At 37.8% G+C, this 72089-nt stretch overlaps 1 long non-coding RNA gene across 1 annotated transcript; it reads right to left on the bottom strand.

The window, feature by feature from the left end:
• Window positions 1-13854: 13854 nt before the first annotated feature.
• LOC112448869 (uncharacterized) lies at window positions 13855-54260 on the bottom strand. The gene is made up of 4 exons (XR_009496330.1): window positions 54105-54260; window positions 34805-34885; window positions 14834-14873; window positions 13855-14188 (listed from the first exon to the last, which is right to left on the bottom strand). It is a non-coding gene; the product is annotated as an uncharacterized lncRNA (long non-coding RNA).
• Between the last annotated feature and the right edge of the window lie 17829 nt (window positions 54261-72089).

Raw genomic sequence — 72089 nt, 5'->3', positions numbered from 1 at the left:
TATGTTCTCCCTGCGCTCTCTCTTTTCAGCTTCCCAGGTGGTGCTAGTGGTAAAGAACCTGCTTGCTCAATGCAGGAGATGCAAGAGACTGAACTCAGGGTTCCATCCCCAAGTCAGGAACATCCCTTGCAGAAGGGCATGGCAAAACCATTCCAGTGTTCTTGCCTGGAGAAATCCATGGACAGAGGAGCCTGGCAGATCATAGTCCATAGGGTCGCAAAGAGTCAGACACGACTGAAGTGACTTGCACACACCATATACTTGGGAATGAGCCTATTTTGCCATACTTTTCAAACTCAATTCTACATGCATTAAATCAGCTTAAGTATGGCCTTTTTAGAAAGCTTTCTTGGATATCTTATTCCTACTTCTAAAATGAATAGCATGCATCATATTGTATGAAAGTTGTTTGCACATTCTGCTTTCATTTCTCTGTGTTCCTGGGAACAAACACAGTACCTGACACAGAGCGTGTTAAGATATGTGTTTGGTGTGACATCAGATACAAAACAATAAATAGATGGAAAAACAGTCACAAATGGATAAATTTTATCTAATTAAAAAGAGTATAAGGAATAAAAACTCTCATTTCAACTTTATTGTTGATAGTCTATCATGCCTGCTACTCAACACTGTGAGACTTCTCTTCCAGACATGTGAACTTTTTTACTTCTCTTCTCCAAAGTGAAATTTCTTTAGTCTTTGCCTTTAGATTTTGGGCAAAATCCAAATGTCATATGTAGGCATGGAACATCTGAATTCTAGCCCCTAAATTCCCTGACCCATTTTCTTCTACTATGCTTTCTGTATTTAAAAGCTTTGCCATTTGCTAGCTATATTATTTTGAAGTAACTGCTTCTCTTGGCACTTCAATTTTCTTATCTGGAAAATGAAAATAATATATACTTTATAATATTAATGAAATACTTATATAAACTACTTAGTCTAGAACTCTTATTCAAAATAATAATGTGAATGTATGTTAGTCAGACAGTTGTGTCCAACTCTTTACGACTCTGAGAACTGCAGCCCACCAGGCTCCTCTGTCCATGGAATTCTCCAGGTGAGAATACTGGAGTGGGTTACCATTTCCTCGTCTAGGAGATCTGCCCAACCCAGAATCAAACCCAGGTCTCCTGTATCGCAGGCCGATTATTTACCTTCTGAGCTCTCAGGGAAGTCTGCAATTAATATAAATATTGAGATATATATTATGATTCCCTCAAATTTTACTCCTTCCAAACATATTTACAAGCAAGTCTTGAATATATTTGTGCTTTTATGCCTCTTTGGTTTTGCTATTATTTCTATTTTCCTATTCAAATCATAATTAGCATTCAAGATTCAGGCTTCTGGACTTAATTTGGAATCTGTTTTGTAAAACATTTTCTGACAATCCAACCTGATCATTCTTTTTATTTTTATAGAAATTATCACGTTCATAATACACAGGAAAATTATTGAATTCATTCATGCAGTCATCCAACAAATATTTATTGACCACTTAGTGTGTACAAGTCATTGCATTAGTGAAGATAGGGGGTAAATGAGATGCTGCTCCCACTGCTTCCAAGGACTTTTTTGTGTGATGGTTTATTGAAGGAAATCTGGAGCCAGTTTATATTTTTAACCAGGTTCCATCACTTTTTAACTACATGATCTGGGGCAAATTACTCAAATGCTTTGAGGCTCACAAATACAAACTGCTGAGAAGAGTATCTAGCACAAAGTAAGAACTAACTAAATGTTAATTATTATCAGCATATTGTTATTTACATTTATTGGTATTACATGCTAATATGAGTAAATGACTTAAACAATTATATAGTTAATTTTCATTATAAAATATTTTATTTAATATTTAAGAGAGAATTTAAGAAGTCTGAGAACATTTCTGAGGCTCCAATTTGAGATTCAAAGATACTAAAGATGGGCGGAAACTTTTCGTGTTGATGAAAGAATTTTGAAGACCGTAGGCCTGGAAAATCCCATGGATGGAGAAGCCTGGTGGGCTGCAGTCCATGGGGTCTCTAAGAGTTGGACACGACTGAACGACTTCACTTTCACTTTTCACTTTCATGCATTAGAGAAGGAACTGGCAACCCACTCCAGTGTTCTTGCCTGGAGAATCCCAGGGACGGGAGAGCCTGGTGGGCTGCCGTCTATGGGGTCGCACAGAGTCGAACACAACTGAAGCTACTTAGCAGCAGCAGGGAAAAATGAAGACTTCTAGGTAGTGAAATAAAAGCTTACTGAGACACTTTGGCTTCCATAAATGATTAACTAGATAATTTGAACTAGTTATTCCAGTAACAATAACTAAAAGAACTGGTCAAAATCCGTAAGATAGTAAGATATTATCAGACCGAGAAAAAAGGGAAGATGATAGCCAATAAATTAATCCAGAACTGTTTCTACCCAGAAACATTTTTCTAAACAGATGAGAGAGCCAGGTCCCCATGAGAGATAACTGTAAGACAAGAGTCAAAGTTCTCTGGTCAACAAGAACAAAGCTGTCAAAGAATTGTTTGTTGTTCCCTCTTTTCCTCTGCCAATTCTAGGAAAGTTGTTATCAAGTAAGCAGAACTTTGAAGCAGATTCCTAGAACTGAAGGGAAAAGATCAAATTTCAGTCCCCTCCAAAGATGGAAAACTTGTGTTAATGCTCCTGTTCTGGACAGGGATCCCAATATGCTTCACTATAGATTGGGGATAGGAATAATATCCTGATAATCTAGGTATCACAGAAAATCCTGATACCTTGACCTTAGACTATTAGCTTCCCAGGAATTTGGAAGAAAGGTTAAAAAAAATTCTTTTTGACATCAGATAATAAAGCTCTAGGTCTCACATTCTTTCTAAAGAAGACCTATTGAATGAAGTATCCAGAAAGCAATGAAAGTTTTTGAGGCACAGGAGGCAATAAAATATAAACTAAAATCAGCAGAGACAACCGCTCAAGAGAAAAATCTCATACAGACAAAAACTTGGGAATTACCCAATGCAGACTGTATTAGCATTATGCTTATTATATTCTTATAAATAAAACCTAAATGCAAAAAGTTTCTGAAAAACAATGGAAACTGCTAACTATGATATTGCATATTTCAATGCCTAGCAAAAACCACCACAATACTGCAAAGTAATTAGCCTCCAATTAAAATTAATTAATTAATTTAAAAAATCAAAAGGATTTGACTAGAACTGATATAACTGAAAAATATAACTTGTATTAAAATCTAACAGATGACCATAATGGCACATGAGATACAACTGAAGAGAGAATTAATGAGGAGGATAATAGGACAGAAGAAATTCAGAATGAAATGAAGTGTTGGAAAGACAGAAGTATAGTTGAGAGAGTAATCAGTATAAAGGATAAAAATGTCCCAAACACAGAAAAAAGAAACATATGAGATAATTATTGGCAGTTTTCTAAAACTGATTAATAAGCCCAACAATGAGCCAGTGAGATAATTAAGAGGAAATCTACATATGGACACATATAGCAAAAGTACAGAAAACCAAAATGTATATGACTTCCAGATTATGGAAAACGTGGAATAGTATACACAAGTTGCAAAACATCAACTTGGCCAAGTTAAACTACATTTCTTAGAGTTTCTATTCTGAAAGTTTCTGGTTAGAGCAGTCTACAGGAGAAATCTTGTCAGGGATTTGGAAGTTGGGAGTGAAGCAGCAGGCTTTCTGTAGCTATATAGTTGTGTAACTACAGAAAGGCCACTGCTACAGAAAGCCACTCTGTAGCATGAAACTGCATATCATGTAGGAAATACATGTTTTCCCTCACCTATTAAATTGAGTCAGTGACCAGACCTGAAACTGCTTCTTTCCTTGGATCCCCATCAACTTCTCTGACTCCTGAGCCCAGGGAGTGTGTGTTTGCAATAGGATGAAGGTCCTTGTCTTCTGTAGGACACCCAATCTATCAAGCTTAAAGACAACAAAAACTGACCCAGGTATCAGTCTGTACCTGTGGGCTCCAGTTCATGCTTCCAGATTTCAGTTTGTTCTTGCACTCCAGTACTTTACTTCCATATTTTCTTGCCAACTGCCTATCCTCTGAATTTCCAGCCCCAGCATCAGATGTGAAAATGACAGGCTGGCAGAGACTGCTTAACCACTTTCCATAATTGCATAAAGTCAAATTCATGTAACACATCTCTTTAAACTTATCTTTATCATCACCTTTCCTAGTGGTACCATTTCTTTAACTGAACTCGGACACACTAGTCATTTATGTTAAATAAATGCAAGAAAAGAGAGGAAAAGGAATGAATGCAGTACAATCATCACATATAGAAGCCAAACTGTAAGGTAGTAGGTATGAACTCAAATATACTAGTAATTATATAACATGTAAATAGCCTAAATGCTCTCCATAAAAGACAAATATGGTTGAACTGGATTTGGATCACAAAACTCAAGCTGTATGGCATTCACAAGAAACATAGATGAAGCATCTGAAAATGATAGAAAAAGAATAACAAAAATTCAGAGAAAACAGAAGGAAACAGTAACTAAAACAGCACAGTTTTCACATATAATACATTTGTATTACTGAGGTTTGAAAAAAAGATATTGCTAGAAATTCTAAAGAAATTTCAAAGAAAACATAAGGATATTACAAAAACTTAATGAGAGTATGTATTAATATTTGGATGCAATGGACGTATTCCAAGAGAATTGCAAGTTAACTTTGACACCATGAGAAATACACATGCCCACACTGATGCTTCACCAGCAAATTCTACCTACCAAATATTTAGGAAGAAAAAATTCCAAATCTTATACAAATTCTTTCAGAATAAAAAGGATAGAAATTTCTCAACTCATATTTTGAAGGCAGTATGATCTTGGTTCTAGAACCTAGAAAATTCACAAAAAGATGAAATTATAGATAAATCTCTGTCATTAGCATAGTTATAAAAATCCTAAATAAAATACTAGTAACTCAAATCTGCCTATAGATAAAAAGAATAATACTTCACAATTAAATTCATTTCAAGGTACAAGATTGGTTTTACATTAACATATGAAATAATATGTGTAATAAAATGTGTGATTCATCACATTAGCTGAAAAAAAAGAAAAATCATATGATTATCCCATTAGATTCAGAACAAGAATTTCCTATAATATAGCACCTAGTTATGCTGAAATTCATAAACTAGGAAAATGAGATGACTTCTTTAGTTTAATAGAGTGTATTTTAGAAAACTTACGAGTAATCATCATACTTATCAATGAAAACTGGGAAGATTTCCTTGGTGGTCAGAAAAGAGATGGCTACATGCTATAATCTCTTACTTCTGATATCACAGCAAAATAAATTAAATGTGTAATTGTTGTAAAAGATGAGTTAAAAAATGTACAGTAAAACTGAAAAAAACCTAAATACCACTCTATGACCACTGGATTGGCAAAATTTTAAAACATCAAATATGGTAAAGTTTTGGATCAACAACTCTCATAAATTGATGGTGGAAATGTGAAATGATAATTACTTTGGATTGCAGCTGGACACTGAAGATGTCTGGAAGATGCTTAAAACATCTATAATATGTGATCTGGCAATTATATTTCTATATGCACATAAGTCTATCCAGGAAACATGGACGAGAATATTCATATAAAGGCTGTTCATTACAGCTCCAAATTGGAAATAGTTAAATTTCGACAAAAATTGGAATGGGTAAACAAACTATTATGTAGTTATCTAAAAATATTAGATTTCAATATATACAGATCCATGCAAAAATGTGAATAAATCTTCATAATGTTGAGTGAACGAAGCTAGGTATAAAAGAACATAAACTGACTCCATTTAAGAAATTAATAAATTAAATTACAGTTTTTTAAGATGAACAATTTGGTAGTAAAACCATAAATGAAGGCAAACAAGTGAATTGAATATTCAGTAGCATAGTTACCATTGAGGATAGGATGGGCATTATTATCCAGAAGGAGCACTTGGGGCTTCCAGATACTCTTTGCTATTTGTCTTTTTACATTTTTTTGAATGTTTTGCTACATATAATAATTTTAAAACAAGGCAGTGCAGAAAGATAAAAGAAATAAAATGAATAATGACTGAAAAGGAAGAAATAATCTCATTATTATGGGGTGATGTGTGATTGTGCATGGAAAAAATTTTTCAAAATTTACAGATTCTCCAGTTTCTGGGTGGCTAGACATAAAAGTGAAGAGGGAGGCAGGGGCCAAGAGCAGTAGAATTTCATTGAAGGGATTTTTTAAATACATGAGTGACTAGATCAGTCTTGGATTTAGCTTGAAAAATGCATTTTTAACTTAATTTAAGGTACTAAAGCTTTGTCCCTTAAATAGATATTAAATGCTTATAGATTCCTTCTGATTGCACCCCTAGCATAGTGCCTTTTCCCTGGTATACCTTCAATAAATATTTGTGAATTGAATTTCCTAAGAAATTGGTCCTCTGTAAATACTGTTTATATTATGGACAAGATATTTTGTTTGATATTGTACTATAGGCATAATGATAAGAGCCTCCTAAAAATTACTGGTTTTATATCTGTAACTATTCCTGTTTTACACACAAAATATAATTAGCATAGATATTGTGTCTACATATCTAATGCAAAGTGATGACTATAGATTAATACCTTTGGTGGAATTCACGCTAAATGTTATTTTAACACAAAATATAACCAACCAACCAAACTAGCAAACAACACACCTCAAATGAAATTTTGCATGAATTGTTTGGAAAATTGTTTTATTCTTCATTTTATACTGCAGATACTGTAGATACAGACTTGATTGACTATAAAATGATTTTAAATCAGTCCTCCAAGTACTGTCATCTAGGAAATGCCTTCAAATCAGTTAATTCCTAGCTAACATTTAAAAATCAGTCCTGTGATTTCCTAAATAAGAGATGCATGAAAATGCATAGTAACACAAGCCCTAATAGTGGTGTTTATAATGTACAAATGTAAATATTACTAGACTGTTAATGAAATATTGAAGTTGTGGCCTCAAACAAAATTAATGCAAGAAGTATTCAACTTAAATTAGCATTGAAATATTGTTTTAATACTTACTGAACATTCCACAGAGCAAAACACATTTAGTATTAGAAATTGTAGCTATAATATTTGATAAGAATATTTTTTGAGTTTTAAACTTCATCTGTAAAGTTGCAGTTTTACAATCTTTTATTCTTTTTATATTAGAAGGAAATTTTCCAGAGAGAATATAAGATAATTGAAATAGTTGAAGAAAAAGAAAGGCTAACTCAAATAATTGTTTCATAAAATTGCAACTTAGAGTAACTCATTAGTATATATATTTTTATGAGTATTTTTAAAAATTCTTCAGTAAGAAAATATACATATGGTTACATATAGTCTAGGTGCTTTATTTAATGATTTCACATTGCCACATTTCCTGGGTGTTTAAAACAGCAGGTTAGTAAAAAGAACTGCACTGGAGAGCAGAGTTTGTGATTTTGAAGAAGCATGAGCTGATTGCCTAAAGAAACACACAATAGCTTTCTAGCAACACCATGCTGTGTATGAATTTCTGAGCTAAATTTCTATATTCTGGTTAGTGTCTCAAGACAGGTAAAGTGAAAGCTGACCATTGCTACTTAGACTTCTACTAGAGGTTTTGTAGGGGCAACAGCCATCACTTTTCATGTCATTTCCAGGCATCTATGAGAATTTGTTGCTAAGACACCATACTGGCACTCTATAGGTTGGCATTCAAGACTCTGCACAATTTGGTTTGACCTTAATTTCCACACTTCTAGGCATGTTTACCTATGATTTCCCCTTAAATGTACATTTGCTTATGCTCTTTCAGAAACATGAATATTTCTCCTGCTTTTACTTATAAGAGGTGATCCTACACTCCTTCCAAAATTCAAATTAAATTCTAACTTTCCTATGAAACGTCTTCTGATAATGTCTTTCAGGAAAGAGTGAACCTGAAAGTCCCCTGGTATTTGTTTTCCTTTACTTTAAGGATCTCCATTTACAGGTTAGTGACCTCATAAAAGTTCTTGAAAGTAAAAGTGAGTTGCTCAGTTGTGTCCGACTCTTTGGGATCCCATGGACTGTAGGCTACCAGGCTCCTCTGTCCATGGGATTTTCCAGGCAATAGTACTGGAGTGGATTGCCATTTCCTTCTCCAGGAGATCTTCCCAACCCAGGGATTGAACCCGGGTCTCCCGCATTGTAGACAGACACTTTACCGTCTGAGCCTCCAGGGAAGTCCTAAAGTTCTCCTTAATAGAATCTAAAGTCCTTCAACGCAAAAACTGTCATCTTTCCTTCAGCCCTCGGCACAAAACCTTGCTCATGGCAAATACCCTTGCATTCTTACCTGACTTTCATAAGATTCCACATCTTAGTGGTAATGACTCCAGACTACGCACAAAATGGTAGTGTCCTGGTGGATCTTAATGTATTAGTTAGCATTCACGACTAGGTAAGGCACCTAGTTATAACAATTTCCCAATCTCACTGATTAGAACAGAAATGAATTTCTTATTAACAGCGCTAGTAGACGACAGTGGCTATATTGTTCACAGATGAGTATGGTCCTTGTGTCTCATTCCAAAATCCAGGCTGAAGAAGCAGCCTATAATCTTGGCCTCTCCATCTCGTGGCAGAGAAAAGAGCAAGAAAGCCTGCAGAAGAATGCAATGGTTGGTAAAGCCTATGCTTAGAATCAGTAAATGACTCTTCTGCTCATATTTCATTGGCAAAGGCAAGTCAAGTGGCCCAGTGACAATGGAACAAGGAAGCAGATGCTGTCCACAGATGCTTAACGCTCTGTGCAATCTACAAGGATGTAAAATGCTTTGCTGGGAAGAAGGGAGGTTGTACAGTGTGCCTCACTTAGGATTCACAGGGCTCTTCTTGTTACCTGTTTGTTCGGGGTCTTTGACAATGCTGATCCTCATTTCATCTCTAGTTTGATATTCATGTTGGCTGTTTTTATTAGTTGTTGACAACTGAATCCGTTTTTAAACTCATATTCTGCCTCTCCATCTGGCTGTTTCTCCTGTATGACCACATGTAAAGTTCCCCGTGTTTGGAGAATCTGTCACTTGTATACTAAACACTTTATCAGTGATTACTGTGTAAACTCCAGACAATGTTAGAAAATATATATCGAATCATTGTTTAACAACCAAATAATTGTTTAAGCAGTGGCATTTATTTTTATTCTGTATTCAATGCTAAGGGACTCAAGGGCCTATCTTTATCATTTAAATATTAAAGCACATGCTTTTGGCAAGGTTTACCTCTCAAGGTGTGGAGGATGGGCAAGTGTGAGATCCTAGTTAAAACACAAAGTAAGAAAAAGAGTTTAACCCCACCGTTGTTTTGGGAGGTTCTCTTGTAACAAAGCCTGAATGAAAACTTACTCAAAACATATATTTTATATCTGATAGCTCTTTTAAACAGTTTTCTGGATCTAGTGGCAAATTCTGGCTGGAATGATTTTCTCATATTCACAGTGGTAAAGGAAAACTCTGGGAGTTAAAGCTCTACTAGAATTTAAATTAGACAACTTTTTGTTGTTCTTGCTTAGGTTTTCATTAAGTCCCTGTGCAATTTAAAAATTTTTATAACTTAAGTTATAGGTTCAATAGAAATAATCTGTACTCCTAGGAATAAAGGAAAGTGATTATTTGGTCCAAAGCTATTATTAGCTTTAGCTTTATAAGCTATAGATTTACATTTACCTTTCTCTAGTTGTTTTCCCTTAGAAATAGGTGCTAAACAATAAAATGTCCTGTAATATTTTGTAAGATGGTGTGTTGACAGGGAATTTTATGTAGCCTCAACTTGTATGTTTTCAGATATTATTTACTCATATTCAGTGGATTTACATATTACACTTTAAAAGCAAATAAGAACTTTATTAAGAGCTGAACATTGGAGGCACAATGGTGAGTAGAAACAGAAATACATTCCTGGAACTTACAGTATACTGAGGAAGTCAGCAATTAAAAACATGATCATAAAACAAATATATAATAAGAAATTTTGATAAATTTTCTAAAGGAGAGAAACAATCTCATGATGTACAAACAAAGAATCTCATGGACTCAGGGGATCAAAGAAATATATTTAAGGCAGAGGTTATTGAGATAAGATCTAAAGAATGCATTGGCATTCAGAAGCCAATATGTGGGAGGTGAATGAGGAAGATTTGTCACTCCATGCACAGGGACAGCATGTGAAAAGGCTCTGTGCCTGGTGCTTGCGTGGTAACCTCTAGGAAATAAAATAGGCCAGGGTTACTAAAAACAAAAACAAAAGCAACAGAGTATTAGCGGCAGAGAGTATGACACAAAGCTGGAAAGATGTCTTCCCAACACAAATAGGGACTAGAGATTGCATTGAGGATTCTGGTCATTATTCTAGGTTTGCTGTGTTACCATTGAAGAATTTTAAACAGGAGTATAATCAAATTACAGTGGAGTTATTAGGTTATTGCTCTATTGAAGTTATTGCTCTAGCTTCAGGATAAAAAATTCTTTGTGACAGGGTGGCATGGACCAAGTAAACAGTGAGACATCAATAAAGATGCTGATGTAGTAGGTTAGGTGGGACTAGAGCATATAGAATGGGAATTAAGGTCTTTCCAGGTGGCCCAGAATGTAAAGAATCTGCTTGCAATGCAGGAGACCCAAGTTTGATCCCTGGGTCAGGAAGATCCCCTGGAGAAGGAAATGGAGAGGAGTATATGAATGAATTCAAGGGATATTTAGGGAAGATTCAAAGATGACTGTTCTACCCAGACTTGCTCAATCAGATAAATGGTAGTCTCGTTTACTGAGCTATGGAACACTAAAAGACAAGCAGATTTTATTTTATAGTGAAAGTTTTGTATTTTGTCTCAGTAATGTTAAGTTTGAAGTATTATTAAGATACTTAAGAGCAAAAGGTAGGTAGGATGCTTAATATGAGTATCTAGTCTCAGAGGAGTGGTCTTGGAGATATAAATATGGAAGCCATTGAGCTAGACCTTAGGGAGCTCCCATATGTACAATTCTGTTGGAGAATGATGAATTTACAAAGAAGTCTGAACCATAGTAGCTAGAGGAATAGAAGGCAACCTGAAGCATGAAATATATTAGAAGCCACATAAAGAATTAAGAGATCACTAAAATAATAGAGAAGAATGCTTAAGAATGTTAAACGCTACATAGAGATTGTTATTTGAACTAAAATTTCATTGGATTGAACAATTTGAAAGTCATTAATTAATTTGATGAGAGTGATTTTGGTATGGTGAATGGAATGGCATAGAGTGAAGGTGGATGGGAGATGAGGAAATGGACACAATGAAACTAGATAATTTAAGAGAAAAAAATTATCATTATAGCTGGAGAGGAACATTTGGATCAAGGAATTTGGTCTTATTTTCTTAAACGTAAAAGAGTCTTGAGTAAGTGCTCAGATGCTCAGTCATGTCCGACTCTTTGTGATTCCATAGACTGTAGCAATAATATTGGAGTGAGGTACCATTTCCTCCTCCAGAGGATGACCCAGGAATGAGACCCACATCTCTTACATCTCCTGCATTGGAAGGCAGATTCTTTACCACTAGTGCCACGAGCTCTTGAAAATACTGGCCTGATTTTGGGTACAGTCAGCCTCACAAAGGCCGTGACTGTTGTACTCAGTCATGTCCAACTCTTAGCAACTCCATGGACTATAGCACACCAGGTTCATCTGTTCATGAGATTTTTAATGCAAGAATACTGGAATGGGTTGCCATTTCTTCTTTCAAGTGATCTTCCTGACACAAAGATTGAGCCCTTGTCTCCTGTGTCTCCTGCATTGCAGGTGAATTCTATACCTGCTGACTTAAATACTAATGGGAATAATTAATGTATTATTAAGAAGATAAAGGATATATGATAGGGTAAGCCAGCTGTTTCCAGAATGGGAAGCATGCAACCCAGAGGCTGAATAGATGTATTAGAAGTTAGTGTATGCCAGTCCAGGTTCAATGCACGATACTGGATGCTTGGGGCTAGTGCACTGGGACGACCCAGAGGGATGGTATGGGGAGGGAGGAGGGAGGAGGGTTCAGGATGGGGAGCACATGTATACCTGTGATGGATTCATTTTGATATTTGGCAAAACTAATACAATTATGTAAAGTTTAAAAATAAAATAAAATAAAAAAAAAGAAGTTAGTATATGTATATAACTCATACTTATATGTCTAAATATAATATAAAATTGAAGTACATCCTCAAATTTGTTTTTATTATATAACACACATTGTAAAATTGTTTTTGGTTTAGAGACTACATATGTGAGGCTTCCAAGAAAATTGTAAGGAAAAGAAAAAAAAACTTTTTATTTTGGGCTTTTTATATGTCAGTGTAAGCCATCTAAAACAGAGAATTAATACTCAGCTACTGTATATCCTAACCTTCCTTGCTGGCTCAGTGGTAAAGAATCCTCCCGCTAATGCAGGAGACACGAGTTCGATCCCTAGGTCAGGGAAGATCCCCTGGAGAAGGAAATGGCAACCCTTTCCAGTATTCTTGCCAGGAAATCCCATGGACAGAGGAGTCTGGCAGGCTACCGTGGTGGGGTTGCCAAGAACACAAGTACCATATATCCTACTTCTTCATTCCAAGTTCTTCCCAAAATATGCAAAAAAAAAATGGCTTTATCTGATTTTACTCTTAGTGCCCAATGTTTTTTCTACATCATAAAAGCTGATCAGAAGCTCACTAAGAAAGCAGCTTTTGGTAGTCTCAGACTTACTTTAGCTTTTTGGACACACACAGGTTGAAAGTGAAAGGATGCAAGAAAAAAGTACTGTATGCAAATGATAGCCAAAAGAATAGAAATGGCTATTCTTAGATTAAAAACATCTGCTGCTGCTGCTGCTAAGTCGCTTCAGTCGTGTCCGACTCTGTGCGACCCAGAGACGGTAACCCACCAGGCTCCCCTGTTCCTGGGATTCTCAAGGCAATCACACTGGAGTGGGTTCCATTTCCTTCTCCAATGCATGAAAGTGAAAAGTGAAAGTGAAGTCGCTCAGTCATGTCTGACCCTCAGCGACCCCATGGACTGCAGCCTTCCAGGCACCTCCGTATCAGGCCAAAATTTCAGTTAAAATCAGTCAAAAAAGGACAAAATTGGATCTAGTGAAGAGAAGTTAATTCATCTAGAGGATATAACAGTATTGATTATATGTGCACCCAAACATGTACACACACAAGAGGTAACTAATATGTGAAGTAATGAATGTGTAAACTAACCTTCTTGCTGCAATTATTTTGAACTATATACATATATAAATATCATTATACTAAACACCTTGCATTTAAACAATGTCATATGTCAATTATATCTCTGTAAAGCTGGTGACCTGGCTCAGTGGTAAAAAAAAAATTTGCCTGCCAATGCAGGAGACTGATTGGAGAAGGAAATGGTCACCTACTCCAGTATTCTTGCCTGGGAAATCCCATGGACAGAGAGGAGCCTGATGGGCTACAGTCCATGGAGTTGCAAAAGAACTGGACACAACTTAGCAACTAGACAACAACAACAGCAAAGCTGGAAGAAGATATAAATAAATGAATAAGTATTTAAATACAGCATACTTTGCTTTGTTTTTTCTAATAGAAGCAATTCAGGAAGCGTAAGAAGCAAATGTTGGTGTTCAACTTTCTGTTAACACAAAAGGATGACATGATTATTTTTTAATTAAAATTTTTTGCTATATATTTTTATTGCAACTTCAAAAAAGGAGGCCTAAATATTTGCAAAACTAATTATTAGAGAACAAGAGTAACATCCTAAGAGAAGCAACATTTTTTAATTATAAGACTTTGTGTTTTAGAACAATTTCAGATTCACTGCCAAATTGAAGTGAAAAGTTCAGAGTTCCCATACACTCCCTGTCTGCAACATGCATAAGTTCTCCCACTATCTACGTCTGGCACCAGAGTGGTACGTCCACTGTGTTTTGTTTTTTTCATCCATACATCCCTTGAAAACCTGGCAACCAATGATCTTTTCAATATCTCCATGGTGTTTCCTTTTCCAGAACATCATATAGTTGAAATTGTATAGCATGCAGCCTTTTCAGATTGATTCCTTTCACTTGGTAATATGCATTTCATTTTTCTCCTGTGTCAAAAATAAAAAAGAAAGAAAATTAGAGTTGGGTAGTAGTTAAGGCAGTAAAATCAAATTTTACTTAAAAACAATAGTAATGGGGGAAAGAGACATTAGTATAAAACTGGCCTCAGTTCTGAATTCACTATGGACAAATGGAGATTTACAGCAACAGAATGAGGTAAGCGATCTTTTCTGTTCTGTGTCTTCTCCTTCACTCTCTTGTATACATATATAACTTCGGTTAAAGGATTTTCACATTCTATGAAGTAAGGCTTCCTAAATGGAAATTTTAGATTCAACCTAGTTTTTTAACGTTGCTGTTGTCTTGTATAACTTTGGGTGAGGTTTTCAACTTCAAATTAATTATGATTTTTAGACAGATGGTAGACTGTACCCCAAATACTTAACATACTCAATGTTGAATCATGTTTTATTATAAATATGCAAAGAAAATATAAGTAATTCATGTAATTAAATGATACTGATTTTAATAATACTAATAATAGTGATAATTAAAATTAATTATATGTTTTCTTTGGAAGAATACACATAATAAATTTCTATAAGATTGCTTCATTTACTTGTAATAGAAACAGCTATTAAAATTTGTAGATATATGATTAGCTAAGATGTGTCACTTTATGGATAATTTACCTCCAGGTATTTTTTCTGATATTTGTATTTCAAACAGCATCTGCAAGGGAAAAAGTGATGCTTTACTGTCATTTTATAATAAACAGTAGAGGATGATGAATAGGAGCTTCTTCACTAAATAATGAAAGAGTTAGGACTCTCTGATGGAGAAATAGAAAATGCAAAACAAGTGGTTATAAATGTGTACTTAGAGAATTTTCAGAAAGAAAATAAGTGTAGATGATGGCTGAAGTGAATAACTTATGCTGATCAATCACAAGTTAAGACATGTTTAAATATTCTTAGGAGAAACACAGATCATTAAGGATGCCAAGTTGCAAACGCCGAGCCATGCCCCTCTTACAGTGGGCTCAGTGAAATAAAGTGTAAATAGTGCCCTCTGGATTGGTGTGATGCTATGGTCCTTCAGCATTCTGTGTGTGACGTGTTGAATTTAGAGCATTGTTGATAATATAACGTGTATAGATGTAAGAATTTCCCCTAAAGAAGGCCAGGGGAAATCTCTGGAACCATATCTTCCCGGCATCAGGGAGTTCCTTCTTACTTTCCTGGCTAAAAGCTCAAGTGTTTAATTAATGACTAACTACCTGCCTGCATTTAGGGTTAAGGCTCTATTTATTATCTAAGAAATCTGATGAGATCCTACCATATATTGTAAGAAATTCCCTGAGATGTTAAAAATGGAAGACAATAGTTCAGTGTATCTGAAAAAATATTGGAAAGTTTTCCCAAGCATTTGTTTTCTTTCCCATCATATTGATAGATATATCTGCAACAAACAAATTCTTCGTGCAAGTGCAGTGGTGGCTATCACCTAGAGCAGACTGAGGATTTCAAAATTTAATTATATGTCTGGTGTTCAGTTGATTTGACAACAAATAGAGCAAGCAGCTTACATGAGTGAAATTGTGTATGCCCCTTCTATTCAATGAAAGAGCTGAATAAGTTTTCCATTTAATAAAATTTTAGTTTTGATTATGTAAATTTTAAGGATATTGTTTATATATGTTATTCTTAAGGTCTTCTCTTACTTTGGAATTAAAGAAGAATGACTTAGCTAGACTGTTTAAACTTCTAATTAAAAAAAAAGCCTTAAAGAATATTTAATTCATGATGATGTAGTTTTATGCTTTAGTCAGTGAAAAAGATTGATGTATAATTACCTTTATAATAATGAGACAGGTATCTTCAGAGTGGAAGATAACTTTGCTGCTGCTAAGTCACCTCAGTTGTGTCCAACTCTTTGCAATCCTATGAAATATAGCCCACCAGGCTCCTCTGTCCACAGGATTCTCCCTGCAAGAATACTGGAGTGGATTGCCATGCCCTCCTCCAGGGATCTTCCCCACCCAGGGATTGAACCCACATCTCTTATGTCTCCTGAATTGGCAGGGGGCTTCTTTACCACTGAGCCACCTAGGAAGCCCCTTAGTCATTATCTAGATCTGTGCTGTGCAGTACTGTAGTCACTACCACCTGTGATCATCAAGCATTTGAAATGTGACTAACTTGAATGGAAACATGCGGTAAGTGTGAAATACACATTAAAGATTGTTGTGAAGGAATATGTGAACTCTCTCAATAACAATTTCATATTGATTTTATATTGACCTGGTAATATTTTAGATACATTGGGTTAAATAAATTATATTAAAATTGGTTTTATTTGTCCCTTTTTCATTGTGGGCTCTAGACAATTTAAAGTTACATGCATGACTCACATGACATTCCTATTAAAGATCATTGCTCTAGATCAACCTTCTCATATCAAGTTTAGAAAACTAACAACTAATTGACTAGAACCCCTAATTTCCAGTTCAGTGATATTCCCATTGTGCTGCCTTTGTACAGGATTCTACAGGTTTAATAAACATTATTTCATTTGGTTTTTGTAGCAATCTACTGAGAAATATGGATTAGGAATTATATCCAATTTACAGCCCATGGGGTCACAAAGAGTTGGACATGACTGAGCGACTAACACTTTCCCTTTCACTTTACAGAGTAGGCACAGAAGCTTAAGTGATTTGGAGAGTGTAACATGTTAATAAATGGGAAACATGGCTCTGGAACTCCCAGATCATGTAGTTTATTACCACTGGTCATTCTGAAAGCAGGGGTTACTGTAGGTGGGACAACCAGTTTTATTATTTTTTCAACCTGGCATAGGTAAGAAATTAGTAAAGGAACATCCAGCAATACTTTAATAGTCTCTTATATTTTAAAAGTCACTATCAGTCATTTTGGTTACATTATAAAATCTAGGAAACATGTAAAATTACACTCTATCCATGTTTCAATAAACTAATTGATAAAACTCCCAAAATATGTTTGAGCATATTGGTAAAAAGTGAATTCTTTGATTAAAATTCGGAATGTCTTGGCTGTCTTTAAAAGAGCTTATCTGTTAATATTCAGTTCAGTTCAGTTGCTCAGTCGTATCTGACTCTGCAACACCATGGACTGCAGCTCGCCAGGCCTCCCCATCCATCGCCAACTCCCGGAGGTCACTCAAACTCATGTCCATTGAGTCAGTGATGCCATCCAACCATCTCATCCTCTGTCTCATCTGTTAATATTGTACTAGCATAATTATTTGATAAATTGCCTACAATGGAGTGACAGTCGTCCTTCATGCGCATTCTAGTTTGACACCCTCCCCACTACTCCCGGTTGTATGAGAATTGTTCTGCTTCATCATCTACCTGATCCTATAGGTGTTTGTGTTTGTGGTCTGCATTTTTAATGCTCTCAAAAGTCTGCACTTTTAATACTCTCTAACTTTAGTTAACTCCCAGTGCCTATCCATCTGTGCTGTGCTTAGTCGTTCAGTCGTATATGACTCTTTGTGACTCCATGGACTGTATGTAGCCCACCAGGCTCCTCTGTCCCTGGGGATTCTCCAGGCAAGAATACTGGAGTGGGCTGCCATACCATCCTCCAAGGGATCTTCCCAACTCAGGGATTGGACCTTGGTCTCCCACATTGCGGGTGAATTCTTTACCAGCTGACCTACCAGGGAAGCCAGCCTATCCATCTATGACCCCTCAATTATGTAACTGGTTTGAAAGGCTCATAATAGAAAGCTATTCAACAGCTAGTTAGATGATACTATCACTTTTTTCCTTCATAATACTTATGACCTAATGTGCTCTGTCCAGATTAAGATTTATTATCTTTATGTGTTATTGAAAGTCACTCAGTCATCTCCAACTCTTTACAACCCCATGGACTGTACAGTCTATGGAATTCCCAAGGCCAGAATACTGCAGTGGGTAGCCTTTCCCTTCTCCAGGGGATCTTCTCAACCCAGGGATCAAACCTAGTCTCTTGTATTGCAGGCAGACTAAAGATTTACTGAGCATGGCCCTGCTCATCAGAACAAGACCCAGTTTCTCCCTCAGACAGTCTTTCCCATCAGGAAGCTTCCATAAGCCTCTTATCCTTCTCCATCAGAGGGCAGACAGACTGAAAACCACAATCACAGAAAACTAACCAATCAGATCACATGGACTACAGTCTTGTCTAACTCAATGAAACCATGATGGGTCATGGTGGAGAGTTCTGACAAAATGTGGTACACTGGAGAAGAAATGGCAAACCACTTCAGTATTCTTGCCTTGAGAACCCCATAAACAGTATGAAAAGGCAAAAAGATAGGACACTGAACAATGAACACTCCAGGTTAGTAGTTGCCCAATATGCTACTGGAGATCAGTGGAGAACTAACTCCAGAAAGAATGAAGACACAGAGCCAAAGCAAGAACAACACCCAGCTGTGAATGTGACTGGTGATGGAAGTAAAGTCTGATGCTGTAAAGAGCAATATTGCATAGGAACTTGGAATGTTAGGTCCATGAATCAGGGCAAATTGGAAGTGGTCAAACAGGAGATATTAAGAGTGAACGTTGACATTGTAGGAAGCAGCGAACTAAAATGGACTGGGATGGGTGAATTTAACTCAGATGACCATTATATCTACTACTGTGGGAAAGAATCCCTTAGAAGAAATGGAGTAGCCATCATAGTCAACAAGAGTCTGAAATTCAGTACTTAGATGCAATCTCAAAATGACAGAATGCTCTCTGTTTGTTTCCAAGGCAAACCATTCAATATCACAGTAATCCAAGTCTATGCCCAACCAGTAATGCTGAAGAAATTGAAGTTGAACAGTTTTATGAAGACCCACAAGCCCTTCTAGAACTAAGATCCAAAAAGATGTCCTTTTCATAATAGGGGACTGGAATGCAAAAGTAGGAAGTCCAGAAATACCTGGAGTAACAGGCAAATTTGGCCTTGGAGTATAGAATGAAGCAGGACAAAGGCTAATGAGTTTTGCCAAGAGAACACACTGGTCATAGCAAACACACTATTCCAACAACACAAGATAAGACTCTACACATGGACATCACCAGATGGTAAATACCAAAATCAGATTGATTATATTCTTTGCAGGCAAGGATGGAGAAGCTCTATACAGTCAGGAAAAACAAGACCGGGAGCTGACTGTGGCTCAGATCATAAACTCCTTATTGCCAATTTGAGACTTAAATTTAAGAAAGTGGGGAAAACCACTAGACCATTCAGGTATGACCTAAATCAAATCCCTTATGATTATTCAGTGGAAGCCACAAACAGATTCAGGGATTAGATCTGATAGACAGAGAGTGCCTGAAGAAATATGCATGGAGGTTCATGATATTGTTCAGAAGGGAGTGATCAAGGCCATCCCCAAGAAAAAGAAATGCAAAAAGGAAAAATAGCTATCTGGGGAGGCCTTACAAATAGCTGAGAAAAGAAGAGAAGATAGAGGCAAAGTAAAAAAGGAAAGATATACCCATGTGAATGCAGAGTTCCAAAGAATAGCAAGGAGAGATTAAGAAAGCCTTCCTCAGTGATCAATGCCAAGCCTTCCTCAGTGATAAATGCCAAGAAATAGAGGAAAACAATAGTATGGGAAAAACTAGAGATCTCTTCAAGAAAATTAGAGACACCAAGGGAACATTTCAAGCAAAGAGAGGTGCAATATAGGAGAGAAAGGTTTAGACTTAACAGAAGCAGAAGATATTAAGAAGAGGTGGCAAGAATACACAGAAGAGCTGTACAAAAAAGAGCTTCACAACCCAGATAATCATGATGGTGTGATCACTCACCTAGAGCCAGACATGCTAGAATGTGAAGTCAAGTGGGCCTTAGGAAGCATCACTATGAACAAAGCTAGTAGAGCTGATGGGATTCCAGTTGAGCTATTTCAAATCCTGGAAGATGATGCTGTGAAAGTGCTGCACTCAATATGCCAGCAAATTTGGAAAACTCAGCAGTGGCCACAGGACTGGAAAAGGTCAGTTTTCATTCCAATCCCAAAGAAAGGCAATGCCAAAGAATGCTCAAACTACTGCACAATTGCACTCATCTCACATGCTAGTAAAGTAATGCTCAAAATTCTCCAAGCCAGTCTTCAGCAATATGTGAACCGGGAACTTCCAGATGTTCAAGCTGGTTTTAGAAAAGGCAGAGGAACCAGAGATCAAATTGCCAGCATCCGCTGGATAATGGAAAAAGCAAGAGAGTTCCAGAAAAACATCTATTTCTGCTTTATTGACTATGCCAAAGCCTTTGACTGTGTAGATCACAATAACCTGCAGAAAATTCTGAAAGAGATGGGAATACCAGACCACCTGACCTGCCTCCTGATCAATCTGTATGCAGGTCAGGAAGCAACAGTTAGAACTGGACATGGAACAACAGACTGGTTCCATATTGGGAAAGGAGTACGTCAAGGCTGTATATTGTCACCTTGCTTATTTAACTTATATGCAGAGTACATCATGAGAAATGCTGGGCTGGATGAAGTACAAGGTAGAATCGAGATTGCCGGGAGAAATATCAATAACCTTAAATATGCAGATGACACCACATTTATGGCCCAAAGTGAAGAATAACCAAAGAGCCTTTTGATGAAAGTGAAAGAGGAGAGTGAAAAAGTTGGCTTAAAGCTCAACATTCAGAAAACTAAGATCATGGCATCTGGTCCTATGACTTCATGGCAAATAGATGGGGAAACAATGGAGACAGTGATAGACTTTATTTTGGGGGCTCCAAAATACTGCAGATGAGTACTGCAGCCATGAAGTTAAAAGATGCTTGCTCGTTGGGAGAAAAGTTATGACCAACCTAGACAGCATATTAAAAAGCAGAGACATTACTTTAGCACAAACGTGCTTCTAGTCAAAGCTTTGGTTTCTAGTAGTCATGTATGGATGTGAAAGATGGACTATAAGAAAGCTGAGTGCTTAAGAATTGATGCTTTTGAACTGTGGTGTTGGAGAAGACTCTTGAGAGTCCCTTGGACTACAAGGCGATCCAACCAGTCCATCCTAAAGGAAGTTAGTCCTGAATATTCATTGGAAGGACTGATGGTGAAGCTGAAACTCCAGTACTCTGGCCACCTGATGTGAAGAACTGACTCATTTGAAAAGAACCTGATGCTGGGAAAGATTGAAGGCCAGAGGAGACAGGGATGACAGAGAAATAGATGGTTGGCTGGCATCACCAACTAGACAGACATGCGTTTGAGTAAGCTCCAGGAGTTGGTGATGGACAGGGAAGCTTGGTGTACTGCAGTCCATGGGGTCACAAAGAGTTGGATTCGACTGAGTGACTGTACTGATACATTATTCAATGTGTTCAGTTCAGTTCAGTTCAGTTCAGGCGCTCAGTCATGTCCGACTCTTTGTGACCCCATGGACTGCAGCTTGCCAGCTTGCCTGTCCATCACCAACTCCCAGAGCCTTCTCAAACTCATGTCCATTGTGTCAGTGATGCCATCCAACCATCTCATCATCTGTCATCCCCTTCTCCTCCCACTTTCAGTCTTTCCCAGCACCACAGTCTTTTCCAATAAGTCACTTCTTTGCGTCAGCTGTCCAGAGTATTGGAGTTTCAGCTTCAGCATCAGTCTTTCAAATGAATATTTGAAAGGACTGATTTCTTTTAAGATGGACTGGTTGAATCTCCTTGCAGTCCAATGGACTCTCAATAGTCTTCTCCAACACCACAGTTCAAAAGCATCAATTCTTCCATGCTCAGCTTTCTTTATAGTCCAACTCTCACATCCATACTTGACTACTGGAAAAACCATAGCCTTGACTTGATGGGCCTTTGTGCTAAAGTAATGTCTCTGCTTTTTAATATGGTGTTGAATGTGTTATTCTTACATTATTATGCTGATTAATGCTATGCATTCTCTTCCGCTGATGCTATGTTTTTAATCTATTTCATTCTATTGAATAATATATAGCTCCCTACTGGCCGTTTTATAACTATGATGTATATTAGCTTGTCTTCCAAGGTTCCACATGAATAGTCCTCCACCTACTGTTCTTCCTTTTCTTCTCCTTATACTCAGACACAAAGATTTGACTCTGATCAGATAAGTTTCCTTCCTGTGACTGCTAACTGAGTGGTGGTATACTGCTGTGGTTTCCGAATACCAATCGGTGCCCTTCTCACTAAGTGCGAATGTCTTATTCAAATGCCGACGGGTTTCTCTGTTGTCATTTCAGATTTACTGCATCAAAATCATCAAGGGTGGAATTATGTCTACTGCATAGCATAATGCTTACCAGTTACCCTAAAACCAAGACATCAGTATATTTGAATCTTGGCTTCTATATTTCTTAGTTGTGTTCTGGGTAAATCACTTAGCTTTTGGTAACCCAGATTCTAATCTGTAATCTGCAGTGGTAGTGCCTACTTAAACTGTTGTTAAGTAGATTAAATGAGATAGCATTTGGAAAGGGTTTGTAACAGTTTCAGGAATAGTAAGCACTACCTAAGTGTGTTAACTAGATGAGTCAGAAGTTTCTCCACATGGTTTTGGGACAAATAAGGTTTAGAAACCAATGTGATGAAACAAAGTAGGCATTGAAATGCATGGCCCTTTTCTCATTGAAGATCTGTTCCCTTCCTATCTCTTGTTACTCTCAACAGAAGTAGTACCATCCCCAGGGATGCTTTGGCAAGGATGTGGAGATGCTGAGCAGTCACATGATTGGACAACTGTCACACTCTGAGCTGTCACATTGTCACATTCTTCAATGTGAGGACAATCTTGCACAGTGAAGGACTGTCCCCAATCCTCACCGTATTTGCATAGCCACTGGCAATTCATGTCAATGAAAAGCCTGTTTCTAATTATTTGATACCAGAATTTAACTCTGACATAGAAGAAATGAGGTGTTTTTTGTACTGTTCTAAACAAACACTCGGAGAAGGCAATGGCACCCCATTCCAGTACTCTTGCCTGGAAAATCCCATGGATGGAGGAACCTGATAGGCTGCAGTCCATGGGGTCGCTGAGAGTCGGACACGACTGAGTGACTTCACTTTCACTTTTCACTTTCGTGCATTGGAGAAGGAAATGGCAACCCACTCCAGTGTTCTTGCCTGGAGAATCCCAGGGACGGGGAGCCTGGTGGGCTGCCATCTATGGGGTCGCACAGAGTCGGACACAACTGAAGTGACTTAGCAGCAGCAGCAAACAAACACTAAATTTTTATATAAGTATAACCCACAATATAAACCAAGGGAAGATTTGTTTTCCTTTGGAATTTGACCAAGAGTTGGTCACCACTTTGGAAAACCACACTTCAAACAGCCATGTCTCTCTTGATTTTCAAGTCATTATCACATTTGTAGTTGTCATATTTAGGACCAGCATCTGATTCTCACATGTTGTGTGCATGTACTTGATTTATATTTTGAAATATGTGAAAGTGAAAGTGTTAGTCTCTTAGTTGTGTCTGATTCTTTGCAACCCCATGGATTCTCACTTGCCAGACTCCTCTGTATTGTATTATTATATGTATTGGTATAATTTATCATTTATTAATTTTTATTTAAGGACAATGAGGGCTATCATACAATATTTCTTATAGAAGAAATGGAGGCATGATGTCTGAAAGCCTTGAGACTCAAAACTCAGATCCTGAAGGAATTTCTTAATCAATCTTGCTTTGTACTAAATAATATTCATTCTTTCAGAATTCACATAAGGGTTATACTAAATTAATACATGCTTATTTCACGCTATTTGAGAATGTTTTATTAAGACCCTTTTAATGGGAATGTGTGTTCTGTCTCACCCAGTAGATTTTACTTTCTTCAAGGATGGAATATGTTGCTTTGATTCCTTTTGTATCTTTTCACAGCAGGCATTCAATAAGTGGTGTTGACAGCCTGATTTGAGTTTAAAGAGAAGCAGGAAAATTCAGAGATTAGAGTCAGAAGTTTAAAATAAATTGGAAAAAAGTGCCTGAGAAATATTAGTTCACCAGGAGAAAACCACCAACGGTAAAGGAAGCAGAAATGAGAATGTCTTTAGGACAATGTTGGGGGTGGGTATGATGTTGAGGTAACCAGACAATTCAGCTGTTAAAAATATATGCAGGTGTACTCTGTCTTAGGAAAACCCAGTACAAACATTGAACATTAAAAAAGGACAAATGACTTAGAGGATTTTGTTGGGGGCAGGGGAGAGGGAGACCATCAATTTCACAAGAATTGTGATTGGGCATATGCTCTATGTTGACAACTTTGCATTAGCAAGTATAGATTCTTTTTACCAGCTTTAAGTAAATCCACTTATAATGGACTTAGCTACATTCAAAGTAGAGTCTCGTTTACAAAACATTATTTTAGTCAAGCTTTTTGGTAGCACATGATTCCAAAAGTTAAATGGACCATGATGTTGAATAAAGCTAGGTAATGATTTTATTGTGGACCTGATAATCAGGAAATATCAAATTTACCATGGTAAACCGACAGCATCATAAACTTTGTGATTTCATCTCGAAGAGGTATTTAGGCAAACACACAGACCAAAAGAGAATAAACACCCTATAGATGATTTCAATTGAAAGCAGAGGAGGAGCTAAGGCACAAATTGAGATAGAATGTTTACTCTGGTGATAGACAATGAATGCATGTAAAAAGAATCTGACTACACCAATGAAGATGGTAAAGAGTTGCATGTAAGTGCAGTAGTTTTGATACCAAGGACTCTGCTTATTTCCTTACATCATCATTAAATTAGAAACCCTTCAAATGTCCTATAGATCACACACATACAGACATATAGACATACGTAGGTATATTTAAAATACACTGATATAGCCATTATTATTTTTAAAATGAAGCAGGAAGAAATTGTAGAAAATAGTTAACTTTCGAATTCTCCAGGCAAGAATACTGGAGTGGGTTGCCATTTCCTTCTCCAGAGGTTCTTCCTGACCCAGGGATCAAACCTGGGTCTGCTGCATAGCAGGCGAATTCTTTACCATCTGAGCCACCAGGGAAGCCTTTCAGTTCCATGCTGCTGCCACTGCTAAGTCGCTTCAGTTGTGTCCGACTCTGTGTGACCCCATAGCTGGCAGCCCACCAGGCTTCCCCGTCCCTGAGATTCTCAAGGCAAGAACACTGGAGTGGGTTGCCATTTCCTTCTCCAATGCATGAAAGTGAAAAGTGAAAGTGAAGTCACTCAGTCGTGTCCGACTCAGCGACCCTATGGACTGCAGCCCACCAGGCTCCTCCATCCATGGGATTGTCCAGGCAAGAGTACTGGAGTGGGGTGCCATTGCCTTGAGTTCCATATGACTTCCTAAATACATGATTTACTTTTCCTACCAGCCCAAATCTCACTGAAACATATAGAAAAGAAAATTAGATAAAAAGAAATTTAGAAACTTGGCAGGAACCTTCAAAAAACAAAAATGGGGATGCATTTTTTTAAAGAAGAAATGAAACACATGATATCAGTGAAAGTGGCTCAGTCATGTCTGACTCTCTGTGACCCCAAGGACTACACAGTCCATGGAATTCTCCAGGGATTGAACCCAGGTCTCCCACATTGCAGGTGGATTCTTTACCAGCTGAGCCACAAGGGAAGCCCAAGAATACTGGAGTGGGTAGCCTATCCCTTTGCCAGTGGATCTTCCTGACCCAGATATTGAACTGGGGTCTCCTGCATTGCAGACAGATTCTTTACCAACTGAGCTCTCAGGGAAGCTCAACTGATGATGAAATACAAGATTTCTAAAAAGTGCTACTGGAGAAAGATAAGTGCTCCTCAAACTACTTTTTTTCCCCTAGAGGTAGTAAGTTTTAGAAAAGGAGGTTATATGAGGTTTGCTTGGTAATTAATTAAAAAGCTGTGACATAGTCATGCCAATTGTATTAATCAGGTTCTTAACCGTAAGCAAGAAATGCCTGCTCTGGGTAAAGCAGATAAGGGCACAAGTGGCTCACAGAGCTGCAGGAAGGCTGGAGAATTAAACTATGTCTGGACTGCCAAGAGCAACAACAAAATCCAAGCCACAGAAATGTCTTCTTATGAAATTTCTGTCCCTTCATTCAGGTGGCAACACAATGGTTTGCCACTGAGCCTATTCTGTTCCAGGACACTCAAGCATAGACACAAGCTTTTGCTTTTGGAGCTTCAGCTCTGGATGTATTTTGAATGGCAGAGCCTAGGTCAGATAACTAGAAAAGCAGATCATGAGCATCTCAGATTGTACCCTTTGCCTCCTTAAGACTCACTGGATGGAAACTTCTAACATAGAAAGGGGTTCTGATGCTGGGTAAGCAAAACAAATGACATTGTCCATTGGTTAATCTTTCCCAAATTTTCCTAATTTTGCCTCAGGGTGGGGTGAGGGCATGAATAAGGCACTCTAATTTACATATTCTCATAAGAGATTTCAAGAGTTATGGAGATGGTATGGAGAAAGTTTCCAATAACTTATGTTTACCATGAAGAAAGGGAGCCTACCCTTCCTAGGTGAACAAAATATTCTCATGCACTTATAAAATGCTAAACCAGCCACAAGTGCTGCCTTGTGCCCTATTGTATAACCTTTGGAGGTCAAACTCCTAAATAAGAACATTTTTTCACTGCCAGGGTTGTTTAGTGTTTCTTATATGCAAAAGCAGAGACATTACTTTGCCAACAAAGGTTCGTCTAGTCAAGGCTATGGTTTTTCCTGTGGTCATGTATGGATGTGAGAGTTGGACTGTGAAGAAGGCTGAGCACTGAAGAATTGATGCTTTTGAACTGTGGTGTTGGAGAAGACTCTTGAGAGTCCCTTGGACTGCAAGGAGATCCAACCAGTCCATTCTGAAGGAGATCAGCCCTGGGATTTCTTTGGAAGGAATGATGCTGAAGCTGAAACTCCAGTACTTTGGCCACCTCATGCGAAGAGTTGACTCATTGGAAAAGACTGATGCTGGGAGGGATTGGGGGCAGGAGGAGAAGGGGACGACAGAGGATGAGATGGCTGGATGGCATCACTGACTTGATGGACGTGAGTCTGAGTGAACTCCGGGAGTTGGTGACGGACAGGGAGGCCTGGCGTTCTGCAATTCATGGGGTCGCAAAGGGTTGGACACGACTGAGCAACTGATCTGATCTGGTCTGATCTGATATGCTATTCTAAACATTAGAGCATTCAATAAGAGTTACCAGGCATGTAAGGGAACCAAAGAGAAATAAATTAGGAAACAAAATTAAGAAATAACTATATACAAAAAATTCAACATAGGAAAAGAAGAAAACTTTAACATACTAGTTTTTAGTGTTCTCTGTGAGAGAATAAAATAACAGACCTCAGTTAAAAAGAAAATTTGAAGTCTTGGGAGTTAAAAAAAAACATGAAAATGAAATTAAAATGTAAACTTAGAGGAGTCAGGAGAAATGATACAGCTGAAACTAAATCACATGATGAGTTGAACTGGAAGCTTCATCCAAGGGATTCAACTTTGTTAAGTAAATTGATAAATGAAATTGCATATATTGAAAATGTATGATATAATGGTTTGCTTGTTGTTGTTCAGTTGCAAGTCATGTCCAAATCTTTTCTGACCCACATGGACTGTAGCTCACCAGTACCCTCTGTCCATGGGATTTCCCAGACAAGAATACCGGAATGGGTTGCTATTTCCTTCTCCAGGGGCTCTTTCTGATCCAGGGATCAAACCCATGTCTTCTGCATTGGCAGGTGTATTCTTTACCACTGAGCTATCAGGGTTTGATATGCATATACAACTGTATATATGTGTAGAATTATTATCAAAATCTAGATAATTAACATATAACCATCACCTCACATAGCTAAATTTTTTTTGGGGGGTGTGTTTGTGTGTATACGAGTACTTAATATTTATTGTCAGCAAATTTCAAGTATACAACACCACGTTATTAACTATAGTTACCATGCTCACTACAAACAAAGCTAGTGGAGGTGATGGAATTCCAGTTGAGATATTTCAAATCCTAAAAGATGATGCTGTGAAAGTGTTGCACTCAATATGCCAGCAAATTTGGAAAACTCAGAAGTGGCCACAGGACTGGAAAAAGTCAGTTTTCATTCCAGTCCCAAAGAAAGGCAATGCCAAAGAATGCTCAAACTACCGCACAATTGCACTCATCTCACACGCTAGTAAAGTAATGTTCAAAATTCTCCAAGCCAGGGTTCAATAATACATGAACCATGAACTTCCAGATGTTCAAGCTGGTTTTAGAAAAGGCAGAGGAGCCAGAGATCAAATTACCAACATCCTCTGGATCATAGAAAAAGCAAGAGAGTTCCAGAAAAACATCTACTTCTGTTTTATTGACTATGCCAAAGCCTTTGACTGTGTGGATCACAATAAACTGTGGAAAATTCTGAAAGAGATGGGAATACCAGACCACCTGACCTGCCTCCTGATCAATCTGTATGCGGGTCAAGAAGCAACAGTTAGAACTGGACATGGAACAACAGACTGGTTCCAAATAGGAAAAGGAGTATGCAAAGGCTGTATGTTGTCACCCTGCTTATTAACTTATATGCAGAGTACATCATGAGAAACGCTAGGCTGGATGAAGCACAAGCTGGAATCAAGGTTGCCAGGAGAAATATCAATAACCTCAGATATGCAGATGACACCACCCTTATGGCAGAAAGTGAAGAACTAAAGAGCCTCTGGATGAAAGTGAAAGAGGAGAGTGAAAAAGTTGGCTTAAAGCTCAACATTCAGAAAACTAGGATCATGGCCTCTGGTCCCATCTCTTCATGGCAAATAGATGGGGAAACACTGGAAACAGTGGCTGACTTTATTTTTGGGGGCTCCAAAATCACTGCAGATGGTGATAGCAGCGATGAAATTAAAAGACACTTAGTCCTTGGTAGGAAAGTTTTGACCCAACTAGACAGCATATTCAAAAGAAGAGACATTACTTTGCCAACAAAGGTCTGTCTAGTCAAGGCTATGGTTTTTCCAGTGGTCATGAATGGATGTGAGAGTTGAATTATAAAGAAAGTTTAGCCCTGAAGAATTGATGCATTTGAACTGTGGTGTTGGAGAAGACTCTTGAGAGTCCCTTGGACTGCAAGGAGATCCAACCAGTCCATCCTAAAGGAAATTGGTCTTGAATATTCATTGGAAGGACTGATGTTGAAACTGAAACTGCAATACTTTGGCCACTTGATGTGAAGAACTGACTCATTTGAAAAGATCTTGATGGAAAGATTGAGGGCAGGAGGAGAAGGGAACAACAGAGGATGTGATGGTTGGATGGCATCACCGACTCAATGGACATGGGTTTGGGTAAACTCCAGGAGTTGGTGATGGATAGGGAGGCCTGGCATGCTGCAGTCCAAGGGGTCACAAAGAGTTGGACATGAGCTACTGAACTGAACTGAGCCATGCTGTACATTAGATTCAGAACTTATTCTTACAACTGTGAAATTTGTGCTGTTTGAGCCTCATCACTCCATTTTGGTCTCCCACCTCATGTAATTCTCGTAAAATGTGGTAAAAAAGATGAAAATATATTAAATGTAAGAAAAAAATGGAATAGGATTTGTCCAGGAAGTCTATATCAGTTAGGATTGACCTTAATTGCAAGTAAGAGAATAAAAATAATTGTGACTTTTAAAAAAGTAAGCTTTTATTGGTCATGTAAAAATCCACAGGGAGGCCATCCGGAGATTTGCTCTTCAGAGATGCGGGCTCTCATCCAATCTAGAATGTTGGCCATGATACCCATATTCCAGGCAGTAGGATGGAGGAAGAGACAAAGAAGAGAAGTTCCAAAGAATGAGTGGTATCTGTTTTTAAGACAGTGCCAAAAATTTGCCGTAGAATGCTTCCACTCCTAACCCTGTGGCCAGAACCCCAGAACTTAGTTGCATGTCATGTCTAGCTGCAAGTAAGATTGAGAAATAGAGTTTTCACGCTGCATGGAAAAAAAAGAGAAATTAAATATGCAAAATGTTTGCCTTATGCAAGGAATAGTTGCAGATACTAATTCTCAAAGTTCATAAGAACATGTGTAGAAATAAACATTTTAAGCTTAAGAAATTTCACTAATAGTACCAGAAATGTGATCTTCTGATACAGCAAAGAAAAAAGGAGTTAGAAAAACCTAATCAATTCAGCTAACATAAGAAATAGAAAAAAAAAAAAAAAGGAAAATTAGAAAATAAGCAGAGACAAAAAAGAGAAAGCTCTGTATAATCTTCCATTCAGCTTGATCTGATAATTTTTCTTTTAATAAAATATCAAATTTAATTTGCTAATATTTCATTTTAAATATTTGATTCATATTTAGCATAGATTAGTAAAATGGTATAAAAATGTAGAAACATATTTAGGTACATAGAAATTTAGTGGCGTTCATATATATATTATATATAACACATTTATATATATAAAAGTGGCATTTCATATGGTGTAAGGACAATTTATTATACTTTTAAAGAAAAGGTTAGGTCTTGCCCTCATTTTATATACCAAAAAATTCAGATATATTAAATATAACAATAAAAAATCTAAAAACTATCAGGGGAATAATGAGATTTAAATACTTATTGGTATGCAAGTTTTTTTCCAAACCCAGAAGGCATAAAGTTAAATATAGACAAAATCTACTACATAAAAATTGGAAACTTCTCCATTATGAAAAGTTCCATTATGGGGCATAAAAGTGAAAATTATTTATAAGACCTATAATAGAGGTTTATATAGCAATAAAGTAAAATGTTTTGCAAAATCTCAGCTTAATGAAAAAGTGGCAAAGACTATGAATATGCTATTCAAAAAAGAAATGTGAATGGTTAATAAACATATGAAAACTGCTAATTTTAAAAATACTAGCACTTCATCTTCAATATCTGCAAATCAATCAATGTAATACACCACATTAACAAATTGAAAAATAAAAACCATATGATTATCTCAATAGATGCAGAGAAAACCTTTGACAAAATTCAACATCCATTTATGATAAAACTCTCCAGAAAGCAGGAATAGAAGGAACATACCTCAACATTATAAAAGCCATATATGACAAACCCACAGCAAACATTATCCTCAATGGTGAAAAATTGAAAGCATTTCCCTTAAAGTCAGGAACAAGACAAGGGTGCCCACTCTCACCACTACTATTCAACATAGTTTTGGAAGTTTTGGCCACAGCAGTCAGAGCAGAAAAAGAAATAAAAGGAATCCAAATTGGAAAAGAAGAAGTAAAACTCTTACTGTTTGCAGATGACATGATCCTCTACATAGAAAACCCTAAAGACTCCACCAGAAAGTTACTAGAGCTAATCAATGATTATAGTAAAGTTGCAGGATATAAAATCAACACACAGAAATCCCTTGCATTCCTATACACTAATAATGAGAAAATAGAAAGAGAAATTAAGGAAACAATCCCATTCACCATTGCAATGGAAAGAATAAAATACTTAGGAATATATCTACCTAAAGAAACTAAAGACCTATATATAGAAAACTATAGAAAACTATAAAACACTGGTGAAAGAAATCAAAGAGGACACTAATAGATGGAGAAATATACCGTGTTCATGGATCAGAAGAATCAATATAGTGACAATGAGTATACTACCCAAAGCAATCTATAGATTCAATGCAATCCCTATCAAGCTACCAACGATATATTTCACAGAGCTAGAACAAATACTTTCACAATTTGTATGGAAATACAAAAATCCTCGAATACCCAAAGCGATCTTGAGAAAGAAGAATGGAACTGGAGGAATCAACCTACCTGACTTCAGGCTCTACTACAAAGCCACAGTCATCAAGACAGTATGGTACTGGCACAAAGACAGAAATATAGATCAATGGAACAAAATAGAAAGCCCAGAGATAAATCCATGCACCTACGGACACTTTATCTTTGACAAAGGAGGCAAGAATATACAATGGATTAGAGACAATCTCTTTAACAAGTGGTGCTGGGAAAACTGGTCAACCACTTGTAAAAGAATGAAACTAGAGCACTTTCTAACACCATACACAAAAATAAACTCAAAATGGATTAAAGATTAAACGTAAGACCAGAAACTATAAAACTCCTAGAGGAGAACATAGGCAAACCACTCTCCGACATACAGCACAGCAGGATCCTCTATGACCCACCTCCCAGAATATTGGAAATAAAAGCAAAAATAAACAAATGGGATCTAATTAAAATGAAAAGCTTCTGCACATCAAAGGAAACTATTAGTAAGGTGAAAAGGCAGCCTTCAGAATGGGAGAAAATAATAGCAAATGAAGCAACCGACAAACAACTAATCTCAAAAATACACAAGCAACTCCTGCAGCTCAATTCCAGAAAAATAAATGACCCAATCAAAAAATGGGCCAAAGAACTAAATAGACATTTCTCCAAAGAAGACATACAGATGGCTAACAAACACATGAAAAGATGCTCAACATCACCCATTATCAGAGAAATGCAAATCAAAACCACAGTGAGGTACCATTTCACGCCAGTCAGAATGGCTGTGATCCAAAAGTCTATAAGCAATAAATGCTGGAGAGGATGTGGGGAGAAAAGGGAACCCTCTTACACTGTTGGTGGGAATGCAAACTACTACAGCCACTATGGAGAACAGTGTGGAGATTCCTTAAAAAACTGGAAATAGAACTGCCTATGACCCAGCAATCCCACTGTCAGTCATACACACTGAGGAAACCAGAATTGAAAGAGACACGTGTACTCCAATGTTCATCGCAGCACTGTTTATAATAGCCAGGACATGGAAGCAACTTAGATGTCCATCAGCAGATGAATGGATAAGAAAGCTGTGGTACATATACACAATGGAGTATTACTCAACCATTAAAAAGAATACATTTGGATCAGTTCTAATGAGGTGGATTAAACTGGAGCCTATTATACAGAGTGAAGAAAGCCAGAAAGGAAAACACCAATACAGTATACTAATGCATATATATGGAATTTAGAAAGATGGTAACAATAACCCTGTATGTGAGACAGCAAAAGAGACACAGATGTATAGAACAGTCTTTTGGACTCTGTGGGAGAGGGAGGCGGGGATGATTTGGGAGAATGGCATTGAAATATGTATAATATATAAGAAATGAATCCCGGTCCAGGTTCGATGCAGGATACAGGATGCTTGGGGCTGGTGCACTGGGATGACCCAGAGGGATGGTATGGGGAGGGAGGTGGGAGGGGGGTTCAGGATTGGGAACACGTGTACATCCATGGCAGATTCATGTTGATGCATGGCAAAGCCAATACAGTATTGTAAAGTAATTAGCCTCTAACTAAAATAAGTAAATTTAAATTAAAAATAAATAAGTAAATAAAAATATAAGCACTTCGAATGAAGCCAACAATGCAGTATCACTTTTACAAGTATCCATCAGATAATTGCAAATGATAAAAATCAATAATATCGAGGGTTTTTGAAAATTTAGCAAAAAGGCACATTCATAAAATGCATCTAGTACATGTCAATGAAAGTAACAAAATTAAAAATGCTGGCTAGAAACAACATAATAGGCCCAATATGGAATCTCTAAGGTTAAGGCGCACATTTCCAAACCCAGACTTAATTATGGTTTTGATCTTTCCCAGAAATGGGATCTTAAGCCAGCCAATCAGTAATTATCTGATCAGCACTAGTTTGGTTATCTGCCTGATCGACCCCTGCAATCCCACAGAGGAAAGTAACCTTGCGGTAATAGCCTAGTTTTTGTCCAGTGCAACTTCCTTATTCCTGCATCCTTCTGCCTAGAAAAGTCTTTGATTTGCTGCTCCTCAGGGCTCCTTTCTATCTGCTACATTGGATGCTGCCTGATCTGAATTGATTTTTCTCAAATAAACTCTTAAATTTTTTTGTATGCCTCAGTTTATCTTCTAATAGTTCTGTTGTCAGAAGAAGGAACTGACGAAGACCCTGACGGTCTCCAGGAGCAATGAGCAACCAGGTGAAAGTACTGATAGAGCCCCTAGAGCTCACTGCCTTCTTGCTGCTTCTGGGAGTCATCCCTCTGGGATCCTACCTCTGCAACTTCTGTGTTAGAAGCTTTCAGACTTTCTCTGAGCTTTTTTTTTTTTTTCTTTCTTTCTTTTTTCCTCAGACCAGATCTGGATACCAGCCAGGGTTAGACTTGAAAAACTTGGACTTCAACGTTGGACTTGAAAAACCAGACTGGGTTCAAGGTTGGACAGGGTTAGACTTGGAAACTGGAGTGGGTCCAGGTAGACTGGGTTTGACTTAGAAACTAGACTGGGTCCAGGTCTAACTTATCCTGAAACCAGACTGGGTCTGGCTTATACTAGACTAGGTCCAGGATGAGGCTACAGGTGAAGAAAATTTTGTTTTAAGGCTGAACAAGATTGTTAACTTTACCAAAGATAGCCTTGAATTACAGGGGCCACAGTGGAGAATGTTTAACCTGGATGAGCTTTTTTATTTAACAGATGTCCTAGAGAAAGAAGAAGCACTCACCACAAAGGGTGGAGGGAAAATTGCTTTTCCTCTATAATTTCAGTTGACCAGGATGAAATCCACTGGGAGTACTCTAGAGGCTAAACACAGGTTCCTGGAAAAATTGAGAGAAGGTGGTAAGGGGTGAGATTCTTACCAAGTCAGAACTGAGAGCTTCGAGGTTTCTATCTGTGGTGCTTGGTCAAGAGAGGAAGGTAGAACTTCATCTTGTCCTTTCCTTCCCAAATTCAGATTGGCAGGCAAAAACAAACAAAAGCAGAAAACAAAACCTGTGAGAATTAGATCATTGAATTTGACTCAGGAATTTGTTTTCAAATACCCATTGGTTGTGGATCCTTTCTCCCTCAAGACAGCTGTTGCCTTCTTTTTTATCTTGCTTTGTGTCCTGAAATGTTGACTGGGTAACCACCACTTTGAGGCCCCCAAAATATGGGCAAACAAAATGCAGGTTGCACTTCATTTGCAGCTAGGGTCCTACTAGTATTGCCAGTTCTCAAGGGAATTCTCTAAGTCTTTATTTCTTTTGGTTCTCTTTGGGAGTGGCTCTGAATTTTTGGGAGGGTGTCCTAGTACCTTTGCACTCTTTGGGGGACATCTCTTGTGTCCATGGGGTTGTTGAATACTGGCAGGAATATTTGCTGTTTGTTCTGATTGAAACTTGACAAAATGAAAGTATATACATATATATATATATATATATATATATATATATATATATATATATGTGTGTGTGTGTGTGTGTGTGTGTGTATGTGTGTGTGTCTCTGTGGTCATAAGTTGGCCAAACCGGAAACTGAAATTTAGAGTCTGACAGGAACTTCTTTTTTAGACCTTATACCCTAAGCTGGGGATTCCCATGTGGCACTCGTAGTAATGAATCTGTCTGCCAGTGCAAGAGATATAAGAGACCCAGGTTCGATCCCTGGGTCAGGAAGATGCCCTGGAGGAGGGCATGGCAACCCACTCCAGTATTCTTGCCTGGAGAATCCCATGGACAGAGGAGCCTGGCAGGCTATAGTCCATAGGATTGCAAAGTCAGACTTGCCTGAGCAACTTAGCACGTGCACCTTAAGTTAAAATGAAACTAAATACCCAGAGGGGAAGAAAACATTCTGAAGCCAATGTGAAAGTATTTACTAAAACATTTCAAGGACGCACAGCTCTAAATCTAGAACATAGGAGTCTTTTGATTTCCATGTTAGTTGAAGATTTTTTCCCTGATCAGTTTACTTCAGTTCAGTTCAGCCACTAGGTTGTGTCCAACTTTTGCAAGCCCATGGACCGCAGCACGCCAGGCCTACCTGTCCATCACCAACTCCTGGAGTTTACTCAAATTCATGTCCACTGAGTGGGCGATGCCATCCAACCATCTCATTCTCTGTCGTCCCCTTCTCCTCCTACCTTCAGTTTTTCCCAGCATCAGGGTCTTTTCAAATGAGTCAGTTCTTCAAATCAGGTGGCCAAGTATTGGAGTTTCAGTTTCAACATCAGTCCTTCCAATCAATAGTCAGGACTGATTTCCTTTAGGATGGACTGGTTGGATCTCCTTGCAGTCCAAGGGAATCTCAAGAGTCTTCTCCAACACCACAGTTCAAAAGCATCAATTCTTCGGCGCTCAACTTTCTTTATAGTCCAACTCTCACATCCATACATGACTACTGGAAAAACCATAGCCTTGACTAGATGGGCCTTTGTTGGCAAAGTAATTTCTCTGCTTTTCAATATGCTATCTAGGTTGGTCATAACTTTCCTTCCAAGGAGTAAGCGTCTTTTAATTTCATGGCTGCAGTCACCATCTGCAGTGATTCTGGAGCCCCCTCAAATAAAGTCTGCCACTTTTTCCATTGTTTCCCCCATATATTTGCCATGAAGTGATGGAACCTGATGCCAAAATCTTAGTTTTCTGAATGTTGTGCTTTAAGCCAACTTTTTCATTCTCCTTTTTCACTTTCATCAAGAGGCTCTTTAGTTCCTCTTCACTTTCTGCCATAAGGGTGGTGTCCTCTGCATATCTGAGGTTATTGATATTTCTTCCAGCAACCTTGATTCCAGCTTGTGCTTCATCCAGCCTAGCATTTCTCATTATGTACTCTGCATATAAGTTAATAAGCAGGGTGACAACATACAGCCTTGTGTATTCCTTTTTCTATTTGGAACAGTCTGCTGTTCCATGTCCAGTTCTAACTGTAGCTTCTTGACCTGCCTACAGATTTCTCAAGAGGCAGGCCAGGTGGTCTGGTATTCCCATCTCTCATTTTTTCCACAGTTTATTGTGATCCACACAGTCAAAGGCTTTGGCATTGTCAATAAAGCTGAAATAGATGTTTTTCTGGAACTCTTGCTTTTGTGATGATCCAGTGGATATTGACAATTTGATCTCTGGTTCCTCTGCCTTTTCTAAAACCAGCTTGAACATCTGGAAGTTCACGCACTGTTGAAGCCTGGCTTGGAGAATTTTGAGCATTACTTTGCGAGCATGTAAGATGAGTACAATTGTGCAATAGTTTGAGCATTCTTTGGCATTGCCTTTCTTTGGGATTCAAATGAAAACTGACCTTTTCCAGTCCTGTGGCCACTGCTGAGTTTTCCAAATTTGCTGGCATATTGAGTGCAACACTTTCACAGCATTATCTTTTAGGATTTGAGATAGCTCAACTGGAATTCCATCACCTCCACTAGCTTTGTTCGTAGTGATGCTTCCTAAGGCCCACTTGACTTCACATTCCAGGATGTCTGGCTCTAGGTGAGTGATCACACCATCATGATTATCTGGGTCATGAAGATCTTTTTTGTACAGTTCTTCTGTTTGTTCTTGCCACTTCTTCTTAATATTTTCTGCTTCTGTTAGGTCCAAACCATTTCTGTCCTTTATTGTGCCCATCTTTGCTTGAAATATTCCCTTGGTATCTCTAATTTTCTTGAAGAGAATTCTAGTTTTTCCCATTCTATTGTTTTCCTCTATTTCTTTTCACTGATCTTTGAGGAAGGCTTTCTTATCCCTCTTTGCTATTCTTTATAATCTGCATTCAAATGGGTATATCTTTCCTTTTCTACTTTGCTTTTTGCTTCCCTTCTTTTCACAGCTATTTGTAAGGCCTCCTCAGACAGTCATTTTCCCTTCTTGCATTGCCTTCTTGAGGATGGTGTTGATCCCTGTCTTCTATACAGTGTCACGAACCTCTGTCCATAGTTCATCTAGCACTCTGTCTATCAGATCTAGTCCCTTAAATGTATTTCTCACTTCCACTGTATAATCATAAGGGATTTGATATAAGTCCTACATTATTAGTCTAGTAGTTTCCATATTTTCTTCATTGAAGTCTGAATTTGGCAATAAGGAGTTCATGATCTGAGCCACAGTCAGCTCCCAGTCTTGTTTTTCCTGACTGTATAGAGCTTCTCCATATTTGATTGCAAAGAATATAATCAGTCTGATTTTGATATTGACCATCTGGTGATGTCCATGTGTAGAGTCATCTCCTGTGTTGTTGGAAGAGGGTGTTTGCTATGACCAGTGCGTTCTCTTGGCAAAACTCTATTAGCCTTTGCTGTGCTTCATCCTGTACTCCAAGGCCAAATTTGCCTGTTACTCCAGGTGTTTTCGGACTTTCTACTTTTGCAGTTTCCAGTCCCCTATAATGAAAAGGACATATTTTTTGGATGTTAGAGGTCTTGTAGGTCTTCATAGAACCATTCAACTTCAGCTTCTTCATCATTACTGGCCAGGGCATAGACTTGGATTATTGCCATATTGAATGGTTTGCCTTGGAAATGAACAGAGATCATTCTGTCATTTCTGAGACTGCATCAAAGTACTGCATTTTGGACTCTTTTGTTGACTATGATGGCTACTCCATTTCTTCTAAGGGATTCTCGCCCACAGTAGTAAATATAATAGTCAGTTCAGTTCAGTCAGTTAGTCGTGTCCAACTCTTTGCGACCCCATGAATTGCAGCATGCCAGGCCTCCCTGTCCATCAACAACTCCCGGAGTTCACTCAGACTCATGTCCATTGAGTCACTGATGCCATCCAGCCATCTCATCCTCTGTCGTCCCCTTCTCCTCCTGTCCCCATCCCTCCCAGCATCAGAGTCTTTTCCAATGAGTCAACTCTTTGCATGAAGTGGCCAAAATACGGGAGTTTCAGCTTTAGCATCATTCCTTCCAAAGAACACCCAGGACCGATCTCCTTTAGAATGGACTGGTTGGATCTCCTTGCAGTCCAAGGGACACTCAAGAATTTCTCCAACACCACACTTCACAAGCATCAATTCTTTGGCGCTCAGCTTTCTTCACAGTCCAACTCTCACATCCATACATGACTACTGGATATAAAGGTCATCTGAGTTAATTCACCCATTTCAGTCCATTTTAGTTCTCTGATTCCAAAAAGGTTGACGTTCACTCTTGCCATCTCCTGTTTGACCACTTCCAATTTGTATTGATCCATGGACCTAACATTCAGGTTCCTATGCAATATTGCTCTTTATTTTTTTTTAAATTTTATTTTATTTTTAAACTTTACATAATTGTATTAGTTTTACCAAATATCAAAATGAATCCGCCACAGGTATACATGTGTTTCCCCATCCTGAACCCTCCTCCCTCCTCCCTCCCCATACCATCCCTCTGGGTCGTCCCAGTGCACTAGCCCCAAGCATCCAGTATCGTGCATCGAACCTGGACTGGCAACTCGTTTCTTACATGATATTTTACATGTTTCAATGTCATTCTCCCAAATCTTCCCACCCTCTCCCTCTCCCACAGAGTCCATAAGACTGTTCTATACATCAGTGTCTCTTTTGCTGTCTCGTACACCGGGTTATTGTTACCATCTTTCTAAATTCCATATATATGCATTAGTATACTGTATTTATGTTTTTTCTTCTGGCTTACTTCACTCTGTATAATAGGCTCCAGTTTCATCCACCTCATTAGAACTGATTCAAATGTATTCTTTTTAATGGCTGACTAATACTCCATTCTGTATATGTACCATCGCTTTCTTATCCATTCATCTGCTGATGGACATCTAGGTTGCTTCCATGTCCTGGCTATTATAAACAGTGCTGCGATGAACATTGGGGTACACGTGTCTCTTTCCCTTCTGGTTTCCTCAGTGTGTATGCCCAGCAGTGGGATTGCTGGATCATAAGGCAGTTCTGTTTCCAGTTTTTTAAGGAATCTCCACACTGTTCTCCATAGTGGCTGTACTAGTTTGCATTCCCACCAACAGTGTAAGAGGATTCCCTTTTCTCCACACCCTCTCCAGCATTTATTATTTGTAGACTTTTGGATCACAGCCATTCTGACTGGTGTGAAATGGTACCTCATAGTGGTTTTGATTTGCATTTCTCTGATAATGAGTGATGTTGAGCATCTTTTCATGTGTTTGTTAGCCATCTGTATGTCTTCTTTGGAGAAATGTCTATTTAGTTCTTTGGCCCATTTTTTGATTGGGTCGTTTATTTTTCTGGAGTTGAGCTGTAGGAGTTGCTTGTATATTTTTGAGATTAGTTGTTTTTCAGTTGCTTCATTTGCTATTATTTTCTCCCATTCTGAAGGCTGTCTTTTCACCTTACTAATAGTTTCCTTTGATGTGCAGAAGCTTTTAAGGTTAATTAGGTCCCATTTGTTTATATTTGCTTTTATTTCCAATATTCTGGGAGGTGGGTCATAGAGGATCCTGCTGTGATGTATGTCAGAGAGTGTTTTGCCTATGTTCTCCTCTAGGAGTTGTATAGTTTCTGGTCTTACATTTAGATCTTTAATCCATTTTGAGTTATTTTTGTGTATGGTGTTAGAAAGTGTTCTAGTTTCATTCTTTTGCAAGTGGTTGACCAGATTTCCCAGCACCACTTGTTAAAGAGATTGTCTTTAATCCATTGTATATTCTTGCCTCCTTTGTCAAAGATAAGGTGTCCATATGTGCATGGATTTATCTCTGGGCTTTCTATTTTGTTCCATTGATCTATATTTCTGTCTTTGTGCCAGTACCATACTGTCTTGATGACTGTGGCTTTGTAGTAGAGCCTGAAGTCAGGTAGGTTGATTCCTCCAGTTCCATTCTTCTTTCTCAAGATCGCTTTGGGTATTCGAGGATTTTTGTATTTCCATACAAATTGTGAAAGTATTTGTTCTAGCTCTGTGAAATATATCGTTGGTAGCTTGATAGGGATTGCGTTGAATCTATAAATTGCTTTGGGTAGTATACTCATTTTCACTATATTGATTCTTCCAATCCATGAACATGGTATATTTCTCCATCTATTAGTGTCCTCTTTGATTTCTTTCACCAGTGTTTTATAGTTTTCTATATATAGGTCTTTAGTTTCTTTAGGTAGATATATTCCTAAGTATTTTATTCTTTCCGTTGCAATGGTGAATGGAATTGTTTCCTTAATTTCTCTTTCTGTTTTCTCATTATTAGTGTATAGGAATGCAAGGGACTTCTGTGTGTTGATTTTATATCCTGCAACTTTACTATAGTCATTGATTATTTCTAGTAATTTTCTGGTGGAATCTTTAGGGTTTTCTATGTAGAGGATCATGTCATCTGCAAATAGTGAGAGTTTTACTTCTTCTTTTCCAATTTGGATTCCTTTTATTTCTTTTTCTGCTCTGATTGCTGTGGCCAAAACTTCCAAAACTATGTTGAATAGTAATGGTGAAAGTGGGCACCCTTGTCTTGTTCCTGACTTTAGAGGAAATGCTTTCAATTTTTCACCATTGAGGATAATGTTTGCTGTGGGTTTGTCATATATAGCTTTTATTATGTTGAGGTATGTTCCTTCTATTCCTGCTTTCTGGAGAGTTTTTATCATAAATGGATGTTGACTTTTGTCAAAGGCTTTCTCTGCATCTATTGAGATAATCATATGGTTTTTATTTTTCAATTTGTTAATGTGGTGTATTACATTGATTGATTTGTGTATATTGAAGAATCCTTGCATCCCTGGGATAAAGCCCACTTGATCATGGTGTATGATCTTTTTAATGTGTTGTTGGATTCTGATTGCTAGAATTTTGTTTAGGATTTTTGCATCTATGTTCATCAGTGATATTGGCCTGTAGTTTTCTTTTTTTGTGGGATCTTTGTCAGGTTTTGGTATTAGGGTGATGGTGGTCTCATAGAATGAGTTTGGAAGGTTACCTTCCTCTGCAATTTTTTGGAAGAGTTTGAGCAGGATAGGTGTTAGCTCTTCTCTAAATTTTTGGTAGAATTCAGCTGTGAAGCCGTCTGGACCGGGGCTTTTGTTTGCTGGAAGATTTTTGATTACAGTTTCAATTTCCATGCTTGTGATGGGTCTGTTATGATTTTCTATTTCTTCCTGGTCGAGTTTTGGAAAGTTGTACTTTTCTAAGAATTTGTCCATTTCTTCCACGTTGTCCATTTTATTGGCATATAATTGTTGATAGTAGTCTCTTATGATCCTTTGTATTTCTGTGTTGTCTGTTGCGATCTCTCCATTTTCGTTTCTAATTTTGTTGATTTGATTTTTCTCCCTTTGTTTCTTGATGAGTCTGGCTAATGGTTTGTCAATTTTATTTATCCTTTCAAAGAACCAGCTTTTGGTTTTGTTGATTTTTGCTATGGTCTGTTTTGTTTCTTTTGCATTTATTTCTGCTCTACTTTTTAAGATTTCTTTCCTTCTACTAACCCTGGGGTCAATATTGCTCTTTAAAGCTTCTGACCTTGCTTCTATCACCAGTCACATCCACAACTGAGTGTTGTTTTTGCTTTGGCTCCATCTCTTCATTCTTTCTTGTGTTATTTCTTCACTGATTTCCAGTAGCATATCAGGCACCTACTGACCTGGGGAGTTCATCTTTCAGTGTCCTAACTCTTTGGCTTTTCATACTGTTTATGGGGTTCTCAAGGCAAGAATACTGAATTGGTTTGCCATTCCCTTCTCCAGTGGACCACATTTTGTCAGAACTCTCTACCATAACCTGTCCATCTTGGGTGGCCCTACACAGCATGGCTTATAGTTTTGTTGCGTTAGACAAGGCTGTGGTCCATGTGATTAGATTGGTTAGTTTTCTGTGACTGTGGTTTTCAATCTGACTGCCCTCTGATGGAGAAGGATAGGAGGCTTATGGAAGCTTCCTGTTGGGAGAGGGGAAAATTGGGCTTGTTCTGATGGGAGGGGCCATGCTCAGTAAATCTTTAATGCAATTTTCTGTTGATGGGTGGAGCTGTGTTCCCTCCCTGCTTTTACCTGGGGGACTTCCCTGGTGGCTCAGAAGGTAAAGCGTCTGTCTACCATGTGAGAGACCTGGGTTTGATCCCTGGGTTGGGAAGATTGCTTGGAGAATGAAATGGCAACCCACTCCAGTACTCCTGCCTTGAAAATCCCATGGATGGAGGAGCTTGGTGCAGGCTACTGTCCATGGGGTTGCAAAGAGTCGGGCACGACTGAGTGACTTCAAACTATGTTGGAGGTAATGAAGATAATGAACAGTATGAAAAGGCAAAATGATAAGATACTGAAAGAGGAACTCCCCAGGTCAGTAGGTGCCCAATGTGCTACTGGAGATCAGTGGAGAAATAACTCCAGAAAGAATGAAGGGATGGAGCCAAAGCAAAAACAATACCCAGCTGTGGATGTGACTGGTGATAGAAGCAAGGTCCAATGCTGTAAAGAGCCATATTGCATAGGAACCTGGAATGTCAGGTCCATGAATCAAGGCAAATTGGAAGTGGTCAAATAGGAGATGGGAAGAGTGAACGTCGACATTCTAGGAATCAGAGAACTAAAATGGACTAGAATGGGTGAATTTAACTCAGATGACCATTATATCTACTACTGCGGGCAGGAATCCCTCAGAAGAAATGGAGTGGCCATCACGGTCAACAAAAGAGTCCAAAATGCAGTACTTGGATGTAGTCTCAAAAACGACAGAATGATCTCTGTTCATTTCCAAGGCAAATCATTCAATATGACAGTAATCAAAGTCTATGCCCCAACTGGTAATGCTGAAGAAGCTGAAGTTGAACAGTTCTATGAGGACCTACAAGACCTTTTAGAACTAACACCCAAAAAAGATGTCCTTTTCATAATAAGGGATTGGAATGCAAAAGTAGGAAGTCAAGAAACACCTGGAGTAACAGGCAAATTTGGCCTTGGAATACGGAATGAAGCAGGCAAAGACTAATAGAGCTTCGCCAAGAAAATGCACTGGTCATAGCAAACACCCTCTTCCAACAACACAGGAGAAGACTCTACACATGGACATCATGAAATGGTCAACACTGAAATCCGATTGATTATATTCTTTGCAGCCAAAGATGGAGAAGCTCTATACAGTCAGCAAAAACAAGACCAGGAGCTGACTGTGGCTCAGATCATGAACTGCTTATTGCCAAATTCAGACTTAAGTTGAAGAAAGTAGGGAAAACCACTAGATCATTCAGGTATGACCTAAATCAAATTCCTTATGATTATACAGTGGAAGTGAGAAATAGATTTAAGGGCCTAGATCTGATAGATAGAGTGCCTGATGAACTATGGATGGAGGTTCATTACATTGTACAGGAGACAGGGATCAAGACCATCCCCATGGAAAAGAAATGCAAAAAAGCAAAATGGCTGTCTGAGGAGGCCTGAAAAATAGCTGTGAAAAGAAGAGAAGTGAAAAGCAAGGGAGAAAAGGAAAGCTATAAGCATCTGAATGCAGAGTTCCAAAGAATAGCAAAAAGAGATAAGAAATCCTTCCTCAGCAATCAATGGAAAGAAATAGAGGAAAACAACAGAATGGGAAAGACTAAAGATCTCTTCAAGAAAATTAGAGATACCAAGGGAACATTTCATGCAAAGATGGGCTCAATAAAGGACAGAAATGGTATGGCCCTAACAGAAGCAGAAGATATTAAGAAGAGGTGGCAAGAATACACAGAAGAACTGTACAAAAAAGATCTTCATGACCCAGATAATCACGATGGTGTGATCACTCACCTAGAGCCAGACATCCTGGAATGTGAAGTCAAGTGGGCCTTAGAAAGCATCACTACGAACAAAGCTAGTTGAGGTGATGGAATTCCAGTTGAGCTATTTCAAATCCTGAACGCTGATGCTGTGAAAGTGCTGGACTCAATGCCAGTGAATTTGGAAAACTCAGCAGTGGCCACAGGACTGGAAAAGGTCAGTTTTCATTCCAATCCCAAAGAAAGGCAATGCCAAAGAGTGCTCAAACTACCACACAATTGCACTTATCTCACACACTAGTAAAGTAATGCTCAATATTTTCCAAGCCAGATTTCAGCAATACATGAACCGTGAACTTCAGATGTTCAAGCTGGTTTTAGAAAAGGCAGAGGAACCAGAGATCAAATTGCCAACATCCACTGGATCATGGAAAAAGCAAGAGAGTTCCAGAAAAACATCTGTTTCTTCTTTATTGACTATGCCAAAGCCTTTGACTGTGTGGATCACAATAAACTGTGGAAAATTCTGAAAGAGATGGGAATACCAGACCACCTGACCTGCCTCCTGATCAATATGTATGCATATCAGGAATCAACAGTTAGAACTGGACATGGAACAACAGACTGGTTCCAAATAGGAAAAGGAGTACGTCAAGGCTGTATATTGTCACCCTGCTTATTTAACTTCTATGCAGAGTACATCATGAGAAATGCTGGGCTGGAAGAAGCACAAGCTGGAATCAAGATTGCCAGGAGAAATATCAATAACCTCAGATATGCAGATGACACCACCCTTATGGCAGAAAGTGAAGAACTAAAGAGCCTCTGGATGAAAGTGAAAGAGGAGAGTGAAAAAGTTGGCTTAAAGCTCAACATCCAGAAAACTAAGATCATGGCCTCTGGTCCCATCACTTCATGGTAAATAGATGGGGAAACAGTGGAAACAGTGTCAGACTTTATTTTTTTGTTCTCCAAAATCACTGCAGATGGTGATTGCAGCCATGAATTTAAAAGATGCTTACTCCTTGGAAGGAAAGTTATGACCAACCTAGACAGCATATTCAAAAGCAGAGACATTACTTTGCCAACAAAGGTCTGTCTAGTCAAGGTTATGGTTTTTCCAGTCGTCATGTATGAATGCGAGAGTTGCACTGTGAGGAAAGCTGAGTGCCAAAGAATTGATGCTTTTGAACCGTGGTGTTGGAAAAGACTCCTGAGAGTCCCTTGGACTGCAAGGAGATCCAACCAGTCCATTCTGAAGGAGATCAGCCCTGGGATTTCTTTCGAGGGAATGATGCTGAGGCTGAAACTCCAGTATTTTGGCCACCTCATGTGAAGAGTTGACTCATTGGAAAAGACTCTGATGCAGGAGGCATTGCAGGCAGGAGGAGAAGGGGACAACAGAGGATGAGATGGCTGGATGGCATCACTGACTCAATGGATGTGAGTCTGAGTGAACTCTGGGAGTTGGTGATGGACAGGGAGGCTTGGCGTGCTGCAATTCATGGGGTCGCAAAGAGTCAGACACGACTGAGCGACTGAACTGAACTGAATGAAGATTATGGTGACTTCCTTCAAAAGATCCCATGCATGTACGGCTACACTCAGTGCCCCCAACCCTTCAGCAGGCCACCACTGACCCACACCTCCACTGCAGACTCCTGGACACTCACAGGGAAGTCTGGGTCAGTCTTTTGTGAGGTCACTGATCTTTCTCATGAGTCCTGGTGCACACATAGTTCTGTTTGTGCCCTGCAAGAGTCTACTTCCCAGTCCTCTGTAAGTTCTGGCAGCTCTATGGTGGGGTTAATGGAGACCTCCTCCAAGAGGGCTTATGCCATACCCAAGTCTGCTATACCCAGAGCCTCTGTCCCTGCAGCAGTCCACTGCTGACCAGTACCTCCACAGGAGATGCTCAAACACAGTTCTGTCTCAGTCTCTCTGGGGTCCTTGGGTCCTGGTGCACACAAGGTTTGTTTGAGCCCTCTGAGGGTTTCTGGTGGGAATGGGGTTTAATTCTAAATGCAAATTCACCCCTCCTACCATCTTTCTGGGGCTTCTCCTTTGCCCTTGGACATGGGGTATCTCCTCACATCCACTCCAATGCCTACAGTCTTACTGGGGTTTCTCTGGCATCCAGAAAAGCGCAGCCGCCACTCCTGACCTTGGAAGTGGGGTATCTCCTCATGGAGAGGAGATATCTTTCTCTGTGATATATCTTTATATCTTTCTCCCTGATCTAAAGAAACAAATGGATTATAATATAGTTGGATGGGTGTTTCAGGCTCTTGATATCATTTAGTTGCAACCTGATTTTTTAAAAGCTTTTTAAAAAGTGTACTTGTCTTACAAATTGAATCTTCATGAGAATGGAAGTGAAGCTCTAGAAACAATTCAAATCCCACCTATACTTTTACCAATCTCTATACCTCCCCTATTCATCTCAAAATAAGATACTTATTTTTTTTCTTCTCATACTTGAAGTTAATATTCTGTTTCAAAGAAAGAAAATCATGAATGTTATGTTAAAAACACTTTAAAAAATAATTCAAGGTGATGAACAGGGAGAAGGAAAAGTCATGTTAAGAAAAAGACTAGAAGAGAGGTAATTTGGAGATACATTAGGAAATCATATAATTCATCATCAAAAGGCAAGGAAGTAGGAAAAAATTCTGAAAGGAAGATTTTTATTCCAGGTGCTAACCTTTCTATTTTAAATTAGTCAATTTATTCAAAACCTCTTCAGTCCTAGAAAGTGCAGTGTTAATTATTTTGTTTTTCTGGCAATCTTATTCCCAGTCTCAAAAGTCTTTATAACAATGATTAAGTTGTCATATACATATACATATCCCCTGTTTTGAGTACCAATTTATTCCCAGGCAATTGATATTTTAGGGAACAATTTGAGCATAATGTGAATTTTACATTTGCTTATGCATGACTATATCTGTGAGAAATACTAGATGAATGGAGAAGCATATTCTCAGCTGAACTGGTTTGGGTAAGAACACACAAAATTCATACACATACACACAGGCACACACATCTGATGTCTTCCAGCTGCCTCAGTTCATGTGTATTAAGCACCACACCCAACTGGATCTGGTACTACAACTTTCCCTATGACTTTTGTTAATCCTTCTACCTCTTCACAATCACACACAAACTGCAACCTCTCTGTTTTTTCTGTGCACAAGACAACTTCAGTCCTTTCTAAGGTAAATACCCTGTTTATTTATATAGTTTTAAACTAGGCAACATATGTAAAACTGTTCTACCGAATTTATTAGATTCTTTTTTTTTTTTTAAATATTGATTCAGCTGTACCAGATCTTAATTATGGCAAGGGAGATTTTTTTAGCTATGGCATGTGGGATCTAGTTGCCTGACAATGGGTTGATCATGGGGCCCCTGCATTGGGGGCATAGAGTCTGAGCCACTGGACCATCAGGGAATCCCAAATTCATTAGGTTTGTTTTTTTTTTTTTTGCATAGACTCAATAGTTTTTTACTGAAGAAATTCTCTGAACAAAGTGAGTTTCAGAAACACATATGTCTCATTATCACAGAACTGACTGTATGGTATATCTTACCAGCTAAGACTCTGCTATCTCCTTTTCTTGCTCTATGGTCATTTCGCCATACTTATAAAGTTTTGACTGAGATGCTTGCCATAAATAAATGTAAGACTTTTGCCTTTCATTACTGTGAGTTTAGCTAACAAGTCATTTTGCTAGTCTAAATTCTAGATCCGTTGTGCTTTTTCCATTGTTCAACTGAGAGCTCATTTGGCAGCCAATAGACTCAGCTATTAGGAGACAAGTTATACTTTGAGACTATATACTATGAGTATTTGTAGAACTTTATGGTATGGTCTTGCCTCATGTTTTCTAATAAAAAACACTGGAAATCTGCCTCTCCAGTGTTCACGTGAATAGAACCCAACATTACTCAGAGCAGACAAATATCAATTGTGAGATTTCAAAATCGATAACCTCTTGATTAGAATTCAGTCAAAGTATTCATCACTGCCCAGTTGATGTGTCATTTGGATGTATTCAATACTGTTAAGTAACTTCAGCTACATTTTCCCCTCTTAAAATAAGCTTGTGATACCCTTAATAGGTAATTTTAAAGTCTTTATTTTTGATATTTTCAACAATTATTTTTAAGGTAATATTGGGATATGTTAGATGACTTGAGTTCAGATATGTGGAAGATAATAATAATTGCTATTTCCTAAGCACTGTCTTAACAATTGTTAAAAAATAACAGATAACAAAATCTCTTCCTTTTACCTGTGAGAAGAGCCAAGTCACCTTAAAGTAATTTGTCTAAATTTATGTAACCAGTGAAGAAGCTTGGGTTTTGAACCCAGGCACTCTGGTCCCTGAGTATGTGGACTTAATCATTATACTAAGCCTTTAATTGGGAAGAATTGAACATGTTCTTTTCCTTACTGGGAAACACAGCTTGCTTGGTGATATTATGATATCAAGTTGGTCACTTGGTTTAGCTCCTAAACCTTTAACCAGCAAATTTTGAGTAAGAGTAGGATGATAACAGTTAGTCTATTTTCCCCAAAACTTTAACGCTTCATCTATATAACCCTCTTATTTCACTAACTAGAGTCTGGGCCAGACATAACTCTTTCTGTACTTAAGAACTACTTGGTTACATCGGTACTCACCTTGATATAACTATATTTTACCTCAATGAAGATGGTGGATAATAGCCTAGATCTGTCATTTAACCATAGAAAGTCACTCCTTAACATTCTTTCTCTAGATTTTACAACCTAAATTCTTCTCATTACCCTACAAATATTTGGCTTTCTGTTTTTGAAAACTCTTTCTTTTTTTGTCCATTTCTCTACTACTTCATGTTCTACTTTAAATGATGTTTCCTTTAAAACATATGAATTTAGAATCCTTTCTCTTTTTTGAAACTGCATTGTAATGAATATTAAATTATATGGGCCATAACTAGGATCTACCAATTATTTCTCACCTAGAGAGTTTAATTGTACATGAATTAGATATTAAAAGACCAATTATCATAGTGAAAAAAAAAAAAAAACACTGGAGTTTGTAAGAATAAAAAGACTAAAGAGCTTGATTATGGAACAACAACATACTTGTTGCATGGGCCATTAACTATTTGTGCGGAGTTGAATACATTGCTTCTTTTATTTGATCTCAGTTGCTTTTCTATAAAATGATTTGGACTAATTGTTCTATATTGTCACTCTCAGATGAACATTTATTTATGACTGGATTTTCATATCATCTTAGTTGTAGTGTAGTATGATTTTGTTAATAGAGAAGGTATTTTGCTATTAATCCAATGATAACTCATTATTGTTTTCCTTTCCATGTCTAAGAATCTTTGTGCCATTAAGAAGTTTTTAATTTGGTTTTATCCTCAAGGACTGATTTTACTTAAAATTTCTTTGGTCTTTGGATGATTTCTAATTGACTAAGATCATTCCTTTTTTCTCCTATTATTTTAAAAAGCTATATGGAATTAAGTGAATTTTTTCTGTGTTTTCATTCAAACACTGATAGTGATTAAGACATGTCAATTTTTCCTGACTTTCATGGACTGGGAATAAAAAGGTGACGGGCTCTTTCAGAATGATCCATGATTTGGCAGACGCAAAACATATAATAGATTAGTTTTGTTCTTTGTTCTCACTGCACTCCAAGGCTGGGCCATCACATGCCAGAAACAAGATTTTCCACAGTCCTTTGAACAACTTCAATACATTTCATTTAAGTGCATATTACTATAGTCTCAACATTCATAAAATGAAGGTTTTAAGCTTTAACTTGTTCAGTTTTATTTATAACTAGTACAATTAAAGCCTTTGTGAGCTATATTCTAATAAATTTTTTTATATTTAGAAAGATGAAAATGAATATTAAATAAATTTATATTTCATAGTCATCTTAATAAGGGAGAATGTTGTATCCATTAAAAAGAAAAGGATGTTATATATAATGGAAAGAATACAGCAGGAATAAACTATTAGAAAGCACAGAGAAATCACAGAATGTGTAAATGAATAGGAAACTGGTATAAAAAGATATCAACAGACATTGATTTTCAAAATGAAAATGCCCACTGAGTGCCCCAGCCCAATGAATGGGAAAATACTCACATCAAAGGATATAGTTGTGAAATTTCAAAATAATGGGGACAAAGGAAATATCTTTTAAAAACTTCTAAGGTAGGAAAAATCAGGTCCCATACAAAGGTGAGCAATTATCATTGGCCTGGCAAATTCTGCAATATAAAACATGACAATTCCATGTCACATTGCATGGAAATAAGGTGGAGAGGCACTATTGAAACATGTGCTTTCTCTCCTAGTTTGGCTCAGCATCCAATGTAAGCCTAAGACAACAGTGAATATGATCAGAGAATGTGGAAAACTTGGTGAGATGAGCCAAATAGAGTCACATCTACTGAACACAAGTCTAACCGGGGAACACAGAGATTCAAGACACAGACACTAAGCATATTGAAAGAAGTCTTTCTGGTGAAGCTTTAGCTTATACTGCAAGAGCAAAGAAGAAACTGCCATTTAGATGAAACCTCAATGAAGCAAAGCCTTGGAACTTAGTCTCAGTATATTTTTAAACACTCTCTGTGTGTGTGTGCACATGCACATGCTTGGAAAGAGAGCAGGCAGTAGGTTATTTTTTTTTTTTTTGATGAAGGAAACTGTTAAAGGAAAGAATATAAAATAAAGAAGAGAAATGAAAAGCAAAAGAGAAAGGGAAAAGTATACCCAATTAAATGCAGAGTTTCAGAGAATGGTGGCGAGATAAGGCCTTCTTAAGTGAGCACTGCAAAGAAATAGAGGAAAACAGTAGAATGGGAAAGGCTAGAGACCTCTTTAAGAAAACTGGAGATACTAAGGGACTATTTCATGCAAGGATGGGTATGATAAATGACAGAATGGTAAGGACTTAACAGAGGCAGAAGAGATTAGGAAGAGGTGGCAAGAATACACAGAACTATGCAAAATTGTTTTAATAACCTGGATAACCAGGATGTTGTAATCACTTACCTAGAGCCAGACATCCTGGAGTGTGAAGTCAAGTGGGACTTAGGAAACATTACTATGAACAAAGCTAGTGGAAGTGATGGAATTCCAGCTGAGCTATTTCAAATCCTAAAAGATGATACCATTAAAGTGCTGCACTCAATATGTCAGCAAATTTGGAAAACTCAGCAATGGTTATAGGACTGGAAAAACTCAGTTTTAATTCTAATCCCAAAGAAGGGAAATGCCTAATAATGTTCACACTACCATATAATTGTGCTCATTTCACATGCTAGCAAGTTTATGCTCAAAATCCTTCAAGCTAGGCTTCAGCAGAACATGAACCAAAACTTCCAGATGTTCAAGCTGGTTTTAGAAAAGGCAGAGGAACCAGAGATCAAATTGCCAACATTTGTTGGATCATGGAGAAAGCAAGGAATTTCCAGTAAAACATCTACTTCTGCTTCATTGATTACACTAAACACTTTGACTTTGTGGATCACAACAAACTGTGGAAAAATACTTAAACTTATGGGATACCAGACTGCCTTATCTATTTCCTGAGAAACTGAAGCACAAGATGGAATCAAGTTTGCAGGGAGAAATATCAGTAAACCCAGATATGCAGATGATACCGCTCTAATGGCAGGCAGTGAAGAAGAACTGAAGAACCTCTTGATGAGGGTGAAAAAGTAGAATGAAAAAGTTGGTTTGAATATCAACATTAAAAAGTATGATATCATGGTATCCAGCCCATCACTTCATGTCAAATAGAAGGGGAAAAAGTGGAAGCAATGATAGATTTTATTTTCTTGGGCTCCAGAATCACTGTGGATGGTGACTGCAGCCATGAAATGAAGAGACACTTGCTCCTTGGAAGGAAAGCTATGGCAAAAGTAGACAGCATATTAAAAAGCAGTGGAATCACTTTACTGACCAAAATCTGTAGAGTCAAAACTGGTTTTTACAGTAGTCATATATGGATGTGAGAGTTGGACCATAAAAAAAAGCTGGGCACTGCAGGATGATGCTTTCAAATTGTAATGTTGGTGAAGACTCTTGAGAGTCCCTTGGACTGGAAGGCAATCAAACCAGTCAATCAAACTTGAATATTCATTGAAAGGACTGGTGCTGAAGCTGAAGCTCCAATACTTCGGCCACCTGATGTGAAGAGCCATCTCGGAGAGCAGCCACGCAGACATGAGGTGGACTCAGTGTCACCTATGCCCAAAAGACTGTGGATCGCTCGTGTTTGCCTTTTCTCAGGTTTAAGTGTGTCTCTAAAAAATAAAGACTACAAGATTTCAAACCTATCTTTTCTCAGAATTAACTGGCAGTACAGGTAAATTTACTCAAAATCAGATTTTCTTTTTTTTTCCTACATTGGAGGATTCATGAGGTTTCGTTCTGATTCTGATTCTTTCTAACTTCCTACCATACAGAATCATCACTATCATTAGAATCCAAATACCCCTATCAGAACTTCACAGCAATACACTCTGCTCTGCCTCCCTCTGGTGCCCTCCTCAGGCCTGTGCTTCAGAGCCTTTTGAAATTCCCAAGGACATAGTTCATTTTCATAAATACAAAATGTGACAGAAATTTCAACAAGAGCCCCATGACATTGGCTGCTGTCAGAAAAAAGGCCTAATTGGTCTATCTGCTAAAGTGTATGCTCAGAATGCAGCCCTAGATGAAATCTCAAAGGCTGGTTTTTGAAAGACCTGCTGAATTGAGTCAGGGCAAGGGGAAGCGGGGGGTGGGGAGGTGGTTGGCAATGTATATTTTAAGAAGAGAATCTGGAAATTGAAGTGTGATTTAAAGTTGGATTTTTTTATGTTCCTTTTTTTCACATGTAGAGAAATAATGAGCTTTTTCCAAGTATGACTGCCATGTTTCCATTGTCAATAGTATGAGATATGATGCTATAATTTTCCATCATCTAACTTATGCCAGCAGTTCTGCATTTTGAAATACAGAGTAATTATTCTCTATACAGGCTCTTCATTTTGTGTTCCATATGGGATTAACTGGAAATAATATTTTAAAATTTTAGGTATCTGGAAAAGTAACAAAGAAAATGAAATAAGATCTGAAAAGCAGTTTAATGCCTTTGAGGGAAAATAAATGACAGAAAAATTTGAATACTCAATGGGAAGGTAAAGCTTGTAGAAAAATATTGCTGCAGGGTATACCTAAATGAGAAATAATAAATTAGGGTATTGAAATAAAACATTTTTTACAAAGAACAACTGCAAACTGGAAAATATTTCATATTTCCCATTATGGTTGAGCCTATTGTTTTCAAAGTTACTGATGAGACTTAAAACAGACTATCACTTTTCAAATTATTTAAATCTGTATAACCTTGGAGCTCTAATCCATTTGCATTTTACCATCTGCTTTGCGTGCTTCTTAATTTAATATGTATATCTCAGAATTGATTCAACTTACAAGCTCCTTATGAGGAAGACATGTGCTACTACTGATTGCAGAGATGATGATATTCAACAGCCTGTACAACATAAATCTGAAAGGACAGAATGGAAAGAACACTAGACAAAGAGTAAAATTCTATTCAGTGATATCATAATTACGAACTCACTTTGTGACCTTGAAAAACATATCTAAACCCTCCAGGCTTCTATTTTCACGTGTACAATGGATTAGACCACCTTTATAAGACCTTTGCCAACTCCAGAATTCTCAAATATATCATCTTATTGAGGGAAGGAATGATCATTTCAATTAAGAAATAGACATGAGCCACTGGCTCTTCTCCCCTCCTTTAATAATTTTATTTAGGAAAGTGTTTGCAAAAGTTTCAAATGAAAAATTGCAGTCTTATTACAAATATAACTAGAGATAAATATTAAAAACTTAATATCAAAGCTCAAAACTAATAAAAATGAGCCATAAAAAATGAAAATTAAATATATCAGTAATTACAATAACTGTAAATATAAGTAAATTCACTGATGAGAACCTCTTACTAAGAGAGAGACTTACCATTCAATACAAAAGCAAAACTTAATCCAGCTATAAGCTAATTTTAGGAGACATCCCTATGATACAAAAATATAAAAAAATTGAAAAGTAAGAAATGGAAAATATATATTTAAACACCTCCAATGGAGGGTATGGGGAGGGAGGAGGGAGGAGGGTTCAGGATGGGGAACACAAGTATACTTGTGGTGGATTCATTTCGATATTTGGCAAAACTAATACAATATTGTAAAGTTTAAAAATAATATAAAATTAAAAAAACAGTTGTGTTAGCAATATTATTAAAATGGATAGACTTCAAAGACAAATTATTGGTAGGGATAATGAATTATCATTTAATAATAAAAGGAAAAATTTGTCATGAAATTGCCAAGTTCTGAACCTTGAATACATCCATTAATATAATCTCAAAATATATATGGGGTAAACATTCACAGAATTGTCTAGGAAAATTGCCAAAGAAGAATTCTAATAAGCCATTTTTATACACTGATAATCAGGCAATTTAAAAACAACCTGAACTTAGAAACCTGAAGCCAACATTGAGAAAGTCTATAGACTTTTCCATGGCAGTGTAGCCTATTAACAAACCCTTGTATACAGTTTGCGCATGTCTCCATTTGCAATGGTATATTTTACATTATACTAGTAAATATCATAAATGTCCAGATCATAAGAAAGCTCCATAAGGCTCCCCAGACGTGGTCGTATTTGATTGTGATGGCCAAAGAGAGAGCAGAAAGGATGGGATTTTAAATGTATTTTTATGTGATTTGATGAATGTATGTATCTGTGTAACCACCACTAAAATTGATATACAGAATATTTCTGTCACCTCAACATTTCTATTACTTTTGGGTCCCAAGTAGCCATTGATAAGCTTTCTGTCATTTTATATTTTCTAGAGGTTCACAGAAATGGTATCATATAGCTTATACTTTTATGTATCTGGTTTCTTTCATTTGGCATGCTGTTTTTGGATTCAGCCACTTTACTGTCTTAGTTCTTTTATTCCTTGGAGTAGTATGATACAAACTCATTTCCACTTGCCTCTTGTTTGACATTCTTTTTGCTCCTAGTTTTTGACTAATGAAGAAAGTTACCATGAAACATATGAACATGCATATATGTTTTCCATTTTATTGGGTAAATATCTTCTTTGAATAGCGGGATCATATAGTAACTATATGTTTAAATTTTTTGAAAAATCAAATTTTCCCAGAGATGTGATCTTTTCGTATTCCCACCAGTCATGTATGACTTCCAGTTGCTTTACTGCAAAGACAATAGTCTTTTTAATTTTGTTTTTAAATTAATTAATTGACCAGTCATCACAAGTTTAGTGAATATCGTCACCTCATATAGATACAAAACTAAAGAAATACATTTTTTTCTTTGTGATGAGAACTGTTTGGATTTACTTTCAACAAGTTTTATAGCAGTGTTAATTGTATTTTATCATGCATATATTACTTTCCTAATACTTATTTATCTTATAACTGGAACATTGTAACTGTTGGACAATAGTCTTTTAAACTTTAGACATTTGGATGTGAGTGTATAATGTTATATAATTGCTATTTACATTTGATTTCTCTGATAATTAATGATGTCGAGTAAATTTTTGTCTGCTTATTAGTTATTTGAATATTCTTTTTTGGTGAAGTGTATGTTCAAATCATTTCTGGAGAAGGGATAGGCTACCCACTCCTGTATTCTCGCCTGGAGAATCCCCATGGACAGAGGAACCTGGCGGGCTACATTCCATGGGGTCACAAAGAGTCAGACATGACTGAGAAACTAAGACCAGCACCATTTACCCGTTTTTTAAATTGTATCTCCTTCGCATTACTATCTATTGTAAATATCTTCTCCCAGATTGGGCCTTCCTTTTTCTTTTCTAATACTGTCTTTGAGAAAGCAGTAGTTTAAAATTCTGATTAGGTTTAATTCTTTTATGGTTCATTTTGTGTGTGTGTGTGTGACTTAAGAACTCTTTTCCTAGCCCAAGATCACACAGCTTTCTCTTATAGTTTCTTGTAGAATTTTATAACTTTAGTGTTTATACTTGAGTCTAAGATTCATTAAGAATTTTTTTTTTTAGATGTAGGTAAGAATTGAGATTTATTTTTTCCTATATGGTTACCCATTGTTTCAATACCACTTTTGAAAAGGATGTATTGTGTTCCTTTGGTGACATTATGTTTTCTTGATGTTTTATGTTCCTTGAAGTCTTGTATTGCTGTCTTTGCATTCAAAGGAGTTACCTCTTCCAGCCTTTACAAATTCCCCAGGTAAGATCCATTTGTGGGTCTTAAGTCTTGATCATCTTTGCATTTTCAGGGTAAACCTCATATGTTATCCTTCATATATGTCATTGGATTTTATTTACTGTAAATTGTTAAGAGGTTTTGCAGTCACATGCATGAGGATATGGTCTACAGTTTGTTGTTGTTTGTTTGTTTGTTTTGCAACGTCTGTGCTGATTTTGGTATCAGGATGATAAAAATGTTATGCATATCTGGACCTCTTTCTCTGCATAACTTTCTCTTTTGGTATTTACATCCCTTTCCCCAACCAATTTGAGACTTATTGAACTTCAATCTCTATCTCCTATATTGAGACCAATGGCAGTCTTTTTCTCAATTATCCTTTCCCTTTGTTTAGTCCTGAAACTGTCTGCAAGCAGAAAGCCAAGGGCTTCTGTTTTCAGCACAAGTCTGTGCTATCTGCTTTCCAGTGACTAGAAGAATAGTTTCATATATTTTCCCACTTTTAAGTTTATTTACAGCAAAAGAATTGTTTCTGCACTGTTGCTCCATGATGACCAGGCAGGAGTTGAAGTTCTGTTTAAAGATTTAGATATTTTTTTCTGCTGTGTAAAAAATTCTGTTTATTTCAAAATGTCAGTCTTATCAGATTTACTACATGTAAAAATAATAATTTTATCTTATCAAAAAAATCATTTCTAAAACTCTGAGAATCTAAAGGTCAGATCATGAACATAAATGTACTTTGAAATATGGCCTCCTTTTTCCTTGTCTGCTCCATTTTGACTGCCTATCATGATCTATGACTGCTCAGTCAATCAATGGGGCCAGGTCATCTACCATGTGGGACATGATGAGTTTTAAAATATTTTAAAGTATTATTGTTTCCTTTGACGAGGTTATAATCTAGTAAAACAGTCAAGACATAAAATATAATCATTAACTAAAATAAAACATAAAGTATTAGAATTTTACAGGGTCTAGAGTGGGGACTCTTGGGTGGCATATAGAGAAGAATTCCAGTGACCTGATTTTAACATTGGACAGTCCTGAGAGTAGTCCTGTGAACCAATGACTTAACATTTCCATGTTGCAACCAGGTAATGGCTCACTCAGAGATGTCTGAGGGCAGATGAGACTCTAGGCAAAACTCATACCCTAAATAGATTCCATTCACCCAAAATAATAGGCAGTTCTCCTTTTGCATTATGTTCTCATATTCTTTTCTACTTATGGGCATGTATATGCTGGGTGTCATGTGCAGTTTAAGTTTTCAATTAATCTACTCTGTTTATACTTTGCACATCCTTTTGGTTACTAAGTTCTGATAAATGGTATTAACATAGGATTCCATGAGTGATCTTTTAGTGACCATATCTTTGCTGGTTTCTGACTGGTTAACTTCAACTGTGGTTTGAGTTCTCTGAATATCAATCAGTGAAATAAAATTGCATTATCCTTGAAGTGAGGTAACACTGCTTATATCTCAAATAATAGTTCTCACTTGTTTTTAGTAAATATCTGAGAGCAGCTACTTCAATGCAGTCTGCAAATGCAATATCAAATAGTTTAATTCTGTGTAGAAAGGTCAAAAATAAGTACACACACCTTAGTGAAGAGAAAAGGTGCTCACTAGCTCTGACAGCGGAGAAGGCAATGGCAACCCACTCCAGTACTCTTGCCTGGACCATCGCATGGAAAGAGGAGCCTGGTGAGCTGCAGTCCATGGGGTCACGAAGAGTTGGACACAACTGAACAACTTCACTTTCACTTTTCACTTTCATGCATTGGAGAAGGAAATGGCAACCCACTCCAGTGTTTTTGCCTGGAGAATCCCAGGGACAGGGGAGCCTAGTGGGCTGCTGTCTATGGGGTCGCACAGAGTTGGACATGACTGAAGCAACTTAGCAGCAGCAGCAGCAGCTCTGACTGAGTGGCTCCACTTTCTCATGTTAGCAGGAGAAATGTTTACTATGGTTTACTTCAAAGTCAGTGATTTGGTGGAAACATCTACATATGACAAACCTTAGGTAAGCATACTGTTTACTTTCTGTAGGACAGGTCACCAGGATGAATTTTAAAATCCAGTAGGACGTAATGGTGCTAATTTCCATAATTCCAAGTTCCTATAACAGGAAACAACAACAACAACAACAACAAACTGTCCCCAAGGTTTTTACCTTAGTTTTGGTTTCAAAACTGAGAACTGAAAAAGTTAGTAAAGAAGCTAAACTTATATTGCTTTCAAAGCACCTGATGCAAGAACATAGAAAGAAGAGGTAGATAGAATACCTTAAACTGTTCTGTTCAGTTCAGTTCAGTTGCTCAGTTGTGTCCGACTCTTTGCGACCCCATGAATCACAGCATGCCAGGCCTCCCTGTCCATCACCAACTCCCGGAGTTCACTCAGACTCACATCCATCGAGTCAGTGATGCCATCCAGCCATCTCATCCTCTGTCGTCCCTTTCTCCTCTTGCCCCCAATCCCTCCCAGCATCAGAGTCTTTTCCAATGAGTCAACTCTTCGCATGAGGTGGCCAAAGTACTGGAGTTTCAGCTTTAGCATCATTCCTTCCAAAGAAATCCCAGGGCTGATCTCCTTCAGAATGGACTGGTTGGATCTCCTTGCAGTCCAAGGGACTCTCAAGAGTCTTCTCCAACACCGCAGTTCAAAAGCATCAATTCTTCGGCACTCAGCCTTCTTCACAGTCCAACTCTCACATCCATACATGACCATAGGAAAAACCATAGCCTTGACTAGATGGACCTTTGTTGGAAAAGTAATGTCTCTGCTTTTGAATAAGCTATCTAGGTTGGACATAACTTTCCTTCCAAGGAGTAAGCATCTTTTAATTTTGTGGCTGCAATCACCATCTGCAGTGATTTTGGAGCCCAAAAAAGTAAAGCCTGACACTGTTTCCACTGTTTCCCCATCTATTTCCCATGAAGTGATGGGACCAGATGCCATGATCTTCGTTTTCTGAATGTTGAGCTTTAAGCCAACTTTTTCACTCTCCTCTGTCACTTTCATCAAGAGGCTTTTTAGTTCCTCGTCACTTTCTGCCATAAGGGTGGTGTCATCTGCATATCTGAGGTTATTGATATTTCTCCCGGCAATCTTGATTCAAACTTAAATTGAAGAAAGTAGAGAAAACCACTAGACAGAGCATTCAGGTATGACCTAAATCAAATCCCTTATGATTATACAGTGGAAGTGAGAAATAGATTTAAGGGCCTAGATCTGATAGATAGAGTGCCTGATGAACTATGGAATGAGGTTCGTGACATTGTACAGGAGACAGGGATCAAGACCATCCCCTTAAACTGTTACTAAGAAATTAATTTCCTAATTGAGAAAGGAGATCCATAATGATTCCTGCTCAGGCCATGCATCTTGATGCATATGTTCTGTAAATTTATTTAGTTTGCAGTGTGGAGAGAAGGAAGTAGATTCTGTTATCTATAAATTTTAGAGAATTCTCTGACTAGGAATCACAAGAACTGATTTTATCTCTTATTCTTCTGTCCACCAAGTGAGGTGGGACTCAAGTTTCCGAGACTTGAGTCTCAGGACTCAAGTTTCCGAGACTAATATGAGGAAGTAAACTAGATAGGTTCTAAGTTTTCTTCTTGGAGAAGGCAATGGCACCCCACTCCAGTACTCTTGCCTGGAAAATCCCATGGGTGGAGGAACCTGGTAGGCTGCAGTCCATGGGGTTGCAAAGAGTCGGAAACGACAGAACGACTTCACTTTCACTTTTCACTTTCATGCACTGGAGAAGGAAACGGCAACCCACTCCAGTGTTCTTGCCTGGAGAATCCCAGGGACAGGGGAGCCTGGTTGGCTGCCGTCTATGGGATCGAGCAGAATCGGACAGACTGAAGAGACTTAGCAGCAGCAGCAGCAGCAAGTTTTCTTTTAGCTTATTTCATGACTTTATAAGTTTCAAATTAGGAGGATAATGCTTAAAAATTTAGAAATAACCATGGCTGGTCCAGATTAATGTTCCATCCAGATCCCAAATCCCTGCAAACAATGGCCCTGGTGATTGAATTGTGAATGAGTGGTTGTATTTTCCATCCTGACATCAAGTTTAGAAGTAAGTCAGCATGTGTCAGCTCCTCGTAATCTGTATCTACCTCTTAGGGATTGAGTTTCATAAAATTATTATCTGTTGTATAAGGAATTATTTAAGTATTTCCTTTTTTTTTTTTGGTCCTATGTTTCCCTGTTCAGTTTTAAAAAGGATCTCCCCTAAATAAGACTCAGGCTTCCCTGGTAGCTCAGTTGGTAAAGAGTTTGCCTGCACTGCAGGAAACACTGCTTTGATTCCTGGGTTGGGAAGATCCCCTGGAGAAGGGATAGGCTACCCACTCCAGTATTCTTGGACTTCCCTGGTGGCTCAGATGGTAAAAAATGCTCTAGTATTTTAGATTTTGAAAGTTAAGTCTCTGCTTGTTTTAGTTGTATCAATCACTACTTTTTTTTTTTTTTTTGTATTTTTAAGATCTTAATCTGGTTGTATCCTCTGGTTTTGTCTTTCCAGGTTGGAAAGTTTTACGCTTTCAGTTCCTTCTTGCATTGGTGGCTGTCTTCCCTAGCACTGATGCCACTTTGAATCCTTGTGATTGCTTGAGGTTTCCTTTTCTGAAATTTTACAACATCCATTCGGCATTTCTGAAAATGCAACAACAAAATAACATATAGGGTTATAGATGAAGAAGCAGAAGGAATAGGCAAAATATTTTCTTATATTTTTGCAAACAATCCATGCCTACCTGGACTTTTAGTTTACAGAAGCACCATATGTCTCTGTTCTCAAGTGGCCACCCACTTGAGAAATATTATTATGTACCCATACCCATTACTCACCTAATTGATTAGTTTTTTTAAAAAGTCTTGTTTACTTTTTCTATTTTTTTTTTCCTCTTCCTGCCTCCCTCTTTATTACTCTCCTTTATATTTTCTTTTTCATTTTCCTTCCTTTCTCACTTATTGTTATTTAAGGAAGCCAACCATTTGGGCTGTAGGGTCTTAGAATGGGACAACCCATCTGATCTCAGGTGGTCTCAGACTACAGTGGCTTGAAACTGGCCAGAGACTGAGGCCAGGTCATGGTGGTGAGAGCACCAAATCCTTAGCACTAGACCAGCAGTCAGTGACAAGGCCCTGGCTCTTTGGCTTTGCAGAAAAGGAATTCCCACAAGAACAGAAAGTAGTGAAACAAGTAAACTATTTATTAGGAGAAAAAGAGCATGTTTGGGTAGACACACAGGCAGACTCAGAGGAAGAGTCCTGCCATAGTAGTAGTTTGAAAAACTTTTGGGGGGCATTTCTTCCAGGTTTCCTTTGACCACTAACCTTGCTTTGCCTGGTTCTGAGTCTGTGTTTGGTATGTCTCAGTGTCCTCTCAGGTGTGCATGCATATTTTTAGCCAAGATGGATTCTAGTGAAGAGGCCTATGGGTAGTTGCATCACTCACCATGAGGTGATGACCCCTCTCTTTTGGCCTTCTCAGGAGTCTTTATGCACGTATGTAGTCAGGGAGGTCTCTTTAACTTCAAGAATGAGGAATATGTGGTCTTTGGCCTCTCTTGTGAGCATGGCCCAGACTCCTCCCTTGATCGTCATCTTGTTTTTGTCTTGTAGTATTGGTGCACAGAGAATGAACTCCAACTCTTTGCTGGAGGGTGGCGGGGGGACCCATCCCCTCATGATTTATTACCTAAATTTCAACTTAAGACATTAAAAAATAAGAAATATTATTATGCACTGTCACCCTAAGTCCACTTCCTTTGAATGACTGTAAATATAATAAGCCTAATTTAAATCTATAACACCAATATAATCAAAGTAAAAGGCACAGGTTTTTCTGGAGAGCAGTGGAGAATGCGGAAGAGATTATTGAAGTAGGAGAAAGACCTTTAGAGATTCAAACTAACAAGAATTAAAGATATGGAAGCTTGAGCTCTTTCATTACCTGTTTGAGATATATTGCTTTGTTGCCCTGTCTCTCCTCAGGTCTAGTCCTTTTACAAATTCAGTCACTGTAAGTTTATGTTTTCTTCTTGCCCTGATTCCATCTCTCCTGAAGTCAACAAGTATTTAATTTCCTCTTGTATCTGCCACTCAGCTTGATGGTCAGTAGGGATATAAAACCACAGACAAGGGCAGGGTGCCTTCATTTTCTGAGTACCTGCTCTATGCATGTACTTTATAGGCTCTTTTCTTGTTTCATGAAGTCCTCACAACATCCCTGTGCGAAAATTGCTATATTCTTCCTTTTACACATGAATTATATGGGGCTCATTTTCCTGAGGACATGCAGGGAGAAAGTAGCAGAATTAGAATTTGAGCCCAGACTTAACCCTGCCAGTATGCAGCTTTCAAACACCACCACGAGCTATGGGAGTAAGAGGTTGTTAGATTCAAGACTGTTCACTACTGAGTTAACCTTTGAACATTGCAATATAGAACAATCCTCTTCATAAAGTACTTTTTCTCTCTCTTCCTAGTTTTCAGGAGATTAAAGTTTACTACAGAATTTTGTATATCAAGCAAAATGGCTCAAAACTAAGCCTTTTCATAAAATGGATGTTCAAAAATATTGAGAACAGGCTTCATGCACCTTTTAGCTATTCTTCTTTTATTTACTCATCTTTGCTCTCACATAGTCAAGAATCAAGGTACATGTGTTTTCCTATGTTAAGGAAGCAGTCAGTTTTCTTAAGCCAGTTTCTTTATCTAGACCAATTACTTTTATAGTTGTTAATGATAATTTTTAAAATTTTAGAATAATGCCATAGATTAATTTTTAATTACAGGAAACTTCAGGGACTTCATAGTAAGTGGTTTTCTCTATTTAGACCCAAACTTAAAGATTCTAGAACTGATTGATTTAGCAGTTCAGTTCAGTTCAGTCGCTCAGTCGTGTCTGACTCTTTGTGACCCCATGAATTGCAGCACGCCAGGCCTCTATGTCCATCATCAATTCCGAGAGTTCACTCAAACTCATGTCCATTGAGTCAGTGATGCCATCCAGCCATCTCATCCTCTGTCATCCCCTTCTCCTCCTGCCCCCAATCCCTCCCAGCATCAGAGTCTTTTCCAATGAGTCAACACTTCGCATGAGGTGGCCAAAGTACTGGAGTTTCAGCTTTAGCATCACTGCTTCCAAAGAATACCCAGGAGTGATCTCCTTTAGGATGGACTAGTTGGATCTCCTTGCAGTCCAAGGGACTCTCAAGAGTCTTCTCCAACACCACAGTTCAAAAGCATCAATTCTTCGGCTCTCAGCTTTCTTCACAGTCCAACTCTCACATCCATACATGACCGCTGGAAAAACCATAGCCTTGGCTAGATGAACCTTTGTTGGCAAAGTAATGTCTCTGCTTTTGAATATGCAGATTTAAATGCAAATGAATAAATATGAAATAAAGTTTCTTGGTAGGTCTCATTTGAAATATTGGTCTGAAATTAAAGTATAGGTTTACTTAAAAATATCTACTGACAAACATGCATGCTTCTAATGTTAAAAAGTTATCAATTAGATAATTTTATAATTGTGTATGGTCTGCTGAACACTGAATCTCCTCAGTAGTAAAATGCTATTTTTTCCTTCTTGGGGGGCCTTGAGGGCAAAAGAAGTAATTACTGTCAATGATCCTTCACTTCCTAAGTGCCATAAGTTGCAAACCCACTCGTTTATAATTCTAGTCACAGATTTTCTTTCTCAAATTGTTTAGGTAATAAATGCAGGCTGACAGTAAGCATATGCTTATTTAAAATCATCACTAGAATACATATATATATATATATATATATATATATACACACACACACATATAATCTTCAGTTACTAAAAGAGGGTTGGAACATTTATTTATAAGAGAAAAAATTTAAATGATGAAGTGATGGGGTTTATATTTTTCCATTACTCCTTCCAGATTCAATACAACCTGTACTTATGTTAAGACTAGTAGTCAAGTTGAGTGATTTGACTCAGCATGATAATACCACTGACTGTTTCATAAAACATAACATATAAAGACTTCAGCTATAGCAGAAACACAATTTTTATCTTTTCTATTTTTCACTAAGATCCTTTAAAGATAGAGTCAAATTTTTAACACAGTAGGTGTAAAAAGTCCAAACCACAAGTAGGAAATACCATCATTTTCAGAGGTGTAACTTTTTGATTCTTCCTGGTCTTCCTCTGGTTTCTATGCATTTGATTTCTTAGTTGCTAATAATCAAGTCACTTAATTTTACCCTTTCTTTGGACTCCTCAGTAGGAATTTTTAACCTTTTTATGTGCCCTGCAGCCATGTGGAATTCCAATAAAGTCTGAGTATCCCTTCTCAGAATACTGTTCTAAAATTCATATAATAAAATATATAGGATTACAAAGGAAACCAATTATATTGAAATGAAATTAGCAAAGTATTAAAAAACATTTGTGGTGTAGTAATTGTGTGCTTTCTTATTAATGCATTAAATAGTACTATCTAGTGGTGAATCCAGTAAGTACCATCGTTTTGAAGTTGTGATCAACATATACAATATACCAAGATTTATGGGATAGGAAAATACCTCATCTCTGTTGATGACAAAATTCAAGTTATTGTTTATATTACTGTTTATTTTCCTCTATCCATAATTGAAAAAAATCTAATTTCAGTTCAGTTCAGTTCAGTCACTCAGTCATGTCCGACTCTTTGTGACCCCATGAATCACATCACGCCAGGCCTCCCTGTCCATCACCAACTCCTGGAGTTCACTCAAACTCATGTGCATCGAGTCAGTGATGCCATCCAACCATCTCATCCTCTGTCGTCCCCTTCTCCTCCTGCCCCCAGTCCCTCCCAGCATCAGGGTCTTTTCCAATGAGTCAACTCTTCGCATGAGGTGGCCAAAGTATTGGAGTTTCAGCTTTAGCATCAGTCCTTCCAATGAACACCCAGGACTGATCTCCTTTAGGATGGACTGGTTGGATCTCCTTGCAGTCCAAGGGACTCTCAAGAGTCTTCTCCAACACCACAGTTCAAAAGCATCAATTCTTGGGCGCTAAGCTTTCTTCACAGTCCAGCTCTCACATCCATACATGACCACTGGAAAAACCATAGCCTTGACTAGACAGACCTTTGTTGGCAAAGTAATATCTCTGCTTTTCAATTAGAGGTCAGTAAAGTGATGAGTTTCTTTTTTCCCATCATGAGCTGCCTGAATTCTATCCATGCCCACCTTGGGAAGTTATGGACTCAGAATGCTTGGAGTGACACACTGCTTTCTAGTAGCAGGTTATAAATGCAACTTCATCTTATAATTTTCACTTCCAAAATTGCCTTACTTTTTCCTGTAGTCTCTATTAGAGAATCCTTCTCATGCCAACTAACACACTGATTTAGGATTAAAAAAGAATAAAAAACAGATCTTTGGGGAAGGAGCATATCTTACTGGAAATATATTTCATAAATCTCATATTTCAAATTAAAAGACACAATTTGTGATAAGTGTAAAAGACATTTAATTACAATAAACCCAAGGATGGAAATCGGAAATTTGCAGTTATTAAGTCAACCAGTTAGTTTCTGCCTCTTGGGCTCTCTCCTGCTTCCTATCTGGTCCATTTTTTCTGCACTGTCTTTGTGATTTTTCTGTTCTTCTCCCTGCATTGTGATTTCCCCCCCTTCTTTATGCATACAATCACCATGAAACTTTGGAGTTTTTTCTTCCTCAGTTCAAAAATCTAGCAGATACTCTTGTCAATGACTCCTAATTCCAGATTTTCAAGAGACAAAATTTAATTTGTCTAACTGGAATCTTGTCTCCTTTTTCAATAGCAACTGAGGGTCATGAAACATAAACATAACTTCTTGGTCAGCCTCTTTTGAGGTAGACAAGGTGTTGATAGTAGTCAGAAAAGTACATTTTGGGGATGGGTTGCTGCTGCTAAGTCGCTTCAGTCGTGTCCGACTCTGTGCAACCCCAGAGACGGCAGCCCACCAGGCTCCCCCGTCCCTGGGATTCTCCAGGCAAGAACACTGGAGTGGGTTGCCATTTCCTTCTGCAATGCATGAAAGTGAAAAGTGAAAGTTGCTCAGTCGTGTCGGACTCTTAGCGACACCATGGACTGCAGCCTACCAGGCTCCTCCGTCCATGGGATTTTCCAGGCAAGAGAATTGGAGTGGGTTGCCATTGCCTTCTCCATTGGGGATAGGCTAAGAGCCCTCAAATTTCAATTCAGAGTGATTGAGTCAACCCTCGTAGATCTGATAGAACTATGTTCATGTGCGATGTCTCTCTTCCTTTTCCTACCGTAGATCAGGTTCTGACCCACCACAAACTCTTTGTCTATGAACAACAGCCAAACAACCAAGGCCAGGGCTTTCCTTTGCCTTCCTGTTCTTTCCCTTTCCCTCTACTCCACTCCTTTCCTCTTTTTTTCAATAAACAAGAACTAACTGCCAGGCACTGTACTAAACTTTACATATAGGAAGCAAAGTGAGACATGACCCTTTCCTGAAGCTTCTTGGAGTCTTTTATTAAAGACAGAATATTGTAAAGTTTAAAAATAAAATCAAATTAAAAAAAAAAAGACAAATATTGACATGCGTTGTTGTTTAGTCAATAAATCATGCCTGACTCTTTGCAACCCTATGGACAATAGCCCACTAGCCTCCTCTGTCCATGGGGAGTCTCCAGACAAAATACTGGAATGGTTTGCCATGTCCTCCTCCTGGGAATCTTCCTGACCTGGGGATCGAACCACATCTCTACGTCTCCTGCATTGGCAGGCGAGTTCTTTGCAATTAGTGCTACCTGGGAAGCCCAGAAATTTACAGGTTGTTGTTCAGTCACTCAACAAGGGCTTTGGAATCCCATGGACTGTAGCTCGCCAGGCTTCCCTGTCCTTCCCTATCTCTCAGAGTTTGCTTACACAGAAGATGTTATTTTCATGTAATACATAGCAGATTCTGACAAGTGACATCAGAGAAGTGAAAACAAATCAGAGATAAGTAAATAACCAAATGCAAAGTTGTGTAAGGCTCTGGGAAGTTTTACTATAAATGCCAAGTAGCAGCCTTACCATTGTAAAAATGTATCAAATGCTATCATTCTACATCCATCCACTCTCATCAACATTACCATACATTCGCTTTGTAGCTAATTCACATAAATTGGCTCCTTAAGACTTCAAATTTCAAACCAGGATGCACACAAATCTGGAGATATCTGATTGTGTTCCAGAGAGTATAGAGTGTTACAAATAAATGTGGCACATAATCCAAAATCATAAATTGTCCTTGAAAATTCTGAAATACAAAGATAGAGTTTACCTCATGGAAAGTTTTTGTTTTTTTTTTTTTTTTTCTTTCTTTTTTAATGGTTGCAGTTTTTTTTTTTTTTGGCCCCTTCCATTAATGAAGTTAAACAACTATTTTAAAAACTCATGGTAATCCTTAAGGTAATATCATAGATTGTGATACAATTTGTATTTATTTCATCATTTGAAGTCAGTGTCATAGGTAGAAATTCCACATTAAAAAAATATATATATTGGTCTTGGATACTGTTTTAAGAGGCTTATGATCGCTGCTCTATGAGTCGACTGGTAAGTGTTTCTACCTCACAGAATTTTTGACTGTCGGTAAATCTAACTCAGTCCCACACATATGAGGACAAGGCAACCACATATGATAGCACAAAATAGATGCTTATGTAAATAAAACCAGTGGATCTTGGGAGCTTATTATGAGCAAGGGCCACCTATACTCTCAAGGAATTTGTAGGCACAATTTTGTACATAAATTTTCAGCTTTTTCTGGATCCTTCTGTCAGAAGGAATAAGCTAGGTTCATTGCTACAGCAGTGAACAAGTTCCAAAACTCAATGGCTGATACATTAGTTTCTATTGCTGTATAATAAATTAACAGAAACTTAGTGACTTAAAACATACTCATTAATTATCTCAGTTTCTATGGGTTAGAAGTTGGGGTTCTGGGTTCTCTGCATGAGAGTCTCAAATAAGTTGCATTTAAGATTTTGGCATGGGCTGAAGTAGGGAGAGTGACTTCTAAGCTCCTGAGTTTTGTTGGCAGAACTAATCTCTTACTGCTTTAGTTTCATGCTGGAGGCTGTATTTATCTTCCAGAGTTCCTTGCCATTGAACTTCTCCAAACATAGGTCCTTATTTTATGGTAGCTTGCCTTTTCAAGGCCAGTGAAGGGAGTCTATAGTGTGTCTTTAGTGAGACAGTTTTATATTAATATGTATTATAATGTAACCACAGACATTAGCATTCCATTACATTGGCCATATGCTATTGGTTAGTAGCAAGTTGCAGAAGCAAGTGTGTTCCATCCACACTCAAGGGGATGGAATTTCACACGGATGTGTGAACAACAGGAGATAAGCATTATTGGAGATCACCTTAGTGTGTATTCAACAAAGCTTACAATAATACAAGTTTACTTCTCAATCATATTATATATGTACATGTCTATTGGGAAAAATCAGGAAGCCAGAATAATGGAGACTCCATCTTGACATGTGCTTCCTTAATCACTGCAGTGGTGGGAATGGATATGACAACTTGTAAGTGACTCTGAATATCTTTGCTTGAAAGTAACTCAGTCACTTCAACTCACATTTCATAACCTAAAGCAAGCTGGGTGGCCATACCTAACTTCAAAGGGGATGGAGAAACCCAGTAGCACCATGTGCCAGAAAAAGAGAAGAAAAAGAAATACTTGTTAAACGGTACTCGTGACTTTCAAAGCTCCTTAGTTAAGCAGGGGTGGGGATCAACTTTAGGTCACTCAGGGCCTACATTTGACTTCTAGGTTTGCATACTTACCTCAATTCAAATTTCCTACTTGCTTTCAGTCTGCCAGTCTGTTTATTCTTGATCTCAGAGGGCAGCTAATGTTACATCACTCTCTCTTTCTGAAATAGATTCACTAATAGTGAAAACTTAGGGTCTCAAAACCTGCTCATGCTGTCAGTTTTTTTTTTTTTTTCCTAGTAAAGCATTGCCATACGTTGCTCCCTGGGTCTGATTTTTCAAAATGACTTCCAAGAACTTCGTTGAATGGTTAACTTAAAATGTCTCATATGTCTTAAAATATTTCTACCTCATTCCTTTCCTGCTGGTCATCAGAAACTTGACCTTCAGTTGTGGAATTTCTCCACCTTTTTGAATATCTAGTGTCATAAACTCTTCTATTTGCAAGATAGTTTCACTCGTGACTTTGGCACCATATGCTGTATCCTTCCAACCTTCTATTCATTTTTGTTGCTTTTTCACTCTCAAGATCTCTGGCTGCACAGCAATATTTCAGAAGCTTATTTTCTTCACAGCCCCAAATCCTCCTCTGCAAACCCTAAATATATGTACCCTTAAAATGTCCCTTGCTTCTTGTAGTTTGTGGTCTGCCTAATAGGCAATGATATAGTAGCAGTCTAGCCCAGGGATTTTGTCCTCAATGTGTGATATAGTAGATAAAATTTTCATTTTAAATATATGTTGTTGTTATTGTTGTTTTTTAGTCTCTAAGTCGTGTCTAACTTTCTGTTACTCCATGGAATGTAGTCCGCCAGTCTCCTCTGTCCATGGGATTTCCCAGGCAAGAATATGGAGTGGATTGTCATTTCCTTCTTCAGGGGATTTTCCTGACACAAGGATCAAACCCACGTCTCCTGCACTGGCAGGTGGATTCTTTATTGCTGAGCCACCTTAAATATATGTACAACAGACTTTTTTCCCCCTTCTAGGAAACATTTTTCAATTTTTCAGCATGGTGTGTCACTTAAGCTATGTTAAAAAATAACCTCTCGTCAGATGTTTCATGTGACAGTTTCTTAAACTGCTGAGTCTAACAAGTTCGCACCCTACTTCCTGTATTCCTAGCTTTGCATTTGATGCCATTCAACAGTGTAGATAGTAGTTTCCAAAACTTTGCTTTGACTTTTAAGTACATTCCAAAAGCCATCAGGATTTGTGTCTGGACAGATTTTATATCCTTATTCAACTTATTCACCAGATTTGAGTCAAGGCGACAATATCTGCAAGCATGATTGGGTTTGAAGGTGGATGATTAGATACAAGATGTAGCTGACCAAGGCATGCTAGTTCACAACTCCAAGACTGACAGTCAAAAATGAGATCTGAGCAACTACTGGCATGGGATATTTCTATAAACTTGCTTTAAATCCCCAGCATTTTATTACTTTTCTCACGTTTCTCTTGGCCATCACCTGACTGTGTCTGTCCTTTTAGTCATGGCTTCACTCCTGCCATATGAGTGCAAAACTCCAACTTTTACCAATTTCTCACAAAAATCTTCTGTCATTCAAGTATTTCATGAATTTGTAACTTTACATAGATATTCAGCAACACATGTGTGGGATCACATGTTCAATCATGGGGCCCTCCATCATCCATCACCATTTCTTCTGTCTTTTGAAATTTTCCTTCCTACCCCAGATGAGAAACAACCAAATTCTTTTTCTTCTGTAGAAAAGGCTGTGGAATGATTCTGCTCATACTTTAGTCCCTTGAGAGTTCCCTTTGTGTTTGAAAAAAGCTTGTGCATTAATTTATGCTGAACAAACATGCTGTACTTCTGGAAAGATATTTCAAGGAGAAAAAGTTGTCTTTTTTGCTATGTGTAATTATAATTATGTAGGTATATATATATATATATATATATATATATATATAGGCTTTAGGAACACAGAGAAAAAGATGATTGAGTCTCATGTGGAAAAATGAGATGAAAAAAAATAAAAGTGAGATGGGAAATCCAGGACATGGGCATAGTAAATATGAAGGCATTGGTGATTATGATGTATTTAAAGAAAGATGAACAGAGTTTCCCTGAAACAAAGCATAGGAGAAAGAGAAGAGGGTTGCTGTAAATTGCTGTAAAGGCAGATTTTCATACCTAGGAAGAACCACTCTGTTTTTTGCACATAAAAGTATCTCCAGGGATCTTCTAGAAAATTTGGATAGACTGTAGAACTGAGTCATTATCTTCAAAGCTTTTCTTGCCTTAAAATTCCTGCTTCAAGTGGCAAGTGTGAATTTAAAATTTTGTAGAAAAAAGTAACTAAGCAACAAGATGGAACATGTTATGTCAAGAAATAATGGCATTTGGT

The sequence above is a fragment of the Bos taurus genome, chromosome 11 (genome assembly GCF_002263795.3).
Source record: "Bos taurus isolate L1 Dominette 01449 registration number 42190680 breed Hereford chromosome 11, ARS-UCD2.0, whole genome shotgun sequence".
NCBI lineage: Eukaryota > Metazoa > Chordata > Mammalia > Artiodactyla > Bovidae > Bos > Bos taurus.
This window is presented reverse-complemented; position numbering and strand designations above follow the sequence as displayed.